At 49.7% G+C, this 72,089-nt stretch overlaps 1 protein-coding gene across 1 annotated transcript; it reads left to right on the top strand.

The window, feature by feature from the left end:
• The first annotated feature begins 20,680 nt into the window (after positions 1–20,680).
• LOC141072604 (ventral anterior homeobox 1a-like) lies at positions 20,681–43,874 on the top strand. The gene is made up of 2 exons (XM_073559897.1): positions 20,681–22,642; positions 43,406–43,874. Exons 1-2 carry the CDS (start codon positions 22,417–22,419, stop codon positions 43,657–43,659), a joined length of 480 nt encoding a protein of 159 aa, XP_073415998.1. The 5' UTR covers positions 20,681–22,416; the 3' UTR covers positions 43,660–43,874.
• Positions 43,875–72,089: the final 28,215 nt, after the last annotated feature.

Raw genomic sequence — 72,089 nt, 5'->3', positions numbered from 1 at the left:
CCTCCCGGGGAAATCCAACCCGTGAGAAAACCTGGAGCAGGGCCGCCACCACTATCTCTGCTAGTATGTTAGGTAATGCAACTGCCTCTGGATACAGAGTGGCATAATCTACCACTGTCAATATATACTTTTTCCCTGACGGACTGGGTTTGACTAACGGCCCTATCAGATCGACCGCTACTAGGCTAAATGGCTCCTCCACAATAGGGAGGGGGTGTAGTTTGGCCTTGCAGTGATCTCTCCTCTTGCCAATGCGCTGGCAACTGTCACAGGTCTGGCAGTACTGACGAACATCATAGGTTACCCCCGGCCAAAAGAAGTTTTGTGTCAGACGATACATGGTGCGACTGACGAGGTGCCCGGCCAAAGGTATGTCATGAGATTCGCAGTAGCTCCTGCCTATACTTCTTGGGCACTACCAGCTGTCGTTTTATAGTGGGGCCTGTCCCTGTGTGGCACTGCTCTGTAACCCGGTAGAGGAGTCCCTGATGCCATACAAACTGTTCCCCTTCCAGTACTCCTCTCCCCTCCTGTGCCTTCCCACGATACCCCTGTAATGAGGGATCCTCAAGTACCTCCCTTTTAAACTCAGCTGGGGTGGCCCAAGAAATGGCTGGCTATGGGAATATGTGTAGGGCTGGGGTGTCTTACCTGGGCCTCCTCTGAGTGTGATTCCGCCTCCGCAGCTCGATCTTGTCTCCGGGTGGCCACAGGATAGGTCACAGCCAGAGGGGTGACCGAGAATGCAGACAACATGGGCCCCAAGTCATTTCCCAGCAAGACGTCCGCAGGCAAATCCTCCATCAGTCCGTCTTCTCTTGGTCCCGGACGAGATGAGGCTTCACAAGGGTCAACGTTGCTCCGGAACCTCTTAGTCCCTGCATACATTTCCCATTAACCCACACCGCCTGTCGATGTTGTTGTCGATTATCTGCCCGGGCTGCCTGCACGGGGTCTAATTCAAGCAGCACTTCCTCCATCTCTTTCATCTCCGGATTAGTCATAGCCTCCAATGCCGGGTAAGCTTCGCCCTGGTAGTAGTGTACAGCGGCCCGGTTGATGGTAGCCGTTCCCGCCTTTGGCCACAGGGTACACTGAGTCCGGTTGGGAAATTGTCTTTTCAGGTGGCCCAGCTGATATCAGGTGTGGCATCGCACCATAGGGGGACTCTGGTAAGCCGGGGTTTTAGCTGGTCCCTGACAATCTTCTGTAGTTTAGGGGCCTCCAGACCCATGGGAGGGCCCCTAGTGACAGTCTTTGATCCTGACAACTGAGACCTCCTGGCATCATGATGTTCATCGGCCAGACAAGCGGCCTCCTCAGGAGTCATTGGTCATCTGCTCTGAAGCCATTCTTATGTCTCAGGGTTTAGTCTAGTAAAGAATCGCTCCATAGTCCATACAGTTCTCATCAGGTACTGTGCGATAGGCGTCCGCTGCCCTGCCTGTCAGCTTGCTGGCCAGAACCTGAACCCAATCCTCCGGCTTCAGTTGATGAAGGGAATACTGCCGTCCTGCAGAAAGCCATCAATGTCTTCCTCTGCCTCCCCCACCTGTCGGAAGGCATTATACTGGATTTTTTTGTGGCTTACTGCTGACGGTACCTGGGCAGAGGCCAGAGATCCCCCTGCTCGCTGACTCTCCTCTCTCCGCTCTGCCATCTCCATCTTGGCTAGCTCTATCTTGGCTAGCTCTACTTTGGTCCGCTCTACCATCTCCATCTTGGCTCCTCTTCTCCTTGTACACTGCCCCTATTGGTCAAACAATCAGTAGATTTGGTTTCCAGTACCATCTCTATGCTGATGACACCCAATTATACGCTTCTTCTCCTGACATCATGCCTGCCTTTCTAGAAAACACCGGCGATTGTCTAAACGCTGTGTCTAACATCATGTCCTCACTATATCTGAAACTAAACCTGTCAAAGACTGAACTCCTGGTGTTTCCTCCCTCTACTAATGTACCTATACCCGACATTGCCATTTCTGTGTGTGGCTCCACTATTACTCCCCAGCAACATGCCCACTGTCTTGGGGTCATACTTGACTCCGAGCTTTCCTTTGCCCCCCACATTCGATCCCTGGCTCGCTCTTGTCATCTGCACCTCAAAAACATTTCTAGAATTCGACCTTTTCTTACTTTTTAGTCTGCAAAAACTCTGACTGTTTCTCTTATTTATTCTCATCTGGACTATTGTAACTCTCTTCTAATCGGTCTCCCTCTTACCAAACTCTCCCCTCTCCAATCTGTCTTGAATGCTGCAGCCAGGATGATATTCCTCACCAATTGTTACACCAATGCCTCTACCTTGTGCCAGTCATTACACTGGCTACCCATCCACTCCAGAATTCAGTATAAACTTATTACCCTCACCCACAAAGCCCTCCATGGCTCAGCACCACCCTACATCTCCTCCCATGTTTCAGTATACCACCCTACCCGCGCCCTCCGTTCTGCTGATGACCTGAGGTTAGCGTCCTCAATAATCATGACCGCCCACTCCCGTCTCCAAGACTTTACACGTGCTGCGCCAATTCTTTGGAATGCACTTCCCAGGTCGATACGATTAGTCCCCAATCCCCACAATTTTAAGCGTGTCCTGAAAACGCATTTATTCAGACTGGCCTATCGCCTCAACACATTAACCTAATCTATCCCTGTGTGGCACAGCCAAAAGTTTTACCATAACCAGGTTGCTACGTGTTACAGAACCACTCAGCACCCAGAATATGTTGTGCAGTTATATGTATGTATAATAGGTTCTATGTGAGATGCATGTCCCTAATGCATCAGCCCACAGGCTGCGCTCCTGGGCAGAGGGGACAAGATATTCTCCTTTTGTCCGCCGTCCCCCCCACCTTTGTAATTCCCACAGTAAACATCGGCAGGCTCCAGCCACCTGCGGCTTTTGTAATGCATGTCTGGGCTGACGCTTGTCTATTGGCCTGCCCTCTGTATCTGTGTGATATATTCTGTGTCCTGTGAGTAAAGTGTTGTCAGACTGGAAATACGTGGAGAAGCAGTGATCTTTTATATGCGCCCATGGAATTCCAGCCAGCGTCATTCATTCAGACACCAGCCAACGCAGAGCGGACCTCCGAAAACATGGAGTGGTACTGAAAGAGGTACCCCAGCCTGGGTAGACCCCGTTACACAGGTTCCCCGCATCATGTTCCCACATGCTTCATGCATCCATTAGCCCTCTGTGTCTGTACTGTTACACACTTAACATTATGGCTGGTCCATACAATCAGGGCAACTGTTACCACCCACCTTTTGTGTCTCCCTTTTTTCCCTCATAGACTGTAAGCTTGTGAGCAGGGCCCTCATTCCTCTTGGTATTTGTTATAATCTATGTGATTATTGTTATGCTGTAATGTCTATTGTCTGTACATGTCCCCTCTGAAATGTAAAGTGCTGCGGAATATGTCGGCGCTATAGAAATAAAATTTATTATTTATTATTATTGGCTAGCTCTATCCTGGTCCGCTCTGCCATCTTTTCCTTCAGATCAGTACGCACATCAGCCATCACCTCTCGTATGATCTCTACTGCAGGGGTCGGGCCATAGAATGCCAGTCTTTTCTTTACCTCCCTCTGGAATTCGGTCTCCTCCACGTTCACATTGGGGGGCGCTGCACTGTCGTGTTCCATGATGGCTGCTATCAAATCCACTTTTGTTTTGTTGCTGGCGATTAATCCTCGAGCTTCCACCAGATCTTTTAACATATTCCTCTTTAACTTCTGGTAGTTATTTTCCATTCAGTCCTTTACTCCTATAGACGGGGTATCATATCCCGCTGCTACCGCCAGTGTAACTGGGTCTTCTGTGCTGTAATACCTCTTACATTACCACCCTGTTTCTCAGGAGGTTCACTCTGCTTTTCCTCACTTCTGAATGAATGACGCTGGCTCGAAAGGCTTTGTAACATGAGAACGTATAAAAGATCACTGCTACTCCATGTATTTCCAGTGTGACAACATTTTACTCATCGGTCTCAGAATATATATACATACAGAGGACAGGACAATCAATGTGTGTCTTGCCAGTAGATAACAGGCTCCAATTAAGACACCAGACGTACATTACAATAGCCATGGGATTTACAAAGGTGGGGGGACGTCAGAAGTGGGATATCTTGTTTACCTCTGCCCAGGGGGTCGCAGCCAGTCGGTTGCTGCATTAAGAGCATACATCTCCTATTCGGTGTGCTGGGGGGTTCTGTAACAGTGGGATTTCCGGTCCTCTCTGGTCTTAATGACTCTATGTCACTGACCATTCAAATTGATTGACGTTTACGTGAACATAAAACTATGCGAACGGCCTTTCGAACAAACTTCTGAACCCATGCAATGTGATAGGGTTTTGTCTAGCGCGCAATGTCAAGAGTTTAGAAGGCGTAATAAGTTATGCTTCTTTTGTGGGTACGCCTCTCATGTTATTTCTGTCTGCACTAAAGGAAAAAAATGTTTTGCTCACTCATTTGCGGTGAGCAGTGTACAGCCTAAGTTCCTTTTGGTGGTTACCTTGATCTGCTCCTTGTCTTCATTTTCTGCTAAAGTTTTTGTGGATTCAGGAGCAGCTCTGAATCTGATGGATTTTGACTTGGCCAAATGTTGTGGGTTTCCCATGATACCCCTACGGACCCCAATTCCTTTGAGGGGTATTGATGCTACCCCCTTGGCGGAGAATAAACCCCAGTTTTGGACCCAGATGATAATGCGGGTCGCCCCGGACCACCAAGAGAATTGTAAATTTTTGGTGTTGCATAATTTACATGATATTATTGTACTGGGTTTTCCTTGGTTGCAAACCCATAATCCTGTTTTGGATTGGAAATCTGGGTCTGTGGTGAGTTGGGGTTGTCAGTGTGTTCTTAGTGACGCTCCTGTTTTCTCCACCTCTCCTCAGTCTCATGATATTCCTGATTATCTGGCCGATTTTTCTGATGTATTTAGTGAGAGTAAGTCTGCGTCTTTGCCTCCTCATAGGAGTTATGACTGTGCAATTGAGTTGATGCCTGGGTGTAAATTTCCCAAGGGTCGGCTTTTCAACTTATCTGTACCTGAACATGATGCTATGTGATCTTATATCAAGGAGTCTTTGGAGAAGGGTCATATTAGACCATCCTCGTCACCTTTAGGTGCTGTTTTTTTTTGTGGCCAAGAAAGATGGTTCATTAAGGCCTTGTATTGATTATCGTTCTATTAATAAAATTACTGTTAAATATCAGTATCCGTTACCCCTGATTTCTGATTTATTTTCCAGAGTTAAAGGTGCTAGTTGGTTTACCAAGCTTGACCTTAGGGGGGCGTATGATCTTATTCGCATCAAGCACGGGGATGAATGGAAGACGGTGTTTAATACTCCGGAGGGACATTTTGAGTACCTGGTGATGCCTTTTGGGCTCACTAATGACCCTTCCGTCTTCCAATCTTGAATGAACAATATTTTCCGGGACCTTGTGGATAAGTTTTTGATCATTTATTAGGATGATATTTTGATTTTTTTTCCAGTAATTGGGATTCTCATGTGGAACATGTCCGGACTGTGTTCCGGATTTTGAGGGAAAATACTCTGTATATTAAGGGATCGAAATGTCTCTTTGGCGTACAAAAAATTTTGTTTTTGGGATTCATTTTGTCCCCGTCTGCTATTGAAATGGACCCAGCCATGGTCCAGGTCATTTATGATTGGGTTCAGCCCACTTCCTTGAAGGCTCTCCAGAAGTTTATGGGTTTTGCTAATTTTTACAGTAAATTCATAAGTAATTTTTCTGGTACTCTAAAATCACTGACGGATTTGACCAAAAAGGGCGCTGAGGTGAAGAATTGGTCTCCAGAGGCAGTCTCGGCATTTCAGGAGCATAAGCGAAGATTCACTGCTGCTCCGGTCTTACGGCAACCTGATGTTTCACTCCCATTTCAGGTGGAGATAGATGCTTCTGAGTGCAGGAGCCGTTTTGTCTCAAAGAGATCCGGTAACCTCTAAAGTGAATCCTTGTGTCTTTTCTCAAAAATTTTCCCCATCTGAACGTACAGTAACTATGATGTGGGGAATCGGGAATTGTTGGCCATGAAGTGGGCTTTTGAAGAGTGGAGACATTGGTTGGAGGGAGCCAGACATCAAGTTGTGGTCCTTACCTACCACAAGAACCTGATCTATCTCGAATCAGCCAAACGATTGATCCCTAGACAGGCTAGGTGGGCCTTGTTTTTCACGTGTTTTAATTTTGTTGTCTCCTTTCTTCTGGGCACTAAGAATATTAAGGCGGATGCCCTCTCTAGGAGTTTCTTTGCTGATTCTCTTGATGTGACCAAGCCTACTACCATTCTAAATGAGGGTGTGGTTCTTTCCGCCATTTCACCCGATTTGAGACTTGCCCTGGAGGAATTCAGGAGGACAAACCTGAACGATGCCCTATGGGGAAATTGTATGTCCCTGACCAGTGGAGGAGAAGAGTAATGTCTGAAATTCACAGCTCCGCGTTAGCTGGTCATCCTGGTATTTTTGGTACCAGAGACTTGGTGAGTCAGTCTTTTTGGTGGCCTGCTTTATCTCGTGATGTCAGGAATTTTGTTCAGTCCTGTGGGACTTGTTCTCGGCCCATATCCTGTTCTCGTTCTAGTGATTTGTTAATGCCCTTGCCGGTGCCCAGGAGGCCATGGACCCATATTTCAATTGATTTTATTTCTGATCCCCCTTTTTCTCAGAGAATGACGGTCATCTGGGTGATCTGTGATAGATTTTCTAAGATGGTCCATCTCGTACCACTTCCAAAGTTGCCATCTTCTTCTGCGTGGGTGCCCTTGTTTTTACAACAGGTGGTTCATTTGCACGGTATTCCTGAGAACATTGTGTCTGACAGAGGAGTTCAGTTTGTTTCCAGATTTTGGAGAGCTTTTTGTTCTAAACTGGAAATTGAGTTGTCCTTCTCCTCTGCATTTCATCCTCAGACCAATGGGCAAACAGAGAGAACAAACCAGACTTTGGAAACCTATTTGAGATGTTTTATATCTGCTGATCAAGATGACTGGGTCTCGTTTTTGCCCTTGGCCGAATTTGCTTAATATAATAGGGCTAGTTCTGCCACTTTGATGTCTCCCTTTTTCTGCAACTTTGGGTTTCATCCTCGTTTTTCTTCAGGGCAGGTGGAGGCTTCAGCCTGCCCAGGTGTGGATTCTGTGGTAGAAAGAATGCAGCAGATTTGGGATCAAGTAGTGGATAAGTTGTCTCATTCTCAGGAGAAGGCCCTACGGTGTGCCAACCGGCATAGGACCACTGGTCCCCGGTTTAAAGTGGGTGACATGGTTTGGTTATCCGCAAACAATATTCATATGAAAGTTGCATCTCCAAAATTCAAGCCAAGGTTCATTGGACCTTATAAGATTTCGGAAGTCCTTAATCCTGTTTCTTACCATTTGGCTCTTCCAGGAACATTTAAGATTCACAACATTTTTCATAAATCTTTGTTGAAAAGGTTTGTGGAGCCAGTGGTTCCCATGGCTGCGCCCTGATCCTGTATTGGTTGAGAGTAATCTGGGGTATGAAGTAGAGAAGATATTGGATTCTGATATGGCTAGACGGAGATTCCAGTACTTGCTCAAGTGGAAAGGTTATGGCCAGGAGAATAATTCTTGAGTCTCTGCTTCTGACATTCATGCCGAGAGATTGGTTCGTGCTTTTCACCGGGCCCATCCTGACTGGCCTGGTGGCGTGGATGAGGGTTCGGTGACCCCTCCTCAAGGGGGAGTACTGTTGTGAACTCTCTTGATCTGACTTCTGAGTCAGGGCTCCCTCTGGTGGTTGCCGCAGGTAGTGGAGCTGGTCATATTGACAGAAGTCTATCACCTGAAGACGATGATTGGAAGTTAGGAATTACTGACTGGGAGGATTTAAGTGAGCAAGCTTCCTTCAGTTGCTGCTGGTGATTTGTTTGTCTTCTTGTGCATTGTGAAGTCTGCTTTTTCCCCTCCTTGGTCTTGCATCATTCAGATAAGTTATTTGTTTGCTGGAATCTTTTACATTTGATATAGTTTTTGCCTTTCTCAGCTTTCTGCTTTGCTGTGTGGGTTCAGCATTATTCCCTGCTGGGATTTGTGCTGGACCCCGCTCATATGTCACAGCTTATGTCATTCTGTTCAGTATTGCTAATCCCTTGTTATATTAGTATCTTTTGCTTTGCTTCCAGTTCACACCAGAATGCTGATCTAGTGGGGGAGAGGTCATGTGGCCTCAGTGTTTTTGTATATCAGACGTGTTGGATTTTTTAGGCTTTTTGCGTGATTGCAGACAGTATCTTTTCTATCCTGTCCTATCTAGACAGTTTGGGCCCCATCATTTGCTCACTCTATTTTCTGCCTGCGTTTGTGCCTCATCTTGTGTCACCGACAATATATGTTTGGGGGCTATCTATTTCTTTGAGGTGCTACTCCGGGGCAGTTTAGATTTCCCCTTTCTTGATTCAGGCTTAGTTAACTCTTTGGCTGTGCCGAGGCGTCTAGGGCATTGTAGGCACGTCCCTCGGCTAATGCTAGTTGTGTTGTTAGGTTTAGGGGTCTGCAATCCACTAAGTTGCCAACCTTTCTGGTTTCCTGGTTGCTTAGCTAATTTCCTGTAATCCTCCTCGGTGACCGAGTCATAACAGGCTGCCAAGGCAGAACAGAGGCAGAGTTTGATGAAGCAGTGGCCTGGGAACAGGGATCTGACTGAGCCTGCTCCGGGGCTACATACAGCTCCAGGCCATACCCCTGATACAAGGTGACAGCCACCACAAAATATCCCCACGGGCTGCCCTCTTTAAAAAGGAGACCCAAACCCTTTCTTCCAGGGACCTTCCGTATTTGACAGAGGCGGCATTGACATAGATCTTGTCGTTAGTGGCTTCCTCTCGTATGAAGATGTAACCATGATCAATGTCCACGTGGATTAGCAGCCTGCGAGTGTGGCCAAAGCGCCCCCTCCTGGTTGGCGTAGCTCTGCCCAGACCTCCTTCTCTCACTGTTTTTTCGCTCAATAACTCCCGCAATCCAGGTGACCTGCCCAGGAGATGGAAACGGGCCCTCCACCACCTGAATGAATTGCGACGAGCCAAGAGAATTGCTGTTTCTAGACGTGGGTCTGGCCTCCTAGGTTGGATGAGACAGGCTGTGAGGCGTGGGACCACTACGCAGAGGCTTGCTCCCTTGGATGGTAGGCCGAGTGACAGATGGGGCTTCTGGGGTGAGGGGCCGAGGCATGGACCAGCCTTCCGGGACCAAGGGCCAAGGTGCACTTACCACCTCCTATTCCGGCATCCTGGCTGCACCCGTCCCTCTTCCACTGAATTCCTCCGCCGATACAGCTGCGCACTCCATCTCCCGATGTTGAAGTTCCGGCTCAGCCTTCATTTCCGGGGGCAGTCATTGTTTCTGGTTCCCGATGACGAAGCACTGGCTCCGGGTGAAAAGGTTCCAGCTCCCGAGGATGATGTTCTGGCTCCGGCAGCCGCCAGCAGCTCTCCTCCACAGGTACAGGGGATCAGTCCATCCATAATTCGTCGGAAACTCCCCCTTATTCTTCTGGGTCGAGCCTTATCCTCTTCTTGCCACCATTTCCACTTGACGCGGCCTAATCCTCTGCAGTAACAAGTACAGGAATGTTCCATCACTGCCGGTGCAGTATCACAGAATGGCGCCGCGCAGTCGCACACAGAGTTTTCTCCAGGACCCCACCCATTCCAAGGTGGGGCCACTTCCAGTTTTTCCACCCCCAATTCTTAGCATTCAGTGGTAGAGGGCGAGGTTTTTTTATTATCAGATGTGCCCACCATGGGCGGACCGGGGGGGATATCTCCAGACAGATCTTCGGGCTATACTAGAACGCCAATGAAGGATGAGATCACAGCCATCATTCTCCTTTTTGTCGCCATGCTCCGCCATCTCCAAAGCCACCATCTTGGTCAAAAATACAGTGTTGGTCACATCCATGGTATCAATCACAGCCAATGTATTGGTCTCATCCAGGGTATCAACATCTTCATTCTTCACGGCATCCCTGCTTTGCAAGGCTTCAGGATCCTGCCGACTACACCAAGTGTGAGCAGCAGCCAGGGCCGTAGTCATGGCCCGCAAAGGTGTCTGCTTTAGCGCGCCCTGGCAACCCGCACTACATACACACAGTCCCCTGTCTCACTAGCCTGGTTCTCAGAGTCCTCCCTGAGTTACAGAGAAACTTCATCCTTCATTTTAGAACATGAAGAGATAGAGTCCAGTTCCAACTTTAAATGAACAACCTTACTTGATTCCATACGCAGCACGTCCAGATCAGTTACAGTATTGACATGGGATTCCACACAGTAAACATCCTTCACTCTCCCTATGTCTCCCTTACGTCTCCCTGGTTGTACCGTCTCCCTCAGCTCCGCAGCATCCTCCCTGTATGGCTTAACTACTTTTAGGAGTTCCCCTGTCCGTTTCGCCCCAAACATAAGGGCATCTGCCCACGTACAAAGCTGCCACATCTTAGAGCGACCTGCGGCTCTATTCTGCAGTGACTTCTGCTGTAGCCTTTTCCAATAGCTTCTGGCCACTATAGGCTGTGGACAACTGGGCTCCTAGCTTTACAACATTGCGGGGTCACTGTCCTGTCCGGGGCTCTACAGCCTGACCGGACTATGTGGGCTCCCTGGCCCTACTACTCACAATCAGGAAATGTTTCTAGCTTACCCACAATGGCCCCTCCTATCTTAACTATGTACACTAATGTACCCCATCTAGTGTCCTAATTGAGGTACTGCACTTTCCCTAAACAACAGTATACATTCAACAGCACATGACTACAAAACACTATATACAGAGTAACACATTCGGTGATGGCCACAGAAGTGATACTCCTCACACTTTTCTCTGCAATGCCACATACAGACTTCAAGTAGGGATGGTTGTCTTTAGTGGTTGCATAGGCAGAGGACACCATGTCATATGTAGAGATTACCAGTGGGAGCCAACCATCCCTACTTGAAGTCTGTATGTGGCATTGCAGAGAAAAGTGTGAGGAGTATTACTTCTGTGGCCATCACCGGTGCCATGCCAATCCTGCAGAAACTTGAACCTCAAATTGCTCTGGCAAACAATATGGCCTGTGTTGGACTGGACAAGATTGAGGAGAAGTTGCCTATTCTGTATCAGCCTCCTGAAAAGGTTGTGGCTAATGCCTCAGAAGCTGTTGTTGGTGCCAGAGATGCTGTAATCCATAGTATCATAGGAGTAGTGGATAAAACGAAGGGCGCTGTGCAGGGTGGTTTGAAGATGACTAGGGGTGTTGTAAATAGCATAAAAACCACATAAAGAGGAAAAAATCCTCCATTAGTCAGGAAAAAAACAGAAACAGGCAGAGATGCTTACCTGTATAGACAGGCCTCAATACATCTGCACTAAACAGGGTGCAGTGGACCCAAGTAAAATGGCAGCAGCACAGGTGCAAAAATACCAAATGAGACAACCAGCCTACAATCAGGTATTGGCTGTGTGCCACACCAGTGCAAAAAAATATAATCCGTATGTGTCAGTGTTCACACAGAGAATGCAGAGCATCAGGTTCACAGCCTCTTAGTAACACCATATAGGGGTGCTGCCCAGTGCGGTTTCCTAGCCTTAGGCTACTTTCACACATCAGGTTTTCGGCGTCAGGCGCGATCCGGCGTCGTGCCGGAATGCCGGATCCGGCAAATGTTTTGTAAAACCTGAAGTGCCGGATCCGGTTTTCTGCCGGATCCGTCTTGTTCTTGACAGACAAAACCGGATCCGTCTCATCCGTTTTTCTATCCGTTTTTCGACGGATTACGCCGGATCCGGTTTTTAAAATTGACCCTTGTGGCCTTCCGAACGGGATTGGCTACTGGAAAACTAGATATAGCGTGTTCCTACAGCCCTTCTTTGACAGGTTGTAGAGAAGAAAGTGCAGGTTGGAGAGAAGAGCAAGTTACTGGCGAAGATGGATGTTGTCATTGGAAATATTACCACTAGAAGTTCTGTGACGGTTTCAGGGACAATTTTCCACTATACTTTATGTCACCTCAAGGCAGAGTACACTGGGATGACAGAGTGTGAGAGATTTGTGCCCTAAACTTGTGTACCTTCTGGACCAACAGTATATACCTTTGCCTACCAAAGTTGGCTATCTTGTCATGGTCTTACTATTTTTAGCTTTAGGCCACAGGTGTGTACCTGGTTGTGTTTTATGCAAAGTATTTCACCTTTTAACAAAAGTTGTGTACATTGGTAGGAAATCACCAACAATAAACACAACTTTTCAGGTGAAATACTTTGCTTCAAACACAACCAGGAACACAACTGTGGCAAAAAGCTAAAATGTACCCACAGTTATATACCTGGTTTTGAATACCTTTTTACCTTTGAAATACCCTGTATTTAACCTTTTTTTAAAACATAGTTCGCCGCAGAAAGAAATGACAGACAACCAGTGTAAACAATAATTTAACTTTTATTTAAATTTTTTTTTTTTTTGTAAAATGTTTTTAAAGTGCAAAAAACTTTTTTAATAAAGGTTTTAAACCCAATGGGCATTTTTATTACAAAACACACATTATAAATCTGTGTAGTGTGGGGTGGAAATACTGCTGGAGGGGCTGCGGGACACTTCGACACTGGGTGTGTGGAGAGAGGACTGGGATCGTGGTGGGGAAGGAACAGTTAGAGGTGAAGGTGTGGAAAAAACTACAGAATGGGTGGACATGTGGGAAGCAGAAGAGGTGGTGGGTGGTGGAGTGGAGGGTTGGGCAGGGACTGTAGGAGCAGATGATGTTGATGGAAAGTTGTATGGGGAAGGAGTTTGGTACGGGGAAGGAGTTTGGTACGGGGAAGGAGTTTGGTACGGGGAAGGAGTTTGGTACGGGGAAGGAGTTTGGTACGGGGAAGGAGTTTGGTACGGGGAAGGAGTTTGGTACGGGGCAGGTTGCTGGAAGTGGGGAGATGACTGGTACTGGGGAGGTTGCTGGTACTGGTGAGGTTGCTGGTATGTAATAGGAGGGGGAGGATGGAAAGTGGCTGGAGGGGGTGCAGATGTAATAGGAGGGGGAGGATGGAAAGTGGCTGGAGGGGGTGCAGATGTAATAGGAGGGGGAGGATGGAAAGTGGCTGGAGGGGGTGCAGGTGGAGGAACTACTGGGGTGGGAGGTGGAGGTTGGGAGGTAACCTGCTGTAGAGCACCGTGGCATGAATGCATTACATGCATCTGCTGGGTAGGAGATAGCGTTTCCATGCGCTCCACAACAGACCTGAAAAAGGTGTGGTTTGGTGAAGATCTTGCTTCTGAATGCATGGTTTGCAGAAGTGTCTTCACCTCCAGAATGCTGGAGTTGATCTGCTGAAAGCCTGCGGAGATTTGCTCTGACAAGACTTTTAGACAGTTCTGGAAAGATGCATTCAGATGCAAGAACTCTTGCGCATAACTTTTTTCCTGACCCCTCTGCCGCTGCCGCCCAGTACCCGCAGGTGTACTAGAGGTGGCAGGGGCAGAAGGGTGGGGTAAAGGGAAAGCGATCTCCTCACCAGCAGCTTCATGTAATGTAGGCGGCCACGATGCTCCTGTGCTGGTGGATGGGACAGATGGGTCGAATGTGTGGGAAGGCTGGGAAGGTGCAGATGTACCGGGGCGGTCGAAGTGTCCCTCGGTGCCGGTCTCCTCAGGGATCGCCTCAGAAGGGTCCAATCGTGCCGGCTCCCGAGTGCTGCTCACCGTGCTGTGGAATAAAGAGAAAAAAAAACTATTAAAATACTGACATGGTATGGCCCTGGCTGAAAAAAAAAAGTTACATCTAACATTTTTTTTCACATGTGGTTTGTAATATTTACCTTCTGGTGAGCATTGTTTCCCGGAGGAACAACAGGGCTTGTGCGTACTTGTACTTGCTCCTGCGTCCTCCAGATCCACTCGGGGCCCGCATCTCTTTATTGAACTCCTTCTTGAAACGATCCCTCACAGACCGCCACCGATTCACAATTCTGTTCCCTGAAACGAGAAAGGAGTGGTTAGTATACAACATCAGTGTTTCCCAAACTCCAGTCCTCATGGTCCCCAGGGGTCATGTTTTCAGGATTTCCATAGTAAATAGAAATCCTGAACACATGATCCGTGGGGACCACGAGGACTGGAGTTCGGGAAACACTGGTTTACATCAAGCAACCGGTACTGTATATACTTACGCTCTTTAATCTGGGCCCGAGCATCGAGGTCCTCCCAGCGGCCCACAAGGAGCGAACAGATTTCCTCCCAGAGTCGTCGGGTAACGATCAGGTCAGCGTGGCGGCGGTCAGCCATATTCCAGAGCGGCTCCCTTTCTCTGACGAGATCGATGAGGCGGTCCACATCAATCCCTCCATCCTCACCGTCAGAGTCGGGAGCACGCTGTGAAGGCTGTTAAAGAAAAAGACAAAAATAACATAATTAGCCTCCACAAAAGAAATGAAATAAAAAGTGCAAAAAAACAAAGCAAAAATATTTATACTTACACGCTGGTGACCGCCGCGTTGCTGTCGCTGACGACCCTGGGAGGCACTGCGAGGACCTCTTGGCCGAGCACCAGATTGGGAAGACTAGAGAAGAAAACAAAAAATGTTATGTCTTTGGATGTAGGCATTTGTTTGCTGTGTGTGGTCTGCAGAACATTGTTTTCTATGTGTTGTGTGTAGTGTGATGTTGTGTTTCTGCGTTTGATGCAAAAAACTTACCAATTGTGAGCCCACTCCAGGTGTCTGTCCACCCCTTCCTTCTTCTTCTGGGAGCTCCTCTTCATCTTGTGATTCCTGTTTTGAAATAAAAGGCAATGAATAGACATATATTACAGAGATGATGGATTTTGGAAATAAAAACTTACCGTCAAACGCTGACGATGCGAGGGAGGGCTCCCAGAAGAAGATGTGCTGTCCTGTTGATGGCCAGACTCCATGGCTGTTTGTATTGCTGCTGCCAGTGATGCCATTTCTGCTGCTGCTGCTGCTGCATCTCTTTGGCGGCTGTTGAATAAAGAGAAACAAAGGGCCAATGAATATCTTGATATTCCATGGCCCTAGTTTGGAGGAATGGGGGATTTGATAATTACCGTCTCTCATCTGCTTCTGGACTCCCCTCCCGTTCAGCATGCTGCTCCATTTGGGGTGGTGCTGATGGTGCTGCTGCTGCAGATGTCTGCTGCCTTCTCCTGCTCCTGGTTCTTGGCTTGGGTGGCATGTTGGGTGTGGCTGAGGGTCCCATTGTCTTGCTTTTATATATCTCCTGTGGGCAGAGCTACTGAGCATGCTCAGACCAAAAAACCGGATCCGGCGCATTGCGGCGCTCATAGGCTTTCATTGTGTGAAAAAGCCGGACGCGCCGGATCCGGCGGGTACGGCTTTTTCGCCGGAGACAAAAAACGTTACAGTAGACGTTTTTTCCAGACGCCGGATCGCGACACATTGCGACACATTGCCGGATCCGGCGAAAACCGGATGAAACGCATGGCCATCTGGCGCGATCCGGCGCAAATGCAAGTCAATGGGGGGGAAACCGGATCCGGCATTGCATTTCGCCGGATCCGGTTTCTGTCAAAAGCGCCGGATCGCGCCTGACGGCGAAAACCTGATGTGTGAAAGAGGCCTTAAGCTGTTGTTAAGCCCTTTTCTCACTGCTCTCTTCCTCCATCTTGTGGCCAAACTTCAGTACTGCACCGTCTCCTTTTCCTGCTGTTCTTGGTCTCCCCCTAGTGGTCAAACCCAGTACTTTACCATCTTCCACTGTCTCTAGCTGTCTCTCCACATACATATCCAGCAGTCCACATCAAGTACTTTTACTGCACATTTTGCATTCACCTTCCTACTGCAGCCATGTCTGTAGGTCAGTCCACTTCCCTACATACCCCCTTCCTTTTACCATTGTTGCCCTTGACAATTTTGTCCCCTTCATTTTTCCTTCTGCAGCTTCCCCACCTTCTGTTGTCTGACTGGTCGTTAAGCAAAGCCCATGATACACGGGGAGCCAAACAGAACCGGGAGCATTCATGCTCCGAGTAGCTTATAGCCACTCGTCGGCACATACGCCTCTATAACAATTCCTTCTTGTTGTGATAGGACCACCCGGACTTCTCAAGGGGTGCGTTCCTCCCAATTTTCTCACTTTCAGCACCATTTTTTTTAAAATTTGGAGTGCAACGACCGAGGCTCAGGCCTACCAGATCACCGCAAGCTTCCCTCTTTCATTTTGGGGTGTTTGGGCTACTCAGGATCTGATCTATGGACCACTGTCGGTTCAATTCTATACACTTTCTTGTACCTTCAGTTCAGAACAGTCATGGTTTTTAAACCATTTAAACTAGTCACGACCCCCGTTTCTTCATGGACATTATTCCTACAACCTTATCAAACTGCACATCATTATCAAACTGCTTCATGATGCATCTTTTAAACATTTTCCAACAATACTTTTAAACAGTGGTGTGCCCCATCCTTTGTGGGTAGCACCCTCACACATCCCCGCTGTATCAAGAGTTGGGTATTTACCCCCAGGGGCGGCGGAACAGTCCCCATGCTGCGCAACAGGGCACAGCAGTCCCGGTAGTCCGTATTTCAGCGGTGCTCCGGGCTGTCTCCTGATGGCCGATGTTCTGTCAACAGCAAGGAACTCCACAGCTGTGGAGTCTGCAGGATGTCTGGTGGTCCCTGGGCCACGAGTGGCCTTTGTGCCCGAGGCCCAGGAGTTCTCCTCCCCTTTTCATGCAGCAGCGCCCAGACCTCCCACTCTTTGGCCTTCTTCTGCGAGATGACGTCAGCGATCCAGACAGAAGGCCCGGTATAGGCCGCGGAGCCTGACGAGTAGGCCGCAGCCGAGAGTGGGGCAGAGGCTGCCACGGACACCGGCGGGAAAGCCACAGTCGGAGCCGCGAGTGGGGTGGAGGCGGCCGCAGCTATCAGTGGGTAGGCCACAGTCGGGGCTGAGAGTGGAGCAGAGGCAGCTGCGGTTACCGGTGAGTGGGCCATGGTTCCTGGCGACCTGGCCACAGCTGTGATCTGGAGTGGGGCCGAAGCGGCGGTGAGCTTTGATGGATAGGCCTCTGTTGCGATATGGAGCGCAGCAGAGGAGACCGCATGCCTCAGTGAGCAGGCCGTGGATCTGCTCTGCACCGGAGATGCAGTACGGGGCGCTGCCAGGCGGGCAGCTCGGGGTCGACGACACAGACATTGGTCGGCCCTGCCTCGGCCACGGATCCATCGGGAGCCGGGGACGCTGGATGAGGGAGGCCGAGCGGGGATGCTGATGTGGCGCCCCCAGGAGTATGGTCGCCACAGTGGCTTTACCTTCCTCCTAGGGAGAGTGATGTCATGCCTGGAAGCAATGAAGGGTCTCTCTGGCAGTTAACCATAACATGCAACACAGTTCCCACTCCGGGCCGGCAGAGGGAGCTCTGAACCAATGATAAGGGGAAGAGCTTCTCTCTGGGGGCCAGGAGGGGAAATAGGTAAGTTAGTTTTAGGAGGGCGTCGTGTGCAGACATGGAGGAGAAGAACTGGGGAGACTGAGAAAAGTGGAGAGCTCAGTCCCAGTGATAGCGCATGATCTGGAGCCTGATCTCCAAGGGTGCATGGATACTAATGGTCCTGCACCAGAAACTAGAGGAATAGAAAGCTGTAAATGCCCTATTCCCACATAATCCTCAGAGGCACAACAGCGACGGGTGAGCCAAGAGAGATAAAAGGCTACGGCTGTCTGCCATGCAAGTGGAGTGTGGATAACATCAGAAAGGAGGAACTCCAGTGTAACTCAGTACTGGGAGTACTTCATTGAGAGCGCTAGTAAGGAGACTGCACAACCCATCTGCCAGAGTGATTCCTGATTTGCTTCCAGGCTGACCAGCTCCTGTGCCATCTGTACTCAGGACCCTGGGCTGCCTTTGCCAAGTAAAGGTAAAGAAACTGCAACCTATTGTGCCCTTGCTTTCTTGCTGCAACCTCCCCGGCACTGCTACATCTCTGTGCCTGACACTGCACCTTCCTTCCCAACACCCACCTACACTGTGCTGGGACTACAGCCCTGCCTGTGGAGGGCTATAACATCATTGCTGCACTACACCATCTATCCCAGAGGATCTGTCTGCAGCATCGGCTTAACATTTGCCGAACACCACAGGTGGCGTCACGAATCATCTATTCATAAACTTTATTCCATCTCTTCACTCCCTTACATGGACGCCCAGCCGGGTCACCACTACTGTGACACTTCCCAGTGAAATACCGGCCAGGTACCGAGTACCCCACTGCCCTGGCGGGCGATCCACTGAGGGCCGGTGTCGGGGCCCTGGGGCCTGTCACGTGTACAGGGCGTGGGAGCAGGAACTGCCTGCAGGGCTGCAGCCTGGGCCAAGGGAACGCTCACCTTCCCCAGCGCCGTGGCTCCCTTCAGGCTGTCCCGCAACTCTTCTAGGGGTCGGGGCATCTGAGCAACTGGCGTATGTGAGGTGTTGCCGGTCCCCGACCCTCATCCGCTGCTCCCAGTCCCATCGCCCGGTGTCTGCTGCTGTTCTCCATCCCGCCGTCCGGCAGGACCAGCCTCCAGGCCCGATGGTTCCGCAGGGAGGGACGGCAACAGTTGCTCCAGCGGCCAGTCCAACAAAGCCTGAGCAGTGGGCGAGCGCTCCTGTTTTCTCCTCCAGCTTCAGCTCTGCGGGTCCAGCTGTCAGGGACTCCATCTGCTGTGGATCCTCAGAACGGCTGAGTGCTTGCTGCTCTGGCAACTGCTCCCCCAGGGGCAGCCTCGGCTCAGCTCACCCCGGCAGTCCTCCAATCTGACAGCTGCCATTTGTAGAATCGAAAAAGTCACTTTCAGGATACTTTTAATCCAATCCGATAATTCCAATTAAAGTCCACAAATCAAAATGTTCAACCCGCTCAGCATGGATCCTTTGGATCTTTGGCGCAGTCTTACCGCTGACGTTGGTGTATTGGCAGTGGTGATCCTGCCGACTACACCAAGTGTAGGTACGTGGGCCGACTGGGGGGGTGGTCCCTTTTTCGCCGCGAACAGACTGAAGACAGAAACCGATGTGCGTTCAACAGGTCCTCTTAATTGGCCATACTCCCAACGACCACAGCAACACGACATCAGCACGACAGCTTCCGTACACAGACCCGGGTACCTTTCACCTTCTTCTCTGTCCTTTACAGTGATGTCCCTCGCAGCTCTTTCACTGTGGCTGCCTTAGGCCCACTACCACAGCGCTTCACCTGTCCGTGTCCGTCCGTCTCATACCCCTGGGCTTCCTCTGTCCTGCGGCTCTCCTGTCAGGGCCACCCCCCTGACTGTTTCTCCTTCCAGTCCCTCCCGGAGTTCTTCTTCTCTGTCTCTTCCTCTTTCAGTCTCCTGCTCTGCTGAACTCCTCCTCCTGGACTGGCTTGCTGCTGGAACTCTCTCTACCTATTTATTCCCCTCCCCGGGAATTCCCCTCTAGAGCTCCTGTAATTCTGCCCCCCATGACTATGCGGTTTCCTAGCCTTAAGCTGTTGTTAAGCCCTTTTCTGCCTCCATCTTGTGGCCAAACTTCAGTACTGCACCGTCTCCTTTTCCTGCTGTTCTTGGTCTCCACCTAGTGGTCAAACCCAGTACTTTACCATCTTCCACTGTCTCTAGCTGTCTCCCCACATACATATCCAGCAGTCCACGTCAAGTACTTTTACTGCACATTTTGCATTCACCTTCCTACTGCAGACAGGTCCATAGGTCAGTCCACTTCCCTACACTGACATCTCTCTCTGCTGTAGACATCAGCTCCTCCTAGTGCTGCTGACCTCTCTCTGCTGTAGGCATCAGCTCCCACTGCTGCTTTTCACCATAGTATAATTTCCTGCTGCAGATGTGACTTATTGATTCTAACGTCTCTCCATGCTGCAGCCATCATTACTTGATGCTAATGTAACTCTTTGCCATTGGCATCAGTCACTGCCCAAATATCCAGTACAGTTACTTCAATTTCCACAGGTGTTATCCCTCCCTGTTGATGACATCACTCCCCGCCGATGAAGTCACTCCCTTACCGCTGCTGGTGTAATATTTGAGGTTATTAGAGAGGACCGTATGTCTGCTCCCCGAGGTGTTATCCACTGATTATTTGTGGGTGTAAGCAGCTGGTCCATTCAGAGCTTCCCTGTCGTGTGCACCACGCGGACCCCTCCTGCCCACACCTTCGTTGTGTAATAACGGAATATCTTCTACTCTCCTGGAAATGTGACAATGTCCCCTTGTGATACATTTTTACCATTTTCATTTTATCAATGAAGCAATCCGGCCAGTTCTCGGTAATGATGGGGTCCTGTCCATCCCAGTATGACTCAACCTTTGAATATGTCTGCAAGAATAAATCTCATCCCGTCTGTTTAATATCTGCAGAACTTGTGTCCTGAACGAGGCTTCCAAGTGAAGTCTCTGCGAGCGGCATGGCCCTCCAGGGGTTAATATTTGGCCCCTGGTAAGAGCTGACTTGACTTTGTTGGTTGCACCTTCACCTCTCCGCCCAGAACTCAGCTCCTCTTTCTACATGGTGGAGTTTGCCTCCTTTCCCCTGACAGGCCGGAGAGTTAACACCCGGCCCCATTAGATAATTGAAGTCTCTCAGCCCATTCTCCTTTCTTCATAAAGGAGTTGAATGAGCAGGTCTGCGAGGAGGGGTCCTGTGCAAGGTGACGAGGCGCGCTCCAGCCGCTCTCCACAAGGCCAACCATTTCAATTGAGCCATTGTGGCCTAATCAATGCTTTATTGGATTACTGGCTGCGCCTCTCAGAGATGTGGGGCTAGGACAATAGGTGGCTTCTGCCCGGAGAAACTTTCTGCTGTTCCCCAGAAGACTGTGAGCCCATACCAGACCTCAGCCGCCTTCTGGATGGTCAGATGTGCCGAGCTACTCAGACCCCCATATCCAGACATGAAAAGTGGAGGGCGGGAACCAGAGGCAGCCACAGTCCCTGGGACCATTGCAGCGATCCTTCAATGAACCGCAGATCTCCTCCAAGACCGCACATTCCAACGAAAGAGGATAATTTGGTGTCATCAGAGGAATGGAGGGCAGGAATAAATACCGGGCACGGGGTTGACACCCTGCAACGAGGACTTGTCTGACCACTGTTGACTGAGTGCAGCCTCATTCCCTCTGCTCAGTCGCTGGGACCCCTCTTCTCCTCTGCTCCGTTACAGGGACCCCACATATCTTCTTTCACTCATTGAGACCCCCTACCCTCTTCTCTCTATCTCGTTAGGACCCCTCGTCATCTTTCTGCGGTTACACTGACCCCTCATCTCCTCTCAGTCACCGGGACCATTCATTCTCTGCGTTAAGTCACTGGGTTGACTGGTGACAACTGCATAGTCTCCGAGTTACCTCATCCCCTCTCCTCATTCACTGGGACCCCTCGGCTCCTCTCCTCGGTCACTGGGAACCCTTGGTCACTGGGTCCCCTTGCCTCCTCTCCTCGGTCACTGGGACCCCTTGCCTCCTCTCCTCTGTCCCTGGGAACCCTCGCCTCCTCTCCTCGGTCACTGGGACCGCTTGCCTCCTCTCCTCTGTCCCTGGGAACCCTCGCCTCCTCTCCTCTGTCCCTGGGACCGCTTGCCTCCTCTCCTCTGTCCCTGGGAACCCTCGCCTCCTCTCCTCGGTCACTGGGTCCCCTTGCCTCCTCTCCTCGGTCACTGGGACCGCTTTCCTCCTCTCCTCAGTCACTGGGACCCTTCACCTCCTCTCCTAGGTCACTGGGACTCCTCGCCCTCTCTCCTCGGTCAGTGGGACCCCTCAGCTCATCTTGTTCGCTCTGACCCTCACCTCCACTCCCCCGTCACTGGAGTCCATAATGACGTCTGCGTAGTTACTGGGGCCCTTCATCCCTTGTAGCCCTTCATTCTCTCCCAGGTCACTGGAGCCCTTATATCCTTTTCTCAGTCACTGGGGCCCCTCATCTCCTCTGCTATGTTGGTCTCCTCAAAATCTTCTAAGTGACTGGGGCCACTTCATCAATGATTGTGGTGCCTTCATTTATTTTCCTATCATTGGGGTCTCTCTTTAGTCGATCTGGTTGTTTGCACCCTCCCCTTGATAATTAGAGCCCCTCACCCCACTCATCATTGTGGCCTTCCATCCTCTGGTGTCAGTGATTTGGGCCCCTCTTCTCTCTTCCTTAATAATTAGGGTCCCTCATCATCTCTTGTCATTGATTGGGGCCACTTGACATCTACTCCATCTGCAGATGGTCTGGTGCATTGATGAGGAGACCTCAGTGTGGAGGCTGCAGACTCCTCGCACTCCGCGCATCCTCCAGCTCATGTAGCGCAGTCAGCTCGTGTGCTCAGTGCTGGACGTGTTCAGGAAGCAGCAGCACTGCGCCCGATTAGCGCCCCATCACCAATCTATGTTCGGGAAGGTGCATAGCATGGACCTGAGGGAGGAGAACATCTGCAGCTCAAAACCCGGGCACAAGGAGGGCAAGGACCACAGGGACTCTCAATTGGGCATCCCCAGTCCATATCTCAAGGATCAAAGGCAGGGCAGTTACCCCTCGGCCCCAGGAGCCTCCGACCCCTGCGCCAAGAGCAAGAGCACAGACCCGGACTACTGCAGGAGGATCCTGGTGCGAGGTAACCCCCAATGTCCCCCGTGTGTATCATATACACCCAACCACATACGTGCACCCACACGTTCCCATGTACGACCTTACCACTATAGAGGTGACTCCGAGCATTAGAGATGTGTCCCATGTCAACTTTGCTCCTTACTCCTTTCTTATATACATTCCTCCCTAACTCACTATGCACCTCCGCATACCGACCCCATATGCACCCCATATATTACCCTTATATGCCTCCATCACCCTGACACACCTTCATGCCCTCACTCTATATAGTGACTCTTACATGTCGGTGACATACACACTTCCATATTGCTTTATACCTCAGTAACCCTTTATACTCAAATCTGTGTGCCGGTACCTATATACACTCCGTTATACTCACAGTATATATTAACCCTTTTATACCTATATACTTACCTTCATGCGCTTGCTCTATATCAACCCTGCATGACCCTTCACTCTGCACACGGCTGCATACCTATTCATGTACTGACCGTCATACAATGACTCTATATACAGCCACTATTCATGCCTCCCTACTTCCCATCTGCGTACCCCTATTCGCACCTTCATACCCTCGTTCTCTGTATATCGTGTAGAAGAGGGTATGTCTATAAAATCCCTTTAAGCTTCAATAGCTGCTTCTATACGGCTCCATATACCAATCATACATGCACCTATATTAAGCGTTTCATACCGTGCCTAGCTCTATGACCCTTTACATTTACCTATTCCTATACAGACCGTCACATACTCACTCAATTTAAACATATACACAGTATATAACTCCATATACTCACCATATACATTAACCCTTACATTCACACACCTCTGTATTCCTAGCCCTATGTACATAACTTACATCCGTCCAGATACACACTGTTATATATACGCCTTCATACACATTAACTTGTATATACATAACTCCGAGATGCCTATGTATACCATATACATGCTCCCTATATAAACATACATCCATAAACATGCTCTATATATTAACCCTTACATACGTAACTCCATACACTCGCTCTATATAGACTGTCGTACACCCCTATACACCATCCTCTATACACAACTTCATACACTCGCTCTATACAGACTGTCGTACATTCCTATATATCATCCTCTATACACACCTTCATACACTCGCTCTATACAGACTGTCGTACACCCCTATACACCATCCTCTATACACAACTTCATACACTCGCTCTATACATACTGTCGTACATTCCTATATATCATCCTCTATACACACCTTCATACACTCACTCTATATAGACTGTCGTACACCCCTATATACCATCCTCTATGCACACCTTCATACACTCGCTCTATACATACTGTCGTACATTCCTATATATCATCCTCTATACACAACTTCATACACTTGCTCTATACAGACTGTCGTACATTCCTATATATCATCCTCTATACACACCTTCATACACTCGCTCTATACACTGTCGTACATTCCTACATATCATCCTCTATACACAACTTCATACACTTGCTCTATACAGACTGTTGTACACCCCTATATACCATCCTCTATACACAACTTCATACACTCGCTCTATACATACTGTCGTACATTCCTATATATCATCCTCTATACACACCTTCATACACTCACTCTATATAGACTGTCGTACACCCCTATATACCATCCTCTATGCACACCTTCATACACTCGCTCTATATAGACTGCCGTACACTTCTATATACCATCCTCTATACATGCACACCTTCATACACTCGCTCTATATAGACTGCTGTACAATCCTATATACCATCCTCTATACATACACACCTTCATAAACTCGCTCTATATAGACTGCCGTACACTCCTATATACCATCCTCTATACATACACACCTTCATACACTCGCTCTATATAGACTGCCGTACGCCCCTATATACCATCCTCTACACATACACACCTTCATACACTCGCTCTATATAGATTGCCATACACTCCTATATACCATCCTCTATACACACTCTCATACACTCGCTCTATATAGACTGCCATACACTCCTATATACCATCCTCTATACACACCTTCATACACTCGCTCTATATAGACTGCTGTACACTCCAATATACCATCCTCTATACATACACCTTCATACACTCGCTCTATATAGACTGCCGTACACCCCTATATACCATCCTCTATACATGCACACCTTCATACACTCGCTCTATATAGACTGCCGTACACTCCTATATACCATCCTCTATACATACACACCTTCACACACTCGCTCTATATAGACTACCATACACTCAAATATACCATCCTTTGTACATACACCTTCATACACTCGCTCTATATAGACTGCCGTACACTCCAATATACCATTCTCTATACATACACACCTTCATACACTCGCTCTATATAGACTGCCATACACTCCAATATACCAACCTCTATACATACACACCTTCATACACTCGCTCTATATAGACTGCCATACACTCCAATATACCATCCTCTATACATGCACACCTTCATACACTCGCTCTATATAGACTGCCATACACTCCAATATACCATCCTCTATACATACACACCTTTATACACTCGCTCTATATAGACTGCCATACACTCCAATATACCATCCTCTATACATGCACACCTTCATACACTCGCTCTATATAGACTGCCGTACACTCCAATATACCATTCTCTATACATACACACCTTCATACACTCGCTCTATATAGACTGCCATACACTCCAATATACCAACCTCTATACATACACACCTTCATACACTCGCTCTATATAGACTGCCATACACTCCAATATACCATCCTCTATACATACACACCTTCATACACTCGCTCTATATAGACTGCCGTACACTCCAATATACCATTCTCTATACATACACACCTTCATACACTCGCTCTATATAGACTGCCATACACTCCAATATACCATCCTCTATACATGCACACCTTCATACACTCGCTCTATATAGACTGCCGTACACTCCTATATACCATCCTCTATACATACACACCTTCACACACTCGCTCTATATAGACTACCATACACTCAAATATACCATCCTTTGTACATACACCTTCATACACTCGCTCTATATAGACTGCCGTACACTCCAATATACCATTCTCTATACATACACACCTTCATACACTCGCTCTATATAGGCTGCCATACACTCCTATATACCATCCTCTATACATACACACCTTCATACACTCGCTCTATATAGACTGCCATACACTCCATTATACCATCCTCTATACATACACACCTTCACACACTCGTTCTTTATAGACTGCCGCACACTCCTATATACCATCCTCTATGCATACACACCTTCATACACTCGCACTATATATACTGTCGTATATCCCTATATACTATCCTCTATACATACACACACCTGTGCAGGCACAGACTTTCCTACACACCCTATATAGTCACCCTTTCCTTCCGCATACACGTTTGGCGTATATATTAGCCATTATACGCATACATCCTTTTTGCAGATCTCCATGTTGCCCATCTTGTGTATAAGCAGCTCCATACTGCACCCTGTACATAAAGCTAATTCCATACACTTATCTGCATTATCTATAATCCGAGCCACAGTGCAGAAATGCTTCCAAGCACCCGGCCCTCTACCCGTCACATACCCACTTCTCTAAATCTCCGGCTGCCTCCAAGCACCGTATCACCTGCCCATCTCTGCACCGCAGCTACCACATCCTGTCCCCAAACGCCCACCTCCTACATACCCCCCGCTACTGTCCCCATACAGTGACCTGAACTGTGCTGTTCCAAATCTCCCCGTATAGACTTACCTTACTCTTATTACCTCCCCCAGTTATACGCAGCTCTGTATATGCCCCATACCTGCTCCTTGTATATAGACATCCCATAAAGTATATTCACCCTCCTTCTATCGTCATCCCCTGCCTCATCACACCTGATACCATACACTTATAGAGCCCCCTATACCTCCAGACATCCACAGCCGTACATTAACCCATATACCTTTACCCCATGTAAACAGGTGAAACATTCACCACCACCCTGTATATCCACCTATATCATGCAATCATATCTGCACAATGACCGACAGTCACTCCTGCATATTCCCCTATATGCAAACATAACCGTACATACAGTCACCCTACAAGTACAACCACAGATGATCACCCTGAAAATTCACTCATATGTACCCACACACAGATTATATTATTTGTGGGCAGCACAGTGGCTCAGTGGTTAGCACTGTATGGTGGCTCAGTGGTTAGCACTGTACGGTGGCTCAGTGGTTAGCACTGTATGGTGGCTCAGTGGTTAGCACTGTACGGTGGATCAGTGGTTGGCACTGTACGGTGGATCAGTGGTTGGCACTGTACAGTGGCTCAGTGGTTAGCACTGTACGGTGGCTCAGTGGTTGGCACTGTATGGTGGATCAGTGGTTAGCACTGTACGGTGGATCAGTGGTTGGCACTGTACGGTGGATCAGTGGTTGGCACTGTACGGTGGATCAGTGGTTGGCACTGTACAGTGGCTCAGTGGTTAGCACTGTACGGTGGCTCAGTGGTTAGCACTGTATGGTGGCTCAGTGGTTAGCACTGTACGGTGGATCAGTGGTTGGCACTGTACGGTGGATCAGTGGTTGGCACTGTACAGTGGCTCAGTGGTTAGCACTGTACGGTGGCTCAGTGGTTGGCACTGTATGGTGGATCAGTGGTTAGCACTGTATGGTGGCTCAGTTTTTAGTACTGCAGCGCTGGGGTCCTGGGTTCAAATCGCACAAAGGACGACATCTGCAAGGAGTTTATATGTTCTCCCCATGTTTCGTGGGTTTCCTCCAGTTTCCTCCCTCATTCCAAAGACTGATAGGGAATGTAGACTGTGAGCCCCAATGGGGACAGTGCTGTTGCCTGTAAAGCTGTGGAAGTAGTGACGCTGTATAAGTAGAGCATAATAATATTTATATATTTCACCCCACATACACCTATATAAAGGCAGTTCTATAATCCTATTCTTATAGCCATTCATCCTTGTATACATTCATCCATCTCCATACCAACTCCTTACTCAACCTCATACACTTACCCCCAGGTGCTCACTTCTATAACTATGCCTGGTCACCACCCCAGGGCAATCACCCCTATATCTTCACCCCTGGGCACTCACCTCCATATCTTCACCCCTGCTCATTCACCTCCATATCTTCACCCCTGGGCACTCACTTCGATATCTTCACCCCTGTCTTCACCCCTGGTCATTCACCTCCATATCTTCACCCCTGGGCACTCACCTCCATATCTTCCCCAGGGTGCTCACCTCCACATCCATAGCTCACTTCCATATCTTCACCCTAGGGCACTCACCTCCTTATCTTCACCCCTGGGCACTCACCTCCTTATCTTCACCCCTGGGCACACACCCAAGTATTGCACACTAGTATCACACACGCGTATCACACCTTAGTATCACTCCGAATATGAAACCCAAGTATGACACCCTAGTATCATACCCAAGTATCACACCTGAGTATCACACTCTAATATCACACCCTAGTATCACACCTTAGTACCACACCCTAGTATCACGCCCTAGTATTACACACGAATATCACACCCTAGAATCACACTCAAGTATCACACCCTAGTATCACAACCTATTATCACACCCTAGTATTACACCTGAGTATCAAATCTGAGTATCACATCTTAGTACCAAAACCAAGTATCACACCCGAGTATCTCACCCGAGTATCTCACCCGAGTATCACACCCGAGTATCACACCTTAGTATCACACCTTAGTATCACACCTTAGTATCACACCCGAGTCTCACACCCGTGTATCACACCCATATATCACACCTAAGTATCACCCCATAGTATCACGCCCGAGGATCAAGCCATAGTATTACACACGAGTATTACACCTGAGTATTCCACCTCAGTATCACATCCTAGTATCACGCCTGAGAATCATGCCCGAGTATCACACCTTAGTATCACACCCTAGTATCATGCCCTAGTATCACACTGGAGTATCACACGCGAGTATTGCACTCGAGTATCACACCCTAGTATCACACCTTAGTATCACACCCTAATATCACGCACTAGTATTACTCCCGAGTATCACACCTGAGTATCACACCTTAGTACCACACCCTAGTATTACACCGGAGTATCACACCCTAGTATCACACCCTAGTATCACACCCAAGTATCACACCAGAGTATCACACCTTGGTATCACATATTAGTATTACACCCAAGTATCACACCTTAGTTTCACATCCTAGTATCATTCCCTAGTATTACACCCGAGTATCACACCCGAGTATCACACCTTAGTACCACACCCTAGTATCATGCCCTAGTATTACACCCAAGAATCACACCTTAGTATCACACCCTAGTATCATGCCCTAGTATTACACCCGAGTATCACACCTTAGTACCACACCCTAGTATCATCCCCTAGTACTACACCAGAGTATCAGACATTAATATAACACCCGAGTATCACACCCGAGTATTGCACTCAAGTATCATACCCTAGTATCATGCCCTAGTATTACACCCGAGAATCACACCTGAGTATCACACTTTAGTACCACACCCTAGTATCACACATTAGTATCACGGCCTTGTATTACAGCTGAGTATCACACCCTAGTATCATGCAATAGTATCACACCTGAGTATCAAACCCTAGTATCACACCCTAGTATCACTCCCTAGTATTACACCCGAATATCACACCCGAGTATCACACCCTAGTATCACATCCGAGTATCACACCACACCCGAGTATCACACCCTAGTATCATGTCCGAGTATCACACCCAAGTATCACATCTGATTATCACACCCGAGTATCATACCTTAGTATCACACCCTACTATCACACCTGAGCATCACACTCTATTATCACACCCAAGTATCACACCAGAGCATCACACCCGAGTATCACACCCTAGTATCACACCGTATTTTCACACCCTATTATCACACCTGAATATCACACCCTACTATCACACCCGAGTATCACACCCGAGCTTCACACTCTATTATCACACCCAAGTATCACAACAGAGCATCACACCCAAGTATCACACCCTAGTATCACACCATATTTTCACACCCTATTATCACACCTGAATATCACACCCTATTATCACACAATACTATCACACCCTATTATCACACCCTATTATCACACCCAAGTATCACACCCGAGTATCACACCCAAGTATCACACCCGAGTATCACACCTTAGTATCACACCCGAGCTTCACACCTTAGTATCACACCCGAGTATCACACCTTAGTATCACACCTTAGTATCACACCCGAGCTTCACACCTTAGTATCACACCCGAGCTTCACACCTTAGTATCACACCCGAGCTTCACACCTTAGTATCACACCCGAGCTTCACACCTTAGTATCACACCCGAGCTTCACACCTTAGTATCACACCCGAGCTTCACACCTTAGTATCACACCCGAGCTTCACACCTTAGTATCACACCCGAGCATCACACCTTAGTATCACACCCGAGTATCACACCTTAGTATCACACCCGAGCTTCACACCTTAGTATCACACCCGAGCTTCACACCTTAGTATCACACCCGAGCTTCACACCTTAGTATCACACCCGAGCTTCACACCTTAGTATCACACCCGAGCTTCACACCTTAGTATCACACCCGAGCTTCACACCTTAGTATCACACCCGAGCTTCACACCTTAGTATCACACCCGAGCTTCACACCTTAGTATCACACCCGAGTATCACACCTTAGTATCACACCCGAGTATCACACCTTAGTATCACACCCGAGCTTCACACCTTAGTATCACACCCGAGCTTCACACCTTAGTATCACACCCGAGCTTCACACCTTAGTATCACACCCGAGCTTCACACCTTAGTATCACACCCGAGCTTCACACCCTACTTCTCTGTATTCCCGGTCACTTCTCTTTCTTAGAATCACTCTGGGTGGAAGTTTGTACAATTAATGATAAAGCGATGAACCCTAAGAAAGTGGATGTCACATTGTACACAAACTGCAGCGGCATTGTATCGCCGGTGTCTTAGAAAGGATCCCATTAAATACTGGTTACTAGATCATCACTAGATTCCTGTAGTAAGATCACACGATATTCTGTTTTTGACATTATTAATAATGATTCTTTGTACACGGTGAGATAACGTCTAATAAATAATAATATCCCAGTGGTAAGGCTTCTTCTTCCACACAGATTATTCCGCTATCATCACTATTACATATCAGGCTGTGATCACCCGGCTGATTATGTCGCCATATATCAGACAGTAGTGGAAATCTATATTATTATATATTAGAGAATATTACACTGTATAAGAGGATACAATCACACTATGTGCGGACTAACGGTATTATTATACATTAATAACCCTCAGAATTCTAAAATACCAGAAAACATAATAACAATAAGATAACACTGCGTCTAGAATAATCTTCTAATTAATGAAAAGCATTACTATAATGATTATCATATGCATACGGTGGATAATAATCCTATTACTGTTTATTAGTTACAATGAGGGGGAAACACCGGAGCGTTCAGAATTACCTTTATTACTGCTTCTGTATATTATATCTTATACGTGTAATTTACAAAAATATACCAAACATGTAAAAAATGTATTACAGATCTGGCTATTGTATCTCACATTTATTACAGATCTGTATATTATATCTTATATTTATTACAGATCTGTATATTATATCTTATATTTATTACATTTCTTTATATTATATCTTATATTTATTACAGTTCTGTATATTATATCATATTTATTACAGTTCTGTACATTATATCTCACATTTATTACAGTTCTGGATATTATATCTCACATTTATTACAGTTCTGTATATTATATCTTATATTTATTACAGTTCTGTATGTTATATCTTATATTTATTACAGTTCTGTATATTATATCTTATATTTATTACAGTTCTGTATATTATATCTTATATTTATTACAGTTCTGTATATTATATCTTATATTTATTACATTTCTTTATATTATATCTTATATTTATTACAGTTCTGTATATTATATCTTATATTTATTACAGTTCTGTATATTATATCTTATATTTATTACAGTTCTGTATATTATATCTCACATTTATTACAGTTCTGTATATTATATCTCACATTTATTACAGTTCTGTATATTATATCTTATATTTATTACAGATCTGTATATTATATCTTATATTTATTACAGTCCTGTATATTATATCTTATATTTATTACAGTTCTGTATATTATATCTTATATTTATTACAGTTATGTACATTATATCTTATATTTATTACAGATCTGCATATTATATCTTATATTTATTACAGTTCTGTATATTGTATCTCACATTTATTACAGTTCTGTATATTATATCTTATATTTATTACAGTTCTGTATATTATATCTTATATTTATTACAGATCTGTATATTATATCTTATATTTATTACAGTTCTGTATATTATATCTTATATTTATTACAGTCCTGTATATTATATCTTATATTTATTACAGTTCTGTATATTATATCTTATATTTATTACAGTTCTGTACATTATATCTTATATTTATTACAGATCTGCATATTATATCTTATATTTATTACAGTTCTGTATATTGTATCTCACATTTATTACAGTTCTGTATATTATATCTTATATTTATTACAGTCCTGTATATTATATCTTATATTTATTACAGTTCTGTATATTGTATCTCACATTTATTACAGTTCTGTATATTATAGCTGCTCACATTTATTACAGTTCTGCATGTTATATCTTATATTTATTACAGTTCTGTATATTGTATCTCACATTTATTACAGTTCTGTATATTATATCTTATATTTATTACAGTTCTGTATATTATATCTTACATTTATTACAGTTCTGTATATTATATCTTATACTTATTACAGTTCTGTATATTATATCTCACATTTATTACAGTTCTGTATATTATAGCTCACATTTATTACAGTTCGGTATATTATATCTTACATTTATTACAGTTCTGTATATTATATCTTATATTTATTACAGTTCTGTATATTATATCTTATATTTATTACAGATCTGTATATTATATCTTATATTTATTACAGTTCTGTATATTGTATCTCACATTTATTACAGTTCTGTATATTATATCTTATATTTATTACAGTTCTGTATATTATATCTTACATTTATTACAGTTCTGTATATTATATCTTATATTTATTACAGTTCTGTATATTATATCTTATACTTATTACAGTTCTGTATATTATATCTTATATTTATTACAGTTCTGTATATTGTATCTCACATTTATTACAGTTCTGTATATTATAGCTGCTCACATTTATTACAGTTCTGCATGTTATATCTTATATTTATTACAGTTCTGTATATTGTATCTCACATTTATTACAGTTCTGTATATTATATCTTATATTTATTACAGTTCTGTATATTATATCTTATATTTATTACAATTCTGTATATTATATCTTATATTTATTACAGTTCTGTATATTATATCTTATATTTATTACAGTTCTGTATATTGTATCTCACATTTATTACAGTTCTGTATATTATATCTTATATTTATTACAGTTCTGTATATTATATCTTATATTTATTACAATTCTGTATATTATATCTTATATTTATTACAGTTCTGTATATTATATCTTATACTTATTACAGTTCTGTATATTGTATCTCACATTTATTACAGTTCTGTATATTATATCTCACATTTATTACAGTTCTGTATATTATAGCTGCTCACATTTATTACAGTTCTGTATATTATATCTTACATTTATTACAGTTCTGTATATTATATCTTATATTTATTACAGTTCTGTATATTATATCTTATACTTATTACAGTTCTGTATATTATATCTCACATTTATTACAGTTCTGTATATTATATCTTATATTTATTACAATTCTGTATATTATATCTTATATTTATTACAGTTCTGTATATTATATCTCACATTTATTACAGTTCTGTATATTATATCTTACATTTATTACAGTTCTGTATATTATATCTTATATTTATTACAGTTCTGTATATTATATCTTATATTTATTACAGTTCTGTATATTATATCTTATACTTATTACAGTTCTGTATATTATATCTCACATTTATTACAGTTCTGTATATTATATCTCACATTTATTACAGTTCTGTATATTATATCTTATATTTATTACAGATCTGTATATTATATCTCACATTTATTATAGTTCTGTATATTATATCTTATATTTATTACAGTTCTGTATATTATATCTCACATTTATTACAGTTCTGTATATTATATCTTATATTTATTACAGTTCTGTATATTATATCTTATATTTATTACACATCCTGTATATTATATATTATATTTATTACAGGTCATGTATATTATACATTACATTTATTACAGTTCTTTATTTTAAATATTACATTTATTATAGTTCTGCATATTATCTGTTACATTTAATGCACATCCTATATATTATATCTTACATTTGTTACAGCTTGTGTATATTATATCTTACATTTATTGCACATCCTGCATTTTACATCTTATATTTTTTACACATCCTGTATAATATATCTTATATTTATTACAGGTCGTATATTTTACATATTACATTTATTACAGTTCTGTATATTGTATCTTACATTTATATTATATCTTAAAATATACATGATGTGTAAAATGTGTCTTCTATTTATTACACATCCTGTATGTTATATCTTACATTTATTACAGTTGTCTATATTTTATCTTATATTTATTCCACGTCCTGTATATTATACCTTACAATTAATACACAACCTGTATATTACATGTTTCATTTATTGTAGTTCTGTATATTATATCTTACATTTATAACATATTATATTTGCTATCTATTCAGTTACATTGTATATCGTGATGATTATCTGAGGGTTCATTTCTTTCTCACAAGCACTGGGCCTTAGTGTATAGATATTGGGGTGCAGGATGTGTAGGTATTAGGGGTGCAGGATGTATAGGTATAAGGGGTGCAGGATGTATAGGTATAAGGGGTGCAGGATGTGTAGGTATTAGGGGTGCAGGATGTGTAGGTATTAGGGGTGCAGGATGTATAGGTATAAGGGGTGCAGGATGTGTAGGTATAAGGGGTGCAGGATGTGTAGGTATAAGGGGTGTGGGATGTGTAGGTATAAGGGGTGTGAGATGTATAGGTATAAGGGGTGCAGGATGTGTAGGTATAAGGGGTGCAGGATGTGTAGGTATAAGGGGTGCAGGATGTGTAGGTATAAGGGGTGCAGGATGTGTAGGTATAAGGGGTGCAGGATGTGTAGGTATAAGGGGTGCAGGATGTGTAGGTATAAGGGGTGTGGGATGTGTAGGTATAAGGGCTGCGGGATGTGTAGGTATAAGGGCTGCGGGATGTGTAGGTATAAGGGGTGCGGGATGTGTAGGTATAAGGGGTGTTGGATGTGTAGGTATAAGGGGTGTTGGATGTGTAGGTATAAGGGCTGCGGGATGTGTAGGTATAAGGGCTGCGGGATGTGTAGGTATAAGGGGTGCGGGATGTGTAGGTATAAGGGGTGCGGGATGTGTAGGTATAAGGGGTGCGGGATGTGTAGGTATAAGGGGTGCGGGATGTGTAGGTACAAGGGGTGCGGGATGTGTAGGTACAAGGGGTGCGGGATGTGTAGGTACAAGGGGTGCGGGATGTGTAGGTACAAGGGGTGCGGGATGTGTAGGTACAAGGGGTGCGGGATGTGTAGGTACAAGGGGTTGCGGGATGTGTAGGTACAAGGGGTTGCGGGATGTGTAGGTACAAGGGGTTGCGGGATGTGTAGGTACAAGGGGTTGCGGGATGTGTAGGTACAAGGGGTGCGGGATGTGTAGGTACAAGGGGTGCGGGATGTGTAGGTACAAGGGGTGCGGGATGTGTAGGTACAAGGGGTGCGGGATGTGTAGGTACAAGGGGTTGCGGGATGTGTAGGTACAAGGGGTGCGGGATGTGTAGGTATAAGGGGTGCGGGATGTGTAGGTATAAGGGGTGCGGGATGTGTAGGTATAAGGGGTGCGGGATTTGTAGGTATAAGGGGTGCGGGATGTGTAGGTATAATGGGTGCGGGATGTGTAGGTATAAGGGGTGCGGGATGTGTAGGTATAAGGGGTGCGGGATGTGTAGGTATAAGGGGTGCGGGATGTGTAGGTATAAGGGGTGCGGGATGTGTAGGTATAAGGGGTGCGGGATGTGTAGGTATAAGGGGTGCGGGATGTGTAGGTATAAGGGGTGCGGGATGTGTAGGTATAAGGGGTGCGGGATATGTAGGTCTAAGGGGTGCGGGATGTGTAGGTTGTAAGGTATTGCCTATTGTTCGTGTGGAGGGACACTCACTTGGCAGCAAATTAACCAGGTCCGGCATGGGGTTCTTCACAAATCAGTCCCTGTGGTTTATTATTAGATGGCATAAACCGAAAACAGCAACAGTCTTATATCAGACAAGTCAATGTTCATCAAAGGGCTTCGCTCTCTCTCAGCCCTGTGGTCACACAGGCTGTGCTATGTTCAGCAATCAGGCTTTCTAGTCTCACAGTTAATTCTCCCCTGTCCGGGGTTACCTCTTAGCTGCTTCTCACGCCGGATGTCCTTTCCCTACTGGGGACTTTCCGAGACACACAGGTCATTACACACAGGCCTCATATGGTCAGCGGCGCCCATGTGTACGCTTCAGGAAAGCAGCAAACCTTCCAGCACATCAGCCTTCCGGGACCTTCCACACCGACTAATCAGATCCAGGCACTCTCTCCTATGTGACCTACCCTGGTCACCCTATATGGTCCGTAGCCACGCCCACCGGTGAGATGCCGATCACATGGCTATGACCTCATCGCAGGTCCTATTTCAGACACCGAGCCATACACACACATATACAGGCTTACTATAGACGTTTAGACACACGCCCCTGGGTGGGTTTATAGGTGACTGGTCTCACCTGTCTCACAAAGTCACCTGGAAGCTTTCCCTGATACACTGCAGCAAACTTTCAGCAGTGCTTCTGCTGATCCACATATATTCCAGCATCCAACCCAGGGCAACCCACCCTGGGATACATAATGGTCATTTACCATCCTGCCGTTCATCCTATCTCCATTAACACAATGGATAAGCCTGTGTGCATGACCCATACAGCGCCCCCTAAGTGTCACAATGGTCACTGCACCACAAGGTATAAGGGGTGCAGGATGTGTAGTTATTAGGGGTACAGGATGTGTAGATATAACGGGTGGAGGTATTAGGGGTGCAGGATGTGTAGGTATAAGGGGTGCAGGATGTGTACGTATCAGCGGTGCAGGACGTGTAGGTATAAGGGGTGCGGGATGTGAAGGTATTAGGGGTGCAGGATGTGTAGGTATAAGGGGTGCAGGATGTGTAGGTATTAGGGGAACAGGATGTGTAGATATAACGGATGCAGGTATTAGGGGTGCAGGATGTGTAGGTATAAGGGGTGCAGGATGTGTAGGTATAAGGGGTGCGGGATGTGTAGGTATAAGGGGTGCGGGATGTGTAGGTATTAGGGGTGCAGGATGTGTAGGTATAAGGGATGCAGGATGTGTAGGTATTAGGGGTGCGAGATGTGTAGGTATAAGGGGTGCGAGATGTGTAGGTATAAGGGGTGCGGGATGTGTAGGTATTAGGGGTGCGGGATGTGTAGGTATAAGGGGTGCGGGATGTGTAGGTATTAGGGGTGCGGGATGTGTAGGTATTAGGGGTGCGGGATGTGTAGGTATAAGGGGTGCAGGATGTGTAGGTATAAGGGGTGCGGGATGTGTAGGTATAAGGGGTGCGGGATGTGTAGGTATTAGGGGTGCGGGAAGTGTAGGTATTAGGGGTGCGGGATGTGTAGGTATTAGGGGTGCGGGATGTGTAGGTATAAGGGGTGCGGGATGTGTAGGTATAAGGGGTGCTGGATGTGTAGGTATAAGGGGTGTGAGATGTGTAGGTATAAGGGGTGCGGGATGTGTAGGTATTAGGGGTGTGGGATGTGTAGGTATTAGGGGTGTGGGATGTGTAGGTATAAGGGGTGCTGGATGTGTAGGTATAAGGGGTGCAGCATGTGTAGGTATAAGGGGTGTGAGATGTGTAGGTATAAGGGGTGTGAGATGTGTAGGTATAAGGGGTGCGGGATGTGTAGGTATTAGGGGTGTGGGATGTGTAGTATAAGGGGTGCAAGATGTGTAAGCATTAGGGGTGCGGGATGTGTAGGTATAAGGGGTGCTGAATGTGTAGGTATTAGGGGTGCGGAATGTGAAGGTATTAGGGGTGCGGGATGTGTAGGTATAAGGGGAGCTGAATGTGTAGGTATAAGGGGTGCGGGATGTGTAGGTATAAGGGGTGCGGGATGTGTAGGTATAAGGGGTGCAGGATGTGTACGTATTAGGGGTGCAGGATGTGTACGTATCAGCGGTGCGGGATGTGTAGGTTTTAGTGGTTCAGGATGTGTAGGTATAAGGGGTGCTGGATGTGTAGGTATAAGTGGTGCAGAATGTGTAGGCATAAGGGGTGCAGGGTGTGTAGGTAAAAGGGGTACAGGATGTGTAGGTATAAGTGGTTGTGGGATGTGTAGGTATAAGGGGTGCGGGATGTGTAAGTATTAGGGGTGCGGGATGTGTAGGTATAAGGTGTGCAGGTTGTGTAGGTATTAGGGGTACAGGATGTGTAGGTATTAGGGGTGCAGGATGTGTAGGCATAAGGGGTGCAGGATGTGTAGGTATAAGTGGATGTGGGATGTGTAGGTATAAGGGGTGCAGGATGTGTAAGTATTAGGAGTACAGGATGTGTAGGTGTAAGGTGTGCAGGATGTATAGTTATTAGGGGTGCAGGATGTGTAGGTATAAGGGGTGCTAGTGTGTAGGTATAAGGGGTTGTGGGATGTGTAGGCATAAGGGGTGCGGGATGTGTAGGTATAAGGGGTGCGGGATGTGTAGGTATAAGGGGTGCGGGATGTGTAGGTATAAGGGGTGCGGGATGTGTAGGTATAGGTGCGGGATGTGTAAGATCTTAGGGGTGCAGGGTGTGTCAGCATAATTTGCTCAATATGTCAAGCTTTAAGAGGTTGCGGGATGTATAGGTATTAGGGGTGCAGGATGTGTAGGTATAACGGGTACAGGATGTGTAGGTATAAGGGGTGCAGGATGTGTAGGTATTAGGGGTACAGGATGTGTAGATATAAGGGGTGCAGGATGTGTAGGTATTAGGGGTACAGGATGTGTAGATATAAGGGGTGCAGGATGTATAGATATAAGGGGTGCAGGATGTGTAGGTATTAGGGGTACAGGATGTGTAGATATAAGGGGTGCAGGATGTGTAGGTATAAGTGGTGCGGGATGTGTAGGTATAAGTGGTGCGGGATTTGTAGGTATAAGGGGTACAGGATGTGTAGGTATAAGGGGTGCAGGATATGTAGGTATTAGGGGTGCAGGTTCTGTAGGTATAAGGGGTTGTGGGATGTGTAGGTATAAGGAGTTGTGGGATGTGTAGGTATAAGGGGTGCGGGATGTGTAAGTATAAAGGGTGCGGAATGTGTCGTTATAAGGGGTGCGGGATTTGTAGGTATAAGGGGTGCGGGATGTGTAGGTATAAGGGGTGCGGGATGTGTAGTATAAGGGTTGCGGGATGTGTAGTATAAGGGTTGCGGGATGTGTAGGTATAAGGGGTGTGGGATGTGTAGGTATAAGGGGTGCGGGTTGCGTAGATAAAAGGGGTGCGGAACATGTAGGTATTAGGGGTGCAGGATGTGTAGGTATAAGGGGAGCGGGATGTGTAGGTAAAAGAGGTGTGGGATGTGTAGGTATAAGGGGTGCGGGATGTGTAGGTATAAGGGGTGCAGGATGTGTAGGTATTAGGGATGCAGGTTGTGGAGGTATAAGGGGTTGTGGGATGTGTAGGTATAAGGGGTTGTGGGATGTGTAGGTATAAGGGGTGCGGGATGTGTAGGTGTAAAGAGTGCGGGATGTGTAGTATAAGGGTTGCGGGATGTGTAGTATAAGGGTTGCGGGATGTGTAGGTATAAGGGGTGTGGGATCTGTAGGTATAAGGGGTGCGGGTTGCGTTGTTATAAGGGGTGCGTAACATGTAGGTATTAGGGGTGCAGGATGTGTAGGTATAAGGGGAGCGGGATGTGTAGGTAAAAGAGGTGTGGGATGTGTAGGTATAAGGGGTGCGGGATGTGTAGGTATAAGGGGTGCGGGATGTGTAGGTATAAGTGGTGCGGGATTTGTAGGTATAAGGGGTGCGGGATGTATAGGTATAAGTGATGCAGGATGTGTAGGTATAAAGGGTTGTGGGATGTGTAGGTATAAGGGGTGCCGAATGTGTAGGTATAAGGGGTGCAGCATGTGTAGGTATAAGGGGTGTGGGATGTGTAGGTATAAAGGGTGCAGGATGTGTAGGTATAAGTGGTGCGGGATGTGTAGGTATAAGGGGTGCGGGATTGTAGCTACAAGGGGTGCAGGATGTGTAGCTACAATGGGTGCGGGATGTGTAGGTATAAGGGGGGCGGGATGTGTAGGTATAAGGGGTGCGGGATGTGTAGGGATTAGGGATGCGGGATGTGTAGGTATTAGGGGTGCGGGATGTGTAGGTATAAGAGGTGCGGGATGTGTAGGTATAAGGGGTACGGGATGTGTAGGTATAAGGGGTGCAGGATGTGTAGGTATAAGGGGTGTGGGATGTGTAGGTTAAAGGGGTGCAGGATGTGTAGGTTAAAGGGGTGCAGGATGTGTAGGTTAAAGGGGTGCAGGATGTGTAGGTATAAGGGGTGCAGGATGTGTAGGTATAAGGGGTGCAGGATGTGTAGGTATAAGGGGTGCAGGATGTGTAGGTATAAGGGGTGCAGGATGTGTAGGTATAAGGGGTGCAGGATGTGTAGGTATAAGGGGGGCGGGTTGTGTAGGTAAAAGGGGTGCAGGACGTGTAGGTATTAGAGGTGCGGGATGTGTAGGTATTAGGGTGCGGGATGTGTAGGTATAAGGGGTGCGGGATGTGTAGGTATAAGCGGTGCAGGACGTGTAGGTATAAGGGGTGCGGGACATGTAGGTATAAGGGGGGCGGGTTGTGTAGGTAAAAGGGGTGCAGGATGTGTAGGTATTAGAGGTGCGGGATGTGTAGGTATTAGGGTGCGGGATGTGTAGGTATAAGGGGTGCGGGATGTGTAGGTATAAGCGGTGCAGGATGTGTAGGTATAAGGGGTGCGGGATGTGTAGGTATAAGGGGTGCGGGATGTGTAGGTATAAGCGGTGCAGGACGTGTAGGTATAAGGGGTGCGGGACGTGTAGGTATAAGGGGGGCGGGTTGTGTAGGTAAAAGGGGTGCAGGATGTGTAGGTATTAGAGGTGCGGGATGTGTAGGTATTAGGGTGCGGGATGTGTAGGTATAAGGGGTGCGGGATGTGTAGGTATAAGCGGTGCAGGACGTGTAGGTATAAGGGGTGCGGGACGTGTAGGTATAAGGGGGGCGGGTTGTGTAGGTAAAAGGGGTGCAGGATGTGTAGGTATTAGAGGTGCGGGATGTGTAGGTATTAGGGTGCGGGATGTGTAGGTATAAGGGGTGTGGGATGTGTAGGTATAAGCGGTGCAGGATGTGTAGGTATAAGGGGTGCGGGATGTGTAGGTATAAGGGGTGCGGGATGTGTAGGTATAAGCGGTGCGGGACGTGTAGGTATAAGGGGTGCGGGACGTGTAGGTATAAGGGGGGCGGGTTGTGTAGGTAAAAGGGGTGCAGGATGTGTAGGTATTAGAGGTGCGGGATGTGTAGGTATTAGGGTGCGGGATGTGTAGGTATAAGGGGTGCGGGATGTGTAGGTATAAGCGGTGCAGGATGTGTAGGTATAAGGGGTGCGGGATGTGTAGGTATAAGGGGTGCGGGATGTGTAGGTATAAGGGGGGCGGGTTGTGTAGGTAAAAGGGGGGTGGGTTGTGCAGGTAAAAGGGGTGCAGGATGTGTAGGTATAAGAGGTGCGGGATGTGTAGGTATAAGGGGTAGGGGATGTGTAGGTATAAGGGGTGCGGGAAGTGTAGGTATAAGGGGTGCGGGATGTGTAGGTATAAGGGGGGCGGGTTGTGTAGGTATAAGGGGGGCGGGTTGTGTAGGCATAAGGGGGGCGGGTTGTGTAGGTATAAGGGGGGCGGGTTGTGTAGGTATAAGGGGGGCGGGTTGTGTAGGTATAAGGGGAGCGGGTTGTGTAGGTATAAGGGGTGCGGGATGTGTAGGTATTAGGGGTGCGGGATGTGTAGGTATTAGGGGTGCGGGTTGTGTAGGTATAAGGGGGGTGGGTTGTGTAGGTATAAGGGGGGCGGGTTGTGTAGGTATAAGGGGGGCGGGTTGTGTAGGTATAAGGGGGCGGGTTGTGTAGGTATAAGGGGTGCGGGATGTGTAGGTATAAGGGGTGCGGGATGTGTAGGTATAAGGGGTTGTGGGATGTGTAGGTATAAGGGGTTGTGGGATGTGTAGGTATAAGGGGTGCGGGATGTGTAGGTATTAGGGGTGCGGGATGTGTAGGTATTAGGGGTGCGGGATGTGTAGGTATTAGGGGTGCGGGATGTGTAGTTATAAGGGGTGCGGGACGTGTAGGTATAAGGGGTGCGGGACGTGTAGGTATAAGGGGTGCGGGACGTGTAGGTATAAGGGGGGCGGGATGTGTAGTTATAAGGGGTGCGGGATGTGTAGGTTTAAGGGGTGCGGGATGTGTAGGTATAAGGGGGGCGGGTTTTGTAGGTATAAGGGGTGCGGGATGTGTAGATATTAGGGGTGTGGGATGTGTAGGTATTAGGGGTGCGGGATGTGTAGGTATAAGGGGTGTGGGATGTGTAGATATAAGTTGTGCAGGATGTGTAGGTATAAGTGATGCGGGATGTGTAGTTATAAGGGGTGTGGGATGTGTGGGATGTGTAGGTATAAGGGGTGCAGGATGTGTAGGTATAAGGGGTGCGGGTTTTGTAGGTATAAGGGGTGCAGGATGTGTAGGTATAAGGGGTGCAGGATGTGTAGGTTAAAGGGTGCGGGTTTTGTAGGTATAAGGGGTGCGGGATGTGTAGTTATAAGTGGTGCAGGATGTGTAGGTATAAGGGTGCAGGATGTGTAGGTATAAGGGGTTGTGGGATGTGTAGGTATAAGGGGTGCAGGATGTGTAGGTATAAGGGGTTTTGGGATGTGTAGGTATAAGGGGTGCAGGATGTGTAGGTATAAGGGGTGTGGGATGTGTAGGTATAAGGGGTGCAGGATGTGTAGGTATAAGGGGTGCAGGATGTGTAGGTATAAGGGGTGCAGGGTGTGTAGGTATAAGGGGTGCGGGATGTGTAGGTATAAGGGGTTGTGGGATGTGTAGGTATAAGGGGTGCAGGATGTGTAGGTATAAGGGGTTTTGGGATGTTTAGGTATAAGGGGTGCAGGATGTGTAGGTATAAGGGGTGCAGGATGTGTAGGTATTATGAGTCCAGGATAGCGTCCCTAGCTCTGCAGTGGGTGTTGCTGCTGTTAAATCAGTAGTGAGGGGTCTTTGTCTCACTATGGTTGGCAGAGGGGGGTACATCTTGGGTATGTGATGCCATTGCTGATCAACTGATTTACTCCTCCAGATGCCAAAGGCTCTATCCGGGAGATCATTCTGCCAAAGGGGCTGGACCTGGACCGACCCAAACGGACCAGAACATCGTTCACAGCGGAGCAGCTCTACAGGCTGGAGATGGAGTTCCAAAGGTGTCAGTATGTGGTTGGCCGGGAGCGGACAGAACTGGCCCGGCAGCTGAACCTCTCTGAAACCCAGGTACTGAAATCATCGGTATATATTATATATAATGCTAGATACCTCCTGCCTGTAATATATGTTTAAATATATATTATACACATCACCTCCTGCTGTGTTATATATATGTGACGGGATGAAGTGGGATATTAGGGGTAATAGTCCGGTGGCTCTGGCTGATGGGATGATGTGGGATATTAGGGGTAGTAGTCCGGTGGCTCTGGCTGACGGGATGATGTGGGATATTAGGGGTAGTAGTCCGGTGGCTCTGGCTGACGGGATGATGTGGGATATTAGTGGTAGTAGTCCGGTGGCTCTGGCTGACGGGATGATGTGGGATATTAGGGGTAATAGTCCGGTGGCTCTGGCTGATGGGATGATGTGGGATATTAGGGGTAGTTGTCCGGTGGCTCTGGCTGATGGGATGATGTGGGATATTAGGGGTAGTAGTCCGGTGGCTCTGGCTGACGGGATGATGTGGGATATTAGTGGTAGTAGTCCGGTGGCTCTGGCTGACGGGATGATGTGGGATATTAGGGGTAGTTGTCCGGTGGCTCTGGCTGACGGGATGATGTGGGATATTAGGAGTAGTAGTCCGGTGGCTCTGGCTGATGGGATGATGTGGGATATTAGGGGTAGTAGTCCGGTGGCTCTGGCTGACGGGATGATGTGGGATATTAGTGGTAGTAGTCCGGTGGCTCTGGCTGACAGGATGATGTGGGATATTAGTGGTAGTAGTCCGGTGGCTCTGGCTAATGGGATGGTGTGGGATATTAGGGGTAGTAGTTTGGTGGCTCTGGCTGACAGGATTATGTGGGATATTAGGGGTAGTAGTCCGGTGGCTCTGGCTGACGGGATGATGTGGGATATTAGGGGTAGTAGTCCGGTGGTTCTGGCTGACGGGATGATGTGGGATATTAGGGGTAGTAGTTTGGTGGCTCTGGCTGACAGGATTATGTGGGATATTAGGGGTAGTAGTCCGGTGGCTCTGGCTGACGGGATGATGTGGGATATTAGGGGTAGTAGTCCGGTGGCTCTGGCTGACGGGATGATGTGGGATATTAGGGGTAGTAGTCCGGTGGTTCTGGCTGACGGGATGATGTGGGATATTAGGGGTAGTAGTCCGGTGGCTCTTGCTGACGGGATGATGTGGGATATTAAGGGTAGTAGTCCGGTGGCTCTGGCTGATGGGATGATGTGAGATATTAGGGGTAGTAGTCCGGTGGCTCTGGCTGACGGGATGATGTGAGATATTAGGGGTAGTAGTCCGGTGGATCTGGCTGACGGGATGATGTGGGATATTAGGGGTAGTAGTCCGGTGGCTCTGGCTGACAGGATGATGTGAGATATTAGGGGTAGTAGTCCGGTGGCTCTGGCTGACAGGATGATGTGAGATATTAGGGGTAGTAGTCCGGTGGCTCTGGCTGACAGGATGATGTTGGATATTAGGGGTAGTAGTCCGGTGGCTCTTGCTGACGGGATGATGTGGGATATTAAGGGTAGTAGTCCGGTGGATCTGGCTGACGGGATGATGTGGGATATTAGGGGTAGTAGTCCGGTGGCTCTGGCTGACAGGATGATGCGGGATATTAGGGGTAGTAGTCCGGTGGCTCTGGCTGACGGGATGATGTGGGATATTAGGGGTAGTAGTCCAGTGGCTCTGGCTGACGGGATGATGTGGGATATTAGGGGTAGTAGTCCGGTGGCTCTGGCTGACGGGATGATGCGGGATATTAGGGGTAGTAGTCTGGTGGCTCTGGCTGAGGGATGATGTGGGATATTAGTGGTAGTAGTCCGGTGGCTCTGGCTGACGGGATGATTGTGGATACTAGTGGTAGTAGTCCGGAGGCTCTGGCTGACGGGATGATGGGGGATATTAGGGGTAGTAGTCCGGTGGCTCTGGCTGATGGGGTGATGTGGGATATTAGAGGTAGCAGTCCGGTGGCTCTGGCTGACGGGATGATGTGGGATATTAGGGGTAGTAGTCCGGTGGCTCTGGCTGATGGGGTGATGTGGGATATTAGGGGTAGTAGTCCGGAGGCTCTGGCTGACGGGATGATGGGGGATATTAGGGGTAGTAGTCCGGTGGCTCTGGCTGATGGGGTGATGTGGGATATTAGAGGTAGCAGTCCGGTGGCTCTGGCTGATGGGGTGATGTGGGATATTAGAGGTAGCAGTCCGGTGGCTCTGGCTGACGGGATGATGTGGGATATTAGGGGTAGTAGTCCGGAGGCTCTGGCTGACGGGATGATGGGGGATATTAGGGGTAGTAGTCCGGTGGCTCTGGCTGATGGGATGATGTGGGATATTAGGGGTAGTAGTCCGGTGGCTCTGGCTGATGGAATGATGAGGGATATTAGGGGTAGTAGTCCGGAGGCTCTGGCTGACGGGATGATGGGGGATATTAGGGGTAGTAGTCCGGAGGCTCTGGCTGACGGGATGATGGGGGATATTAGGGGTAGTAGTCCGGTGGCTCTGGCTGACGGGATGATGTGGGATATTAGGGGGGAGTAGTCCGGTGGCTCTGGCTGATGGGATGATGTGGGATATTAGGGGGGAGTAGTACTGTGGCTCTGGCTGACGGGGTGATGTGGGATATTAGGGGTAGTAGTCCGGTGGCTCTGGCTGACGGGATGATGTGGGATATTAGGGGGGAGTAGTGCGGTGGCTCTGGCTGACGGGATGATGTGGGATATTAGGGGGGAGTAGTGCGGTGGCTCTGGCTGACGGGATGATGTGCGATATTAGTGGTAGTAGTCCGGTGGCTCTGGCTGACGGGGTGATGTGGGATATTAGTGGTAGTAGTCCGGTGGCTCTGGCTGACGGGATGATGTGGGATATTAGGGGGGAGTAGTGCGGTGGCTCTGGCTGACGGGATGATGTGGGATATTAGGGGGGAGTAGTCCGGTGGCTCTGGCTGACGGGATGATGTGGGATATTAGGGGGGAGTAGTCCGGTGGCTCTGGCTGACGGGATGATGAGGGATATTAGTGGTAGTAGTCCAGTGGCTCTGGCTGACGGGATGATGTGGGATATTAGGGGGGAGTAGTCCGGTGGCTCTGGCTGACGGGATGATGAGGGATATTAGTGGTAGTAGCCCAGTGGCTCTGGCTGACGGGATGATGTGGGATATTAGGGGGGAGTAGTCCGGTGGCTCTGGCTGACGGGATGATGAGGGATATTAGTGGTAGTAGCCCAGTGGCTCTGGCTGATGGGATGATGTGGGATATTAGTGGTAGTAGCCCAGTGGCTCTGGCTGACGGGATGATGTGGGATATTAGGGGGGAGTAGTCCGGTGGCTCTGGCTGACGGGATGATGTGGGATATTAGGGGGGAGTAGTCCGGTGGCTCTGGCTGATGGGATGATGTGGGATATTAGGGGGGAGTAGTCCGGTGGCTCTGGCTGACGGGATGATGAGGGATATTAGTGGTAGTAGCCCAGTGGCTCTGGCTGATGGGATGATGTGGGATATTAGTGGTAGTAGCCCAGTGGCTCTGGCTGATGGGATGATGTGGGATATTAGGGGGGAGTAGTCCGGTGGCTCTGGCTGACGGGATGATGAGGGATATTAGTGGTAGTAGCCCAGTGGCTCTGGCTGATGGGATGATGTGGGATATTAGTGGTAGTCGTCCGGTGGCTCTGGCTGACGGGATGATGTGGGATATTAGGGGTAGTAGCCCGGTGGCTCTGGCTGATGGGATGATGTGGGATATTAGTGGTAGTAGTCCGGTGGCTCTGGCTGATGGGATGATGTGGGATATTAGGGGTAGTAGTTTGGTGGCTCTGGCTGACGGGATGATGTGGTATATTAGGGGTAGTAGTTTGGTGGCTCTGGCTGACGAGATGATGTGGGATATTAGTGGTAGTAGTCCGGTGGCTCTGGCTGACGAGATGATGTGGGATATTAGAGGTAGTAGTCCGGTGGCTCTGGCTGATGGGATGATGATGTGGGATATTAGTGGTAGTAGTCCGGTGGCTCTGGCTGACGGGATGATGTGGGATATTAGAGGTAGTAGTCCGGTGGCTATGGCTGACGGGATGATGTGGGATATTGGGGGTAGTAGTTTGGTGGCTCTGGCTGAAGGGATGATGTGGGATATTAGGGTTAATAGTCCGGTGGCTCTGGCTGATGGGATGATGTGGGATATTAGGGGTAGTAGTCCGGTGGATCTGGCTGACGGGATGATGTGTTATATTAGGGGTAGTAGTCCGGTGGCTCTGGCTGACGGGATGATGAGGGATATTAGTGGTAGTAGTCCGGTGGATCTGGCTGACGGGATGATGTGGGATATTAGGGGTAGTAGTCCGTTGGCTCTGGCTGACGGGATGATGTGGGATATTAGGGGGAGTAGTCCGTTGGCTCTGGCTGACGGGATGATGTGGGATATTAGGGGTAGTAGTCCGGTGGCTCTTGCTGACGGGATGATGTGGGATATTATTGGTAGTAGTCCGGTGGCTCTGGCTGACGGGATGATGTGGGATATTAGTGGTAGTAGTCCGTTGGCTCTGGCTGACGGGATGATGTGGGATATTATTGGTAGTAGTCCGGTGGCTCTTGCTGACGGGATGATGTGGGATATTATTGGTAGTAGTCCGGTGGCTCTGGCTGACGGGGTGATGTGGGATATTAGTGGTAGTAGTCCGGTGGCTCTGGCTGACGGGATGATGTGGGATATTAGGGGTAATAGTTTGGTGGCTCTGGCTGACGGGTGATGTGGGATATTAGTGGTAGTAGTCCGGTGGATCTGGCTGACGGGATGATGTGTTATATTAGGGGTTGTAGTCCGGTGGCTCTGGCTGACGGGATGATGAGGGATATTATTGGTAGTAGTCCGGTGGCTCTGGCTGACGGGATGATGTGGGATATTAGGGGGAGTAGTGCGGTGACTCTGGCTGACGGGGTGATGTGGGATATTAGTGGCAGTAGTCCGGTGGCTCTGGGTGACGGGATGATGTGGGATATTAGGGGGAGTAGTGCGGTGACTCTGGCTGACGGGATGATGTGGGATATTAGTGGTAGTAGTCCGGTGGCTCTGGGTGACGGGATGATGTGGGATATTAGGGGTAGTAGTTTGGTGGCTCTGGGTGACGGGATGATGTGGGATATTAGTGGTAGTAGTCCGGTGGCTCTGGCTGACGGGATAATGTGGGATATTAGGGGTAGTAGTTTGGTGGCTCTGGCTGACGGGATGATGTGGGATATTAGGGGGAGTAGTCCGGTGGCTCTGGTTGATGGGGTGATGTGGGATATTAGTGGCAGTAGTCCGGTGGGTCTGGCTGACGGGATGATGTGGGATATTAGGGGGAGTAGTGCGGTGGCTCTGGCTGACGGGGTGATGTGGGATATTAGGGGTAGTAGTTTGGTGACTCTGGGTGACGGGGTGATGTGGGATATTAGTGGTAGTAGTGCGGTGGCTCTGGCTGACGGGGTGATGTGGGATATTAGTGGTAGTAGTCCGGTGGCTCTGGCTGACGGGGTGATGTGGGATATTAGGGGTAATAGTCCGGTGGCTCTGGCTGACGGGGTGATGTGGGATATTAGGGGTAGTATTTTGGTGGCTCTGGCTAACTGGATGATGTGGGATATTAGTGGTAGTAGTCCGGTGGCTCTGGCTGACGGGATGATGTGGGATATTAGGGGGAGTAGTTTGGTGGCTCTGGCTGACGGGGTGATGTGGGATATTAGTGGTAGTAGTCCGGTGGCTCTGTCTGACGGGATGACGTGCGATATTAGGGGGAGTAGTCCGGTGGCTCTGGCTGACGGGATGATGTGCGATATTAGGGGGAGTAGTCCGGTGGCTCTTGCTGACGGGATGATGTGGGATATTAGGGGTAGTAGTCCGGTAGCTCTGGCTGACGGGATGATGTGGGATATTAGGGGTAGTATTTTGGTGGCTCTGGCTAACTGGATGATGTGGGATATTAGTGGTAGTAGTCCGGGGGCTCTGGCTGACGGGATGATGTGGGATATTAGGGGTAGTAGTTTGGTGGCTCTGGCTGACGGGGTGATGTGGGATATTAGGGGTAGTAGTCCGGGGGCTCTGGCTGACGGGATGATGTGGGATATTAGGGGTAGTAGTCCGGTAGCTCTGGCTGACGGGATGATGTGGGATATTAGGGGTAGTAGTCCGGTGGCTCTGGCTGACGGGATGATGTGGGATATTAGGGGTAGTAGTCCGGTAGCTCTGGCTGACGGGATGATGTGGGATATTAGGGGTAGTATTTTGGTGGCTCTGGCTAACTGGATGATGTGGGATATTAGTGGTAGTAGTCCGGTGGCTCTGGCTGACGGGATGATGTGGGATATTAGGGGTAGTAGTTTGGTGGCTCTGGCTGACGGGGTGATGTGGGATATTAGTGGTAGTAGTCCGGTGGCTCTGTCTGACGGAATGACGTGCGATATTAGGGGGAGTAGTCCGGTGGCTCTGGCTGACGGGATGATGTGGGATATTAGGGGGAGTAGTCCGGTGGCTCTGGCTGACAGGATGATGTGGGATATTAGGGGCAGTAGTTTGGTGGCTCTGGCTGACGGGATGATGTGGGATATTAGTGGTAGTAGTCCGGTGGCTCTGGCTGACGGGATGATGTGGGATATTAGGGGTAGTAGTCCGGTGGCTCTGGCTGACGGGATGATGTGGGATATTAGGGGCAGTAGTTTGGTGGCTCTGGCTGACGGGGTGATGTGGGATATTAGTGGTAGTAGTCCGGTGGCTCTGGCTGACGGGATGATGTGGGATATTAGTGGTAGTAGTCTGGTGGCTCTGGCTGACTGGATGATGTGGGATATTAGGGGCAGTAGTTTGGTGGCTCTGGCTGACTGGATGATGTGGGATATTAGGGGTAGTAGTCCGGTGGCTCTGGCTGACTGGATGATGTGGGATATTAGGGGTAGTAGTCCGGTGGCTCTGGCTGACGGGATGATGTGTTATATTAGGGGTAGTGGTCCGGTGGCTCTGGCTGACGGGGTGATGTGGGATATTAGGGGTAGTAGTCCGGTAGCTCTGGCTGACTGGATGATGTGGGATATTAGGGGTAGTAGTCCGGTGGCTCTGGCTGACGGGATGATGTGTTATATTAGGGGTAGTGGTCCGGTGGCTCTGGCTGACGGGGTGATGTGGGATATTAGGGGTAGTAGTCCGGTGGCTCTGGCTGACGGGATGATGTGGGATATTAGGGGTAGTATTTTGGTGGCTCTGGCTAACTGGATGATGTGGGATATTAGTGGTAGTAGTCCGGTGGCTCTGGCTGACGGGATGATGTGGGATATTAGGGGTAGTAGTTTGGTGGCTCTGTCTGACGGGATGATGTGGGATATTAGGGGTAGTAGTTTGGTGGCTCTGGCTAACTGGATGATGTGGGATATTAGTGGTAGTAGTCCGGTGGCTCTGGCTGACGGGATGATGTGGGATATTAGGGGTAGTAGTCCGGTGGCTCTGTCTGACGGGATGATGTGCGATATTAGGGGGAGTAGTCCGGTGGCTCTGGCTGACGGGATGATGTGGGATATTAGAGGGAGTAGTCCGGTGGCTCTGGCTGATGGGATGATGTGGGATATTAGGGGTAGTAGTCCGGTGGCTCCGGCTGACGGGATGATGTGGGATATTAGGGGTAGTAGTCCGGTAGCTCTGGCTGACGGGATGATGTGGGATAGTAATGGTAGTAGTCCGGTGGCTCTGGCTGATGGGATGATGTGAGATATTAGGGGGAGTAGTCCGGTGGCTCTGGCTGACGGGATGGTGTGAGATATTAGTGGTAGTAGTCTGGTGGCTCTGGCTGACTGGATGATGTGGGATATTAGGGGTATTAGTCTGGTGGCTCTGGCTGACGGGATGATGTGGGATATTAGGGGTAGTAGTCCGGTAGCTCTGGCTGACGGGATGATGTGGGATAGTAATGGTAGTAGTCCGGTGGCTCTGGCTGATGGGATGATGTGAGATATTAGGGGGAGTAGTCCGGTGGCTCTGGCTGACGGGATGGTGTGAGATATTAGTGGTAGTAGTCTGGTGGCTCTAGCTGACGGGATGATGTGGGATATTAGGGGTAGTAGTCTGGTGGCTCTGGCTGACTGGATGATGTGGGATATTAGGGGTAGTAGTCAGTTGGCTCTAGCTGACTGGATGATGTGGGATATTAGGGGTAGTAGTCCGGTGGCTCTGGCTGTAGGGATGATGTGGGATATTAGGGGTAGTAGTCTGGTGGCTCTGGCTGACGGGATGATGGGGGATATTAGGGGTAGTAGTCCGGTGGCTCTGGCTGATGGGGTGATGTGGGATATTAGAGGTAGCAGTCCGGTGGCTCTGGCTGACGGGATGATGTGGGATATTAGGGGTAGTAGTCTGGTGGCTCTGGCTGTAGGGATGATGTGGGATATTAGGGGTAGTAGTCTGGTGGCTCTGGCTGACGGGATGATGGGGGATATTAGGGGTAGTAGTCCGGTGGCTCTGGCTGATGGGGTGATGTGGGATATTAGAGGTAGCAGTCCGGTGGCTCTGGCTGACGGGATGATGTGGGATATTAGGGGTAGTAGTTCGGTGGCTCTGGCTGATGGGGTGATGTGGGATATTAGAGGTAGCAGTCCGGTGGCTCTGGCTGACGGGATGATGTGGGATATTAGGGGTAGTAGTCCGGAGGCTCTGGCTGACGGGATGATGGGGGATATTAGGGGTAGTAGTCCGGTGGCTCTGGCTGATGGGATGATGTGGGATATTAGGGGTAGTAGTCCGGTGGCTCTGGCTGATGGGATGATGTGGGATATTAGGGGTAGTAGTTCGGTGGCTCTGGCTGAGGGGATGATGTGGGATATTAGGGGTAGTAGTCCGGTGGCTCTGGCTGACGGGATGATGTGGGATATTAGGGGTAGTAGTCCGGTGGCTCTGGCTGAGGGGATGATGTGGGATATTAGGGGTAGTAGTCCGGTGGCTCTGGCTGACGGGATGATGTGGGATATTAGGGGTAGTAGTCCGGTGGCTCTGGCTGACGGGATGATGTGGGATATTAGGGGTAGTAGTCCGGTGGCTCTGGCTGACGGGATGATGTGGGATATTAGGGGTAGTAGTTCGGTGGCTCTGGCTGACGGGATGATGTGGGATATTAGTGGTAGTAGTCCGGAGGCTCTGGCTGACGGGATGATGTGGGATATTAGGGGTAGTAGTCCGGTGGCTCTGGCTGACGGGATGATGTGGGATATTAGGGGTAGTAGTCCGGTGGCTCTGGCTGACGGTGTGATTGTGGATTTTAGGGGTAGTAGTCCGGTGGCTCTGGCTGACGGGATGATGTGGGATATTAGGGGCAGTAGTCCGGTGGCTCTGGCTGACGGGATGATGTTGGATATTAAGGGGGAGTAGTGCGGTGGCTCTGGCTGACGGGATGATGTGGGATATTAGGGGGGAGTAGTGCGGTGGCTCTGGCTGACGGGATGATGTGGGATATTAGTGGTAGTAGTCCGGTGGCTCTGGCTGACGGGATGATGTTGGATATTAAGGGGGAGTAGTGCGGTGGCTCTGGCTGACGGGATGATGTGGGATATTAGTGGTAGTAGTCCGGTGGCTCTGGCTGACAGGATGATGTGGGATATTAGGGGGGAGTAGTGCGGTGGCTCTGGCTGACGGGATGATGTGGGATATTAGTGGTAGTAGTCCGGTGGCTCTGGCTGACGGGATGATGTGGGATATTAGGGGGGAGTAGTCCGGTGGCTCTGGCTGATGGGATGATGTGGGATATTAGGGGGGAGTAGTACTGTGGCTCTGGCTGACGGGGTGATGTGGGATATTAGGGGTAGTAGTCCGGTGGCTCTGGCTGACGGGATGATGTGGGATATTAGGGGGGAGTAGTGCGGTGGCTCTGGCTGACGGGATGATGTGGGATATTAGGGGGGAGTAGTGCGGTGGCTCTGGCTGACGGGATGATGTGCGATATTAGTGGTAGTAGTCCGGTGGCTCTGGCTGACGGGGTGATGTGGGATATTAGTGGTAGTAGTCCGGTGGCTCTGGCTGACGGGATGATGTGGGATATTAGGGGGGAGTAGTGCGGTGGCTCTGGCTGACGGGATGATGTGGGATATTAGGGGGGAGTAGTCCGGTGGCTCTGGCTGACGGGATGATGTGGGATATTAGGGGTAGTAGTCCGGTGGCTCTGGCTGACGGGATGATGAGGGATATTAGTGGTAGTAGCCCAGTGGCTCTGGCTGACGGGATGATGTGGGATATTAGGGGGGAGTAGTCCGGTGGCTCTGGCTGACGGGATGATGAGGGATATTAGTGGTAGTAGCCCAGTGGCTCTGGCTGATGGGATGATGTGGGATATTAGTGGTAGTAGCCCAGTGGCTCTGGCTGACGGGATGATGTGGGATATTAGGGGGGAGTAGTCCGGTGGCTCTGGCTGACGGGATGATGTGGGATATTAGGGGGGAGTAGTCCGGTGGCTCTGGCTGACGGGATGATGAGGGATATTAGGGGGGAGTAGCCCAGTGGCTCTGGCTGATGGGATGATGTGGGATATTAGGGGGGAGTAGTCCGGTGGCTCTGGCTGACGGGATGATGAGGGATATTAGTGGTAGTAGCCCAGTGGCTCTGGCTGATGGGATGATGTGGGATATTAGTGGTAGTAGCCCAGTGGCTCTGGCTGATGGGATGATGTGGGATATTAGTGGTAGTAGTCCGGTGGCTCTGGCTGACGGGATGATGTGGGATATTAGGGGTAGTAGCCCGGTGGCTCTGGCTGATGGGATGATGTGGGATATTAGTGGTAGTAGTCCGGTGGCTCTGGCTGATGGGATGATGTGGGATATTAGGGGTAGTAGTTTGGTGGCTCTGGCTGACGAGATGATGTGGGATATTAGTGGTAGTAGTCCGGTGGCTCTGGCTGACGAGATGATGTGGGATATTAGAGGTAGTAGTCCGGTGGCTCTGGCTGATGGGATGATGATGTGGGATATTAGTGGTAGTAGTCCGGTGGCTCTGGCTGACGGGATGATGTGGGATATTAGAGGTAGTAGTCCGGTGGCTATGGCTGACGGGATGATGTGGGATATTGGGGGTAGTAGTTTGGTGGCTCTGGCTGAAGGGATGATGTGGGATATTAGGGTTAATAGTCCGGTGGCTCTGGCTGATGGGATGATGTGGGATATTAGGGGTAGTAGTCCGGTGGATCTGGCTGACGGGATGATGTGTTATATTAGGGGTAGTAGTCCGGTGGCTCTGGCTGACGGGATGATGAGGGATATTAGTGGTAGTAATCCGGTGGATCTGGCTGACGGGATGATGTGGGATATTAGGGGTAGTAGTCCGTTGGCTCTGGCTGACGGGATGATGTGGGATATTAGGGGGAGTAGTCCGTTGGCTCTGGCTGACGGGATGATGTGGGATATTAGGGGTAGTAGTCCGGTGGCTCTTGCTGACGGGATGATGTGGGATATTATTGGTAGTAGTCCGGTGGCTCTGGCTGACGGGATGATGTGGGATATTAATGGGAGTAGTCCGGTGGCTCTGGCTGACGGGGTGATGTGGGATATTAGTGGTAGTAGTCCGGTGGCTCTGGCTGACGGGATGATGTGGGATATTAGGGGTAATAGTTTGGTGGCTCTGGCTGACGGGTGATGTGGGATATTAGTGGTAGTAGTCCGGTGGATCTGGCTGACGGGATGATGTGTTATATTAGGGGTTGTAGTCCGGTGGCTCTGGCTGACGGGATGATGAGGGATATTATTGGTAGTAGTCCGGTGGCTCTGGCTGACGGGATGATGTGGGATATTAGGGGGAGTAGTGCGGTGACTCTGGCTGACGGGGTGATGTGGGATATTAGTGGCAGTAGTCCGGTGGCTCTGGGTGACGGGATGATGTGGGATATTAGGGGGAGTAGTGCGGTGACTCTGGCTGACGGGATGATGTGGGATATTAGTGGTAGTAGTCCGGTGGCTCTGGGTGACGGGATGATGTGGGATATTAGTGGTAGTAGTCCGGTGGCTCTGGCTGACGGGATAATGTGGGATATTAGGGGTAGTAGTTTGGTGGCTCTGGCTGACGGGATGATGTGGGATATTAGGGGGAGTAGTCCGGTGGCTCTGGTTGATGGGGTGATGTGGGATATTAGTGGCAGTAGTCCGGTGGGTCTGGCTGACGGGATGATGTGGGATATTAGGGGGAGTAGTGCGGTGGCTCTGGCTGACGGGGTGATGTGGGATATTAGGGGTAGTAGTTTGGTGACTCTGGGTGACGGGGTGATGTGGGATATTAGTGGTAGTAGTGCGGTGGCTCTGGCTGACGGGGTGATGTGGGATATTAGTGGTAGTAGTCCGGTGGCTCTGGCTGACGGGGTGATGTGGGATATTAGGGGTAATAGTCCGGTGGCTCTGGCTGACGGGGTGATGTGGGATATTAGGGGTAGTATTTTGGTGGCTCTGGCTAACTGGATGATGTGGGATATTAGTGGTAGTAGTCCGGTGGCTCTGGCTGACGGGATGATGTGGGATATTAGGGGTAGTAGTTTGGTGGCTCTGGCTGACGGGGTGATGTGGGATATTAGTGGTAGTAGTCCGGTGGCTCTGTCTGACGGGATGACGTGCGATATTAGGGGGAGTAGTCCGGTGGCTCTGGCTGACGGGATGATGTGCGATATTAGGGGGAGTAGTCCGGTGGCTCTTGCTGACGGGATGATGTGGGATATTAGGGGTAGTAGTCCGGTAGCTCTGGCTGACGGGATGATGTGGGATATTAGGGGTAGTATTTTGGTGGCTCTGGCTAACTGGATGATGTGGGATATTAGTGGTAGTAGTCCGGGGGCTCTGGCTGACGGGATGATGTGGGATATTAGGGGTAGTAGTTTGGTGGCTCTGGCTGACGGGGTGATGTGGGATATTAGGGGTAGTAGTCCGGGGGCTCTGGCTGACGGGATGATGTGGGATATTAGGGGTAGTAGTCCGGTAGCTCTGGCTGACGGGATGATGTGGGATATTAGGGGTAGTAGTCCGGTGGCTCTGGCTGACGGGATGATGTGGGATATTAGGGGTAGTAGTCCGGTAGCTCTGGCTGACGGGATGATGTGGGATATTAGGGGTAGTATTTTGGTGGCTCTGGCTAACTGGATGATGTGGGATATTAGTGGTAGTAGTCCGGTGGCTCTGGCTGACGGGATGATGTGGGATATTAGGGGTAGTAGTTTGGTGGCTCTGGCTGACGGGGTGATGTGGGATATTAGTGGTAGTAGTCCGGTGGCTCTGTCTGACGGAATGACGTGCGATATTAGGGGGAGTAGTCCGGTGGCTCTGGCTGACGGGATGATGTGGGATATTAGGGGGAGTAGTCCGGTGGCTCTGGCTGACAGGATGATGTGGGATATTAGGGGCAGTAGTTTGGTGGCTCTGGCTGACGGGATGATGTGGGATATTAGTGGTAGTAGTCCGGTGGCTCTGGCTGACGGGATGATGTGGGATATTAGGGGTAGTAGTCCGGTGGCTCTGGCTGACGGGATGATGTGGGATATTAGGGGCAGTAGTTTGGTGGCTCTGGCTGACGGGGTGATGTGGGATATTAGTGGTAGTAGTCCGGTGGCTCTGGCTGACGGGATGATGTGGGATATTAGTGGTAGTAGTCTGGTGGCTCTGGCTGACTGGATGATGTGGGATATTAGGGGCAGTAGTTTGGTGGCTCTGGCTGACTGGATGATGTGGGATATTAGGGGTAGTAGTCCGGTGGCTCTGGCTGACTGGATGATGTGGGATATTAGGGGTAGTAGTCCGGTGGCTCTGGCTGACGGGATGATGTGTTATATTAGGGGTAGTGGTCCGGTGGCTCTGGCTGACGGGGTGATGTGGGATATTAGGGGTAGTAGTCCGGTGGCTCTGGCTGACGGGATGATGTGTTATATTAGGGGTAGTGGTCCGGTGGCTCTGGCTGACGGGGTGATGTGGGATATTAGGGGTAGTAGTCCGGTAGCTCTGGCTGACTGGATGATGTGGGATATTAGGGGTAGTAGTCCGGTGGCTCTGGCTGACGGGATGATGTGTTATATTAGGGGTAGTGGTCCGGTGGCTCTGGCTGACGGGGTGATGTGGGATATTAGGGGTAGTAGTCCGGTGGCTCTGGCTGACGGGATGATGTGGGATATTAGGGGTAGTATTTTGGTGGCTCTGGCTAACTGGATGATGTGGGATATTAGTGGTAGTAGTCCGGTGGCTCTGGCTGACGGGATGATGTGGGATATTAGGGGTAGTAGTTTGGTGGCTCTGTCTGACGGGATGATGTGGGATATTAGGGGTAGTAGTTTGGTGGCTCTGGCTAACTGGATGATGTGGGATATTAGTGGTAGTAGTCCGGTGGCTCTGGCTGACGGGATGATGTGGGATATTAGGGGTAGTAGTCCGGTGGCTCTGTCTGACGGGATGATGTGCGATATTAGGGGGAGTAGTCCGGTGGCTCTGGCTGACGGGATGATGTGGGATATTAGAGGGAGTAGTCCGGTGGCTCTGGCTGATGGGATGATGTGGGATATTAGGGGTAGTAGTCCGGTGGCTCCGGCTGACGGGATGATGTGGGATATTAGGGGTAGTAGTCCGGTAGCTCTGGCTGACGGGATGATGTGGGATAGTAATGGTAGTAGTCCGGTGGCTCTGGCTGATGGGATGATGTGAGATATTAGGGGGAGTAGTCCGGTGGCTCTGGCTGACGGGATGATGTGGGATATTAGGGGTAGTAGTCCGGTGGCTCTGGCTGACGGGATGGTGTGAGATATTAGTGGTAGTAGTCTGGTGGCTCTGGCTGACTGGATGATGTGGGATATTAGGGGTATTAGTCAGTTGGCTCTAGCTGACGGGATGATGTGGGATATTAGGGGTAGTAGTCTGGTGGCTCTGGCTGACTGGATGATGTGGGATATTAGGGGTAGTAGTCAGTTGGCTCTAGCTGACTGGATGATGTGGGATATTAGGGGTAGTAGTCAGTTGGCTCTAGCTGACGGGATGATGTGGGATATTAGGGGTAGTAGTCTGGTGGCTCTGGCTGACGGGATGATGTGGGATATTAGTGGTAGTAGTCAGTTGGCTCTAGCTGACGGGATGATGTGGGATATTAGGGGTAGTAGTCAGTTGGCTCTAGCTGACGGGATGATGTGGGATATTAGGGGTAGTAGTCAGTTGGCTCTAGCTGACGGGATGATGTGGGATATTAGTGGTAGTAGTCAGTTGGCTCTAGCTGACTGGATGATGTGGGATATTAGGGGTAGTAGTCAGTTGGCTCTAGCTGACGGGATGATGTGGGATATTAGGGGTAGTAGTCAGTTGGCTCTAGCTGACTGGATGATGTGGGATATTAGGGGTAGTAGTCAGTTGGCTCTAGCTGACGGGATGATGTGGGATATTAGGGGTAGTAGTCTGGTGGCTCTGGCTGTAGGGATGATGTGGGATATTAGGGGTAGTAGTCTGGTGGCTCTGGCTGACTGGATGATGTGGGATATTAGGGGTAGTAGTCCGGTGGCTCTGGCTGACGGGATGATGGGGGATATTAGGGGTAGTAGTCTGGTGGCTCTGGCTGACGGGATGATGTGGGATATTAGTGGTAGTAGTCCGGTGGCTCTGGCTGACGGGATGATGTGGGATATTAGGGGGGAGTAGTCCTGTGGCTCTGGCTGATGGGATGATGTGGGATATTAGAGGTAGTAGTCCGGTGGCTCTGGCTGATGGGATGATGTGGGATATTAGAGGTAGTAGTCCTGTGGCTCTGGCTGATGGGATGATGATGTGAGATATTAGTGGTAGTAGTCCGGTGGCTCTGGCTGACGGGATGATGTGGGATATTAGGGGTAGTAGTCCGATGGCTCTTGCTGATGGGATTATGTGGGATATTAGGGGTAGTAGTCCGGTGGCTCTGGCTGACGGGATGATGTGGGATATTAATGGTAGTAGTCCGGTGGCTCTGGCTGATGGGATGATGTGGGATATTAGGGGTAGTAGTTTGGTGGCTCTGGCTGACGAGATGATGTGTGATATTAGGGGTAGTAGTCCGGTAGCTCTGGCTGATGGGATCATGTGGGATATTAGAGGTAGTAGTCCGGTGGCTATGGCTGACGGGATGATGTGGGATATTAATGGTAGTAGTCCGGTGGCTCTGGCTGATGGGATGATGTGGGATATTAGGGGTAGTAGTTTGGTGGCTCTGGCTGACGAGATGATGTGGGATATTAGGGGTAGTAGTCCGGTAGCTCTGGCTGACGGGATGATGTGGGATATTAGGGGTAGTAGTCCGGTAGCTCTGGCTGACGAGATGATGTGGGATATTAGGGGTAGTAGTCCGGTAGCTCTGGCTGACGAGATGATGTGGGATATTAGTGGTAGTAGTCCGGTGGCTCTGGCTGACGGGATGATGCGGGATATTGGGGGTAGTAGTTTGGTGGCTCTGGCTGACGGGATGATGTGGGATATTAGGGGTAGTAGTCAGGTGGCTCTGGCTGACGGGATGATGTGGGATATTAGGGGTAGTATTCCGGTGGCTCTGGCTGAGGGATGATGTGGGATATTAGGGGGAGTAGTTCGGTGGCTCTGGCTGACGGGATGATGTGGGATATTAGGGGTAGTAGTTTGGTGGCTCTGGCTGACGGGATGATGTGGGATATTAGGGGTAATAGTTTGGTGGCTCTGGCTGACGGGATGATGTGGGATATTAGGGGTAGTAGTCAGGTGGCTCTGGCTGACGGGATGATGTGGGATATTAGGGGTAGTATTCCGGTGGCTCTGGCTGAGGGATGATGTGGGATATTTGGGGGAGTAGTCCGGTGGCTCTGGCTGACGGGATGATGTGCGATATTAGTGGTAGTAGTCCGGTGGCTCTGGCTGACGCGATGATGTGGGATATTAGGGGTAATAGTCCGGTGGCTCTGGCTGACGGGATGATGTGGGATATTAGGGGGAGTAGTCCGGTGGCTCTGGCTGACGGGATGATGTGGGATATTAGGGGTAGTATTCCGGTGGCTCTGGCTGAGGGATGATGTGGGATATTAGTAGTAGTAGTCCGGTGGCTCTGGCTGACGGGATGATGTGGGATATTAGTGGTAGTAATCCGGTGGCTCTGGCTGACGGGGTGATGTGGGATATTAGGGGGAGTAGTCCGGTGGCTCTGGCTGACGGGATGATGTGGGATATTAGGGGGAGTAGTCCGGTGGCGCTGGCTGACGGGATGATGTGGGATATTATAGTGAATGTGGCTATGCGGAGTGGGCGTGGCTCCACACTCAGCTTTATATATAGATATAAGCATTATAATTTGTTATAACTAACCGTAGTTAGTTACTATGCCCGGGCAGCGCTGGGTTCTTCAGCTAGTTTATTATATACATCACCTCCATCCTGTATTACATACAGTATATATATATACATATTTATATATTATATTTCACCTCCTGCTTGTATTATATATATATATACAGTGGGTACAGAAAGTATTCAGACCCCTTTACATTTTTCACTCTCTTTTTCATTGAAGCCATTTGGTAAATTCAATAAAGTTCCTTTTTCCTCATTAATGTGCACTCTGCACCCCATCTTGACTGAAAAACAACAGAAATGTAGAAATTTTTGCAAATTTGTTAGAAAAGAAAACCTGAAATATCACATGGTCAGCAGGAGACACCTGTGGTTGTCATAGCAAGTGAGCATAGCTGCTACATAGATCGGAAGATCGCATGTAGTCTCCCATAGAGACTATTGAAGCAAGTAAAAAGTGTAACATTGCAATAAAATGCAATAACTGGCTGTAACGGGGTCTTCCAAGCAGGGGTACCTCTTTCAGTACCACCCCGTGTTTTCGGAGGTCCGCTCTGCGTTGGCTGGAGTCTGAATTTGGGACGCTGGCTGGAATTCCTCTGAGTGCATGGGCGCATATAAAAGATCACTGCTTCTCCATGTATTTCCAGTCTGACAACACTTTACTGACAGGACACAGAATATATCACACAGATACAGAGGGCAGGCCAATAGACAAGCGTCAGGCCAGACATGCATTACAAAAGCCGCAGGTGGCTGGAGCCTGCCGATGTTTACTGTGGGAATTACAAAGGTGGGGGGAGGGTGGACACTGCTGATACATTAGGGACATGCATCTCACATGGAACCTATTATACATACATATAACTGCACAACATATTCTGGGTGCTGGAGGTTGTGTAACACGTAACACGGCTCCCCTTTCCAGCGACGCGATCGGCATACACAGTCTGATCCTCAATGGATCGGTTTGGGGATGACCGAAGTCTATGGGGTTGGTACAAGTTCCGTTTGTCAACTTAGTCCATCGGCGTTACCGTTTTGTTTGCCGGGTCTGTAGTGGATGGTGAAGTCCAGAGGTTGTAGGGCTAAACTCCACCGCAGCAATCTGGCGTTGTCTCGAGAGACCCGATTAAGCCAGACTAGGGGATTATGGTCCGTTAGGAGGGAAAACTGTCGTCCATACAAATATGGTTGCAACTTCTTGAGTGCCCATACTACCGCCAGGCACTCCTTCTCGATGGCCGCATAGCTTACTTCACGGGGCAGTAGTTTCCGACTCAGGTAAGCTACCGGGTGTTCTTGGCCGTCCGGCCCGACTTGGCTCAGTACTGCCCCCAATCCAAACATAGAAGCGTCTGTGTGAACAAGGAAATGTTTAGTTGGATCGGGTGCGGCCAATACAGGGGTATTGGTGAGGGCGTCCTTTAGTTGGCGGAAGGCTTCCTCACACTCTGAGGTCCAGGTTACCTGGCGGGGTTGGTTCTTACGGGTCAGATCAGTGAGGGGCTTGGCTACGCTGCTGTAATTGGGAACGAATTTCCTGTAATACCCTGCTGTCCCTAGAAACGCCATGACCTGGGTTTTAGTGCGTGGGATGGGCCACTTGGCTATGGCCTCAATCTTGGCTGGTTCTGGTCGCTGTTTCCCACTTCCCACCCAATGCCCTAAATACTGAACCTCTGCTTTGCACACGTGACACTTGTTTGAGCTCAGGGTGATTCCGGCCTGGTGGATCCTGTCCAATACTGTCTCTAGGTGATTTAGATGCTCTTCCCATGTCGCACTGTAGATGGCGATGTCGTCCAGGTAGGCACAAGCATAGTCCTGGAGACCGTCCAGAAGCCGGTCAGCCAGCCTCTGGAAGGTCGCCGGGGCATTCTTCATCCCGAATGGCATAACTCGAAACTGGAATAAGCCGAACGGGGTGACAAATGCCGACTTGGGAATAGCATCAGGACTAAGGGGAATCTGCCAGTAGCCTTTGCATGGATCGATGGTGGTCAAATACTTTGCCCCCACCCAGGGCCGCCATCAGGGCATTACTGCCCTTACTACTGTATGGGGCCCCATGAACAGTAGCAAAAAGAGGGGCCCGGATACGCTGGCAGCCCGGGCCCTCCTCTCTTGATACAGCTGTTTGGGCTACAGGTGCAATAGTTCATGGCCGCTGCAAGCCAGATACATAACAACATCGCGGTGATTTAAAGATACACCTACAGTGTTGTTAGTGAATGCAGCGGCCAGAAATCAGAGCTGTACCTTTAAAGCAGCAGCAGGACCAAGTGCATCATGGTCCTGACGCAGGTCATGTGACACACTGCACGCTCTTCTTCATTCTGGAGCAGAGCAGCAACATGTCACGTTTCTGGGAGACAGAAGAAGCTGAAATCGGCAGAGGAGGTGGGCAGTGTGTGAGGACTTGGAGGAAGTTGCAGAGGGGAGTGAGGTGAGGAGCTGGGAGTCTGCTGAGGTGAGGAGCTGGGAGGCTGCTGAGGAGAGGAGATGGGAGGCTGCTGAGGTGAGGAGCTGGGAGGCTGCTGAGGAGAGGAGCTGGGAGGCTGCTGAGGTGAGGAGCTGGGAGGCTGCTGAGGTGTGGAGATGGGAGGCTGCTGAGGTGAGGAGCTGGGAGGCTGCTGAGGTGTGGAGATGGGAGGCTGCTGAGGTGAGGAGATGGGAGGCTGCTGAGGTGAGGAGATGGGAGGCTGCTGAGGTGTGGAGATGGGAGGCTGCTGAGGAGAGGAGATGGGAGGCTGCTGAGGTGTGGAGATGGGTGGCTGCTGAGGTGTGGAGATGGGAGGCTGCTGAGGAGAGGAGATGGGAGGCTGCTGAGGAGAGGAGATGGGAGGCTGCTGAGGAGAGGAGATGGGAGGCTGCTGAGGTGAGGAGCTGGGAGGCTGCTGATGAGAGGAGATGGGAGGCTGCTGAGGTGTGGAGATGGGAGGCTGCTGAGGTGTGGAGATGGGAGGCTGCTGAGGTGAGGAGCTGGGAGGCTGCTGATGAGAGGAGATGGGAGGCTGCTGAGGTGTGGAGATGGGAGGCTGCTGAGGTGTGGAGATGGGAGGCTGCTGAGGTGAGGAGCTGGGAGGCTGCTGATGAGAGGAGATGGGAGGCTGCTGAGGTGTGGAGATGGAAGGCTGCTGAGGTGAGGAGATGGGAGGCTGCTGAGGTGTGGAGATGGGAGGCTGCTGAGGTGTGGAGATGTGAGACTGCTGAGGTGAGGAGATGGGAGGCTGCTGAGGTGTAGAGATGGGAGGCTGCTGAGGAGAGGAGATGGGAGGCTGCTGAGGTGTGGAGATGGGTGGCTGCTGAGGTGTGGAGATGGGAGGCTGCTGAGGTGTGGAGATGGGAGGCTGCTGAGGAGAGGAGATGGGAGGCTGCTGAGGTGAGGAGCTGGGAGGCTGCTGATGAGAGGAGATGGGAGGCTGCTGAGGTGTGGAGATGGGAGGCTGCTGAGGTGAGGAGCTGGGAGGCTGCTGAGGTGAGGAGATGGGAGGCTGCTGAGGTGTGGAGATGGGAGGCTGCTGAGGTGAGGAGATGGGAGGCTGCTGAGGTGTGGAGATGGGAGGCTGCTGAGGTGTGGAGATGGGAGGCTGCTGAGGTGTGGAGATGTGAGGCTGCTGAGGTGTGGAGATGGGAGGCTGCTGAGGAGAGGAGATGGGAGGCTGCTGAGGTGTGGAGATGGGTGGCTGCTGAGGTGTGGAGATGGGAGGCTGCTGAGGTGTGGAGATGGGAGGCTGCTGAGGAGAGGAGATGGGAGGCTGCTGAGGAGAGGAGATGGGAGGCTGCTGAGGTGTGGAGATGGGAGGCTGCTGAGGTGTGGAGATGGGAGACTGCTGAGGTGTGGAGATGGGAGGCTGCTGAGGTGTGGAGATGGGAAGCTGCTGAGGAGAGGAGATGGGAGGCTGCTGAGGTGTGGAGATGGGAAGCTGCTGAGGAGAGGAGATGGGAGGCTGCTGAGGTGTGGAGATGGGAAGCTGCTGAGGAGGGGAGATGGGAGGCTGCTGACGTGTGGAGATGGGAGGCTGCTGACGTGTGGAGATGGGAGGCTGCTGACGTGTGGAGATGGGAGGCTGCTGACGTGTGGAGATGGGAGGCTGCTGACGTGTGGAGATTGGAGGCTGCTGAGGTGAGGAGATGGAAGGCTGCTGAGGTGTGGAGATGGGAGGCTGCTGAGGTGTGGAGATGGGAGGCTGCTGAGGTGTGGAGATGGGAGGCTGCTGAGGTGTGGAGATGGGAGGCTGCTGAGGAGAAGAGATGGGAGGCTGCTGAGGTGTGGAGATGGGAGACTGCTGAGGTGTGGAGATGGGAGGCTGCTGAGGAGAGGAGATGGGAGGCTGCTGACGTGTGGAGATGGGAGACTGCTGAGGTGTGGAGATGGGAGGCTGCTGAGGAGAGGAGATGGGAGGCTGCTGAGAAGAGGAGATGGGAGGCTGCTGAGGAGAGGAGATGGGAGGCTGCTGACGTGTGGAGATGGGAAGCTGCTGACGTGTGGAGATGGGAGGCTGCTGAGGTGAGGAGATGGGAGGCTGCTGAGGAGAGGAGATGGGAGGCTGCTGAGGAGAGGAGATGGGAGGCTGCTGACGTGTGGAGATGGGAGGCTGCTGACGTGTGAAGATGGGAAGCTGCTGACGTGTGGAGATGGGAGGCTGCTGAGGTGAGGAGATGGGAAGCTGCTGAGGTGAGGAGATGGGAGGCTGCTGAGGTGTGGAGATGGGAGGCTGCTGAGGTGAGGAGATGGGAGGCTGCTGAGGTGAGGAGATGGGAGGCTGCTGAGGTGTGGAGATGGGAGGCTGCTGAGGTGTGGAGATGGGAGGCTGCTGAGGTGAGGAGATGGGAGGCTGCTGAGGTGAGGAGATGGGAGGCTGCTGAGGTGTGGAGATGGGAGGCTGCTGAGGTGTGGAGATGGGAGGCTGCTGAGGTGTGGAGATGGGAGGCTGCTGAGGTGTGGAGATGGGAGGCTGCTGAGGTGTGGAGATGGGAGGCTGCTGAGGTGTGGAGATGGGAGGCTGCTGAGGTAAGGAGATGGGAGGCTGCTGAGGTAAGGAGATGGGAGGCTGCTGAGGTGAGGAGATGGGAGGCTGCTGAGGTGTGGAGATGGGAGGCTGCTGAGGTGAGGAGATGGGAGGCTGCTGAGGTGTGCAGATGGGAGACTGCTGATGTGTGGAGATGGGAGGCTGCTGAGGTGTGGAGATGGGAAGCTGCTGAGGTCAGGAGATGGAAGGCTGCTGAGGTGTGGAGATGGGAGGCTGCTGAGGTGTGGAGATGGGAGGCTGCTGAGGTGTGGAGATGGAAGGCTGCTGAGGTGTGGAGATGGGAGGCTGCTGGGGTGAGGAGATGGGAGGCTGCTGAGGTGAGGAGATGGGAGGCTGCTGAGGAGAGGAGATGGGAAGCTGCTGAGGAGAGGAGATGGGAGGCTGCTGACGTGTGGAGATGGGAGGCTGCTGACGTGTGGAGATGGGAGGCTGCTGAGGAGAGGAGATGGGAGGCTGCTGAGGAGAGGAGATGGGAGGCTGCTGAGGAGAGGAGATGGGAGGTTGCTGAGGAGAGGAGATGGGAGGTTGCTGAGGTGTGGAGATGGGAGGCTGCTGAGGAGAGGAGACGGGAGGTTGCTGACGTGTGGAGATGGGAGGCTGCTGAGGTGTGGAGATGGGAGACTGCTGACGTGTGGAGATGGGAGGCTGCTGACGTGTGGAGATGGGAGGCTGCTGACGTGTGGAGATGGGAGGCTGCTGAGGAGAGGAGATGGGAGGCTGCTGAGGAGAGGAGATGGGAGGCTGCTGAGGAGAGGAGATGGGAGGTTGCTGAGGAGAGGAGATGGGAGGTTGCTGAGGAGAGGAGATGGGAGGTTGCTGAGGAGAGGAGATGGGAGGTTGCTGAGGAGAGGAGATGGGAGGCTGCTGAGGTGTGGAGATGGGAGGCTGCTGAGGTGTGGAGATGGGAGGCTGCTGAGGTGAGGAGATGGGAGGCTGCTGAGGTGAGGAGATAGGAGGCTGCTGAGGTGTGGAGATGGGTGGCTGCTGAGGTGTGGAGATGGGTGGCTGCTGAGGTGTGGAGATGGGTGGCTGCTGAGGTGTGGAGATGGGAGGCTGCTGAGGTGTGGAGATGGGAGGCTGCTGAGGTGAGGAGATGGGAGGCTGCTGAGGTGAGGAGATGGGAGGCTGCTGAGGTGTGGAGATGGGAGGCTGCTGAGGTGTGGAGATGGGAGGCTGCTGAGGTGTGGAGATGGGTGGCTGCTGAGGTGTGGAGATGGGTGGCTGCTGAGGTGTGGAGATGGGAGGCTGCTGAGATGTGGAGATGGGAGGCTGCTGACGTGTGGAGATGGGAGGCTGCTGACATGTGGAGATGGGAGGCTGCTGAGGTGTGGAGATGGGAGGCTGCTGACGTGTGGAGATGGGAGGCTGCTGACGTGTGGAGATGGGAGGCTGCTGACGTGTGGAGATGGGAGGCTGCTGACGTGTGGAGATGGGAGGCTGCTGACGTGTGGAGATGGGAGGCTGCTGACGTGTGGAGATGGGAGGCTGCTGAGGAGAGGAGATGGGAGGCTGCTGAGGAGAGGAGATGGGAGGTTGCTGAGGAGAGGAGATGGGAGGCTGCTGAGGAGAGGAGATGGGAGGCTGCTGAGGAGAGGAGATGAGAGGCTGCTGAGTAGAGGAGATGGGAGGTTGCTGAGGTGTGGAGATGGGAGGCTGCTGAGGAGAGGAGATGGGAGGCTGCTGAGGTGTGGAGATGGGAGGCTGCTGAGGTGTGGAGATGGGAGGCTGCTCAAACGACCAAAAAAATTCTAGAATTCCACTTTTTTTTTCAGTTTCACCGCACTTTGAATTTTTTTCCCATTTTCCTGTACACTATTTGGTAAAGCCAGTCATGTCATTCAAAGTACAACTCGTTCTGCAAAAAACAAGCCCTCACACGGCCATATTGATGGAAAAATAAAAAGTGGGTATATATGACTGGGAAACCTCTTTATTTGGGAAATTGTTCTGCGCTCGCGCTGCAGTGCATGGACTGGGCGCCGATCTCCTGGCCTGCATCCTCATACATGCTGTGAGGCTGCTGAATTCTAGTCAGGAGACCCGCGGCCCGTCCATGCACTGCGGTCCGAGCGCAGATCGATATCCACAGACAGCTTCATACATGTACAGAAAACAATACAATAATCTGCAATCAGAAATACAGATTATAAAAAAAAGTCACAATCTGGTTTCAATTATTTTAAAAAAATGTATGTGACTCATTTCCTTAAAGAAAAAGAAAAATATCCCTAAACAGAGTATTGGGTATTTTAACAAATGATTAATAGGTTACAGTAGAGTAGACCTCGGCCAAAAGAGTCTACCTTGTTGTGGTGGCGGCAATTCTTTTGGCCAGAACAAAAGCTGCTGGCTATTTGTATGATCTGGGAAATGTTAATGTGTGATTGGTGAGGACGTGGTGCAGAAGTGGAGTTTTTCCAAGAGTCGGCGGTGGGACTCTGGAAGATTTGAGGGGTGGAGGCTGGGCTGGGGTGGAGCCTGGACGGAGTCTCAAGGGGGCCCAAAAATTTTTACAGTATGGGGCCTTGAAATTCCTAATGGCAGCCCTGCCCCCACCAGCCGGTCTAACAACTCATCCACACGCGGCATGGGATATGCATCCGTCACTGTTTTCTCATTGAGCTTACGATAGTCTACACAAAACCGTGTAGTCCCATCCTTCTTGGGCACTAACACTACGGGGGCTGCCCAGGGACTATCTGACTCTTCAATGACCCCTAAACGCAACATCTCTTGTATCTCTTGTCGCATTCCCTCTCGTACAGACTCAGGGACGCGGAAGGGGTTTTGTCACAGGGGGGTTGTCATGGTCACGTGTCTCTGGTCGCAGATGATGCCGCAAGGCGAACCCATAACACACGTGACCCTGGATACACCGCCTCCAGTGGGGCGAATTTAGGCATTACACGTTAACATATACATTTCTGAAAACACCGCCTCCAGTACGGCGAATTTAAATAATAAGGGGGGAACCTGGGAAACTTTAACAATGGTGGGCCCTGCGATAGGGAATGGGGACATGGAGACCTCCTAAGCTCCCCTGAGCCAGTGTCCCTGCACTCCTAACATTCCCTATACAGGCTCCGCACCTGTCGCCGCACGCGAACCTTAACCCCTTGCTCGCCCTGACCCTAAACCCTCACTAGGGAATGGGTTGGTGCGGAGACTAATCCCACCACTGCACTAACAACACACATGAGGAAAGAGACAATACAGGGGGAACACCACTTAGCTTTGCTCTGTTGCGTACGCTCCTAGCAACAGAGCCCACCACCTGTGTGCATCTTCTCCTCCACCCTGATCCATCACCATAACTGGATCCGTCACCATCGTGCAGCCTGGGAGCAGAGTCCATCACCACTTGCAGCAGTCCAGTACACAGAGTCCCAAGATGAGTCCAGCCTCTGCCAAGAATCCAAGCATGCTCGAGTCCAGTTCTGAGCAACCAAGTCGAGCATGCTGAGTGCAACTCTCTTCCTAGTCGCCACTCCTCTAAGCCATGCCCGCACTTCCCGCCGACACCATAAACTGCGACTCCATCAGGCCATGCCAGTCCTTCCTGCAGACACCATTAGCTGGCACTCGTTCTCTCTGGCTGACTGCGCAGGACTCCTATCCAGCTCCATCCTTCCACCAGGCTCTCCAACAACTCAGCAAGAAATATCACCAGCAGTGAGTGAACACCCTGAGACCCATTTATAGAGCCCCACACCTGAACCATAATTAAGTGCAACCTAACCTAAGGTGCAATACCACTAACCACCACCGGGGACAGTCAAAACACCTTTGAACTTAACCAAAGTAAAAAAAGTTCACTTTGTGCTTTTAATACCGCCAGATCCAACACTGGATCATGACAGGGGTCTAATCCTGGGTCTCAACCTTGTGTTGTGCCAGGCGAGTGTACCCCGGTCTCTCTGAAAACATCCTCTGTCGCAGCCTCAACAACGCCTCCGCCTGTTGTCTCTTCCGGGGGCCTAGGTCTTCACCCAAGTGTACCTGGTCCCATGTTTTAGACTGAGTCCTTTCCCCTAAGACATCCGGCAAGGGAAGTCCGGCTAAATCCTCTGCTTCAGGTGCACAGATGGCCACTACCTCTTCAGGGCGCTCCCGGTAGGGCTTCAGCATATTCACGTGGAACATGCGGATAACCCTGGGGTCGTCACAATCGGCGACATTATAGGTTGTGTCGGCTATTTTCCCCACTACCTGGTAGGGCCCCTGCCATGCAGCTTGAAACTTATTTTGCTTAGTGGGCTCTAACACCAGGACCTTCTGTCCTATTTCCAAGGTGCGCTCTCTGGCCCTCCGATCGTACCATATGCGCTGGCGCCGCTGGATCGTCTGCATGTTCTCACGTACAGCCTGAGTCAGCTCCTGTAGGCGGTCCCGGAATTCCAGCACATACGGTACATTAGGTTCCCCTTCTATGAGGTCCTCCCCTTCCCAGTGTTCCATCACTAAGTCTAGGGGTCCCCTTACCTGTCTCCCGTATACCAGCTCGAACGGGGATAACCCCGTGGATTCTTGTGGCACCTCCCGATAGGCAGGAGGTGTGGCAAGAATTTCTCCCTGTCCCTGTAGGTCCTGGTAAAAGTCCCAATGACCTGTTTTAATGTCCCGTTAAAGCGTTCACACAACCCATTGGTTTGCGGGTGGTACGGGGTGCTTCTAAAGGACTTTATGCCGCACAGCTTCCACAGTTGGATGGTCACCTCTGCTGTAAACTGGGTACCATGGTCCGAGATAATCTCCCGGGGAAATCCAACCTGTGAGAAAACCTGGAGCAGGGCGGCCGCCACCGTCTCTGCCAGTATGTTAGGTAACGCAACCGCCTCTGGATACCGTGTGGTATAATCTACCACTGTCAATATATACTTTTTCCCGGACGGACTGGGTTTGGCTAATGGCCCTATCAAATCGACCGCTACTCGGCTAAATGGTCCCTCCACAATGGGGAGGGGGCGTAATTTGGCCTTACATCGATCCCCCCTCTTGCCAATGCGCTGACAACTGTCACAGGTCTGGCAGTACTGACGAACATCATAGGTGACTCCCGGCCAAAAGAAGTTTTGTGTCAGACGATGCCTGGTGCGACTGACGCCGAAGTGCCCGGTCAAGGGTATGTCATAAGAGATTCGCAGTAGCTCCTGCCTATACTTCTTGGGAACTACCAGCTGTTGTTTTATAGTGGGGCTCGTCCCTGTGTGGTGCTGCTCTGTGATCCGGTAGAGGAGTCCCTGCTTCCATACAAACTGTTCCCCTTCTAGTACTCCTCTCCCCTCCTGTGCCTTCCCACGATATCCCTCCAATGAAGGATCCTCAAGTAACTCCCTCTTAAATTCATCTGGGGTGGCCCAAGAAATGTGTCTGCCTATGGGAATATGTGTAGGGCTGGAATGTCTTACCTGGGCCTCTGAGTGTGATTCCGCCTCCGCAGCTCGAGCTTGTCTCTGGGTGGTCACAGGATAGGTCTCAGCCAGAGGGGCCACCGAGAATGCAGACAACATGGGCCCCAAGTCATTTCCCAGCAAGACATCTGCAGGCAAATCCTCCATCAAGCCGACCTCAACAAGGCCATCCCCGACTCCCCAGTTCAGGTGAATCCTGGCAGCGGGTAGTCGATGTATGGCTCCCCCTGCTACACGGACTGCCACTGTCCGGTCCGTCTTTTCTTGGTCCCGGGCGAGATGAGGCTTCACAAGGGTCAAAGTTGCTCCGGAACCTCTTAGTCCCTGCATATGTTGCCCATTAACCCACACGACCTGTCGATGCTGTTGTCGATTATCTGCCCGGGCTGCCTGCACGGGGTCTACTTCATGCAGCACTTCTTCCATCTCTTCCACCCCTTGGTTAGTCGTAGCCCCGAATGCCGGGTCAGCTTCGCCTTGGTAGCAGTGTACAGCAGCCCGGCTGAAGGTAGCTGTTCCCGCCTTTGGCCACTGGGTATGCTGAGTCCGGTTGGGACATTGTCTTTGCAGGTGGCCCAGCTGACGGCAATTGTTGCATCTTGCCCCAGGGGGACTGTGGTAGGCTGGGTTTCTAGCTGGTCCCCCTACAATCTTCGGTGGTTTGGGGCCCTCCAGGTCCATGGGCGGGCCCCTAGTGACCATCTTTGATCCGGACAACTGCGGCCTCCTGGCATCATGATGTTCATCGGCCAGACGAGCGGCTTCCTCAAGAGTCGTTGGCCGCCTGTCCCGAAGCCATTCCTGTGTCTCTGGGGTTAGTCCAT

This window comes from Dendrobates tinctorius, unplaced genomic scaffold (genome assembly GCF_039654945.1).
Source record: "Dendrobates tinctorius isolate UK_male_01 unplaced genomic scaffold, ASM3965494v1 ptg000279l, whole genome shotgun sequence".
NCBI lineage: Eukaryota > Metazoa > Chordata > Amphibia > Anura > Dendrobatidae > Dendrobates > Dendrobates tinctorius.
Note: the sequence above shows the minus strand (reverse complement) of the source record. Positions and strands in the feature narration are given on the sequence as shown.

Coding starts and splice junctions, on each gene's coding strand:
- LOC141072604 (XM_073559897.1), top strand. CDS start 22,417: ATGTTCGGGAAGGTGCATAGCATGGACCTGAGGGAGGAGAACATCTGC. Junction 22,643..43,405: donor CAGGAGGATCCTGGTGCGAG/GTAACCCCCAAT, acceptor TTACTCCTCCAG/ATGCCAAAGGCTCTATCCGG.